Source organism: Lactuca virosa, chromosome 7, assembly GCF_052849685.1.
Source record: "Lactuca virosa cultivar CGN04683 chromosome 7, Lactuca_virosa_CGN04683_v6, whole genome shotgun sequence".
NCBI lineage: Eukaryota > Viridiplantae > Streptophyta > Magnoliopsida > Asterales > Asteraceae > Lactuca > Lactuca virosa.
Genome location: NC_136432.1, coordinates 24,111,219 through 24,183,307, shown reverse-complemented (window position 1 = coordinate 24,183,307; position 72,089 = coordinate 24,111,219). Strand labels below are relative to the sequence as shown.

Below are 72,089 nucleotides of genomic sequence, written 5' to 3'. Positions count from 1 at the left end.
CACGAACTTGGTGCACATGCATGGGATCTTGGCTCAAGAAGCCATAAAAGATGGCCTACAAGATGCATGGGGTTTTTATGGCAACAAAGTTGGCATCTTTATGCCATAAAGACCCCCAATGGCCCCAGATCTGAAGTCATAACTTCATATCACACTTCACAACCCGAAAATGGCTTAGAAAGCCCTAAATATACCAAGATCCAAGCCATAGAGATGATTATTTACATGGAAGATCAAGATAGGAGCTTTTTACCTTAAATGAGCTGAAAATGGAACACAATCACTGGATCTCTAAGCTCCCAAATGAACTCTCAAGCTCCTTTCTTCTTCTCAAGCTTCACAAACCACCAAATGCACCAAAATGGCCTTAGATCACACAAAAACGGCTAGGGTTTCGATATACAGACTTAAGAGAGTGATAGGGGCGAGGGAGGCTGAGATAAGATGTTTAAATAGGGTGCAAACCCTCAATTTAGGGTTTTACTCAAACAACACCTACTCGCCGAGTCAGTCTCCGACTCGTCGAGTAGGTCACTTAAACTTCCCGAGGATCCCATCTCTACTCGACGAGTTGGGCCACCAACTCGTCGAGTCCCGTAGAAAATACATATAATTCTTGAATTAAAGACATACCAGGGATCGGGTGTTACAAATCTCCCCCACTTATCTTAGACTTCGTCCTCAAAGTCTGCCGCTGAATCCGGAAAAAGCTTGGGGTAATGCTCCCTCATCTCGTCCTCCGGCTCCCAGGTCCATTCTGATCCCTTGCGGTGTTGCCACTGCACCTTTACCAGCTCCACCCTCTTGTTCCTCAGATCCCTTGACTTCCTGTCAAGGATTGCCACTGGCCGCTCGATGTAATTCAGGCTGTCATCAACCTGAATATCCTCTAAAGGCACCACTGCTGAATCCTCCACCAGACACTTCTGCAGCTGGGAGATGTGAAAAGTGCTATGGATCTGACTGAGTTTGGCTGGCAGATCCAACCTATATGCCACCTTTCCCACCCGGGCTACAACCCTGAAGGGTCCAATATACCTGGGGCCCAGCTTCTCCCGCTTCCTGAATCGAATGACGCCCTTCCAAGGCGACACTTTCAGGAGCACCATGTCCCCGACCTGGAACTCCAGGTCCGATCGACGCTTGTCGGCATAACTTTTCTGCCGACTCTGAGCAGTCTGAAGCCTGCTCCGCACCTGCTGGATCTTCTCCGTAGTCTTGAGTACCACCTCGGTACTCCCCATGACCCTCTGACCAACCTCACCCCAGCATATCGGGGTTCTGCACTTCCTCCCATACAACATCTCGAAAGGAGGACGGTCGATGCTCGCATGATAGCTATTATTATAAGAGAACTCTGCCAACGGAAGGTAGGTATCCCAGCTACCTCCGAAATCTAAAACACACGCCCGCAACATATCCTCTAGCATCTGGATGGTCCGCTCGCTCTGACCATCTGTCTGCGGGTGAAAGGCGGTGCTAAAATGCAGACGAGTACCCATCTCGTCATGAAACTTCTTCCAAAACCTGGAAGTGAACCGCACATCCCTGTCAGAAATCACTGAAACTGGCACCCCGTGTCGCGCCACCACCTCCCTGATATAGATGCCGACCAACTTTTCGGCCGAAATACTCTCCTGGATCGGAATAAAATGGGCGCTCTTGGTCAATCGATCAACGATGACCCAAATCGAATCCACTCCTCGCGCGGTCCTAGGAAGCTTCGTAATGAAGTCCATCGTAATATCCTCCAACTTCCACAGCGGGATATCTAATGGTTGGACCTTGCCGTGAGGTCTCTGGTGCTCAGCCTTGACCTTCCTGCAGGTCAGACATCTCTCCACAACCCAGGCTATGTCCCTCTTCATACAGGGCCACCAATAATCGAGACGAATATCCCTATACATCTTCGTCGCCCCGAGATAGATAGAGAATATGGATTTGTGCGCCTCTGCCATCAATACCTGGCGCACACCCCCATGATAAGGGACCTACACCCTACGGTGAAGAGTCAACAATCCCCCACTATCATAGTCGAAGGAGGAAACCTGACCCACAATTCGCTCACTCTTTCGATGTTCCTCCTTCATGGCCTCCTGTTGGGCCTCCCGAATCTATTCCAACAGCGGAGTCACAACTGTCATCCTCAGACAGATGTCCCTGATCGGCGCTGCCTTGCGGCTAAGCGCATTGGCCACGACATTGGCCTTCCCCGGGTGGTAGAGGATTTCACAATCATAATCCTTCACCACATCAAGCCACCGACGCTGCCTCATATTCAGATTTGGCTGGTCCATGAGATACCTCAGGCTCTTGTGGTCCGTGTAAATGGTACAACGAACCCCATAGAGGTAATGACGCTAAATCTTGAGAGGAAAACAACAGCCCCCAACTCCAAATTGTGCGTCGGATAATTCGCCTCGTGAGGCTTGAGCTGCCTCGAAGCGTAAGCAATAACATGCCCCCTCTGTATCAATACCGCGCCCAAACCTGAGATGGACGCGTCGCAGTATACAAAAAAATCCTCCATGCCCTCTGGCAGGGCTAAGATTGGCGCCTCGCACAATCTCTGTCTCAAAGTCTCAAACGCAGCCTGCTGCTCGGGCCCCCAGCGAAAGACCACGACTTTCCTCGTCAGCCTGGTCAGGGGTACGACTATCTTGGAGAAGTCCTGAATGAATCTCCGATAGTAGCCTGCCAATCCCAGGAAGCTCCGAATCTCGGATGGAGACCTCGGGACCTCCCACCTCATCACGTCCTCAACCTTGGCCGGATCAACCAATATCCTGTCCTGGTTGACAAGGTGCCCAAGAAACTGCACCTCGCGCAACCAGAACTCACACTTGGAGAACTTAGCATACAAGCTCTCCCTCCTCAAAGTATCCAAAACCTCTCGCAAGTGCTCCTCATGCTGCTCTCGCGTCTTGGAATAAACCAAGATGTCATCAATGAAAACTATCACAGATCAATCCAACATCAGTCTGCACACGCGGTTCATGAGGTCCATGAATGCGGCAGGAGCATTGGTGAGCCCGAAAGGCATCACCACGAACTCATAGTGGCCATAACGCGTCCGAAACGCAGTCTTCTGCACATCCTCCTCTCTGACCCTCATCTGATGATACCCTGAACGCAAATCAATCTTGGAGGACCGAGATGCTCCCTGTAGCTGGTCAAAGAGGTCATCAATCCTCGGGAGTGGGTAACGGTTCTTCACCGTTACCTTATTCAGCTCCCTATAGTACATACACATCCGATGCGACCCGTCCTTCTTTTTCACAAACAGAATCGGGGCTCCCAGGGTGAACTGCTCGGTCTAATGAATCCCTTGTCTAACAGCTCCTGCAGCTGTAGACAACTCCTGCATCTCAGGAGGAGCCAACCGATACGGTGCCTTGGCTATCGGAGCCGCAGCAGGGACTAGGTCGATCCTGAACTCTACCTGCCGCTCCGGAGGTATCCCAGGCAATTCCTCGGGGAATACATCCGCGAACTCTCGTACCACGGGCACATCGCCCACTGTTTCCTTACCCGTCTCCCGGGTATCCATAACATAGGCGACAAATCCTATGCAACCCTGCTGATGGTAGCGCCTAGCTCTCGCTGCTGAGCATAAAGTTGGTCCTCGATGTGGCCTCTCGCCCTGAATCACCAGCTCTCCCCCACTTGGGGTCCTGATCCGCACCAACTGCTGCGCGTAGTCGATCACTGCCCCATTGGGACTTAGCCAATCCATACCGATAATAACCTTGTTCCCCCGTAAAGGTATGGGAACCAGATCTACCGGATAACGCTCCTCAAACAGCCGCAAAACACAATCTCGATAGACCTCTGATGCTTGCATTGACCGGTCGTCCGCAACCTCGACCTCTAGAGGGCAATCCAACATGCCCGAAGGCTCAGGAAACTTCTTGCTAAGCGCAAAAGAGACAAACGATCGGGTAGCGCCCGAATCAAACAATACCTGAACTGGGATACCGTTCACATGGAATGATCCTAAACAGAGCACATACATAACATATCAAAATCACAGCGTCATAACATAAAAGCATAAGAAAGAAATCGTACCCGTCATCACATCGGGTGCAGCGCGTGACTCCTCGGCTGTCAACTGAAATGCTCGGCTCCGCACCACCGGAGCCTCTGCCTTGGCCTTCCGGCCATCCATAACCCGCGCTGTCGCTGGAGTCGTCGCCACCGCTGGCACTGCTGCTGACGCTGCTGTCAATCTAGGGCAGTTGGCCTTCTTATGGCCCCTCTGATTGCAATGGAAGCAAATCAGGTCTGACATCTGCACTGTGGGGGCGGGGGCGGGGGCAGTACAATCTCCGCCAAAGTGCCCCGTCTTGCCGCACTTGTAGCAGCCGGTCGATCCCGCTCTACAAGCTCCCTCATGCGGCCTGTCGCATTTCCTGCAGCGGCTCTGGCCTGGCTGGCCCTTCGACCTAACGTCGGATCCCTTGGGTTTCTTCCCCGAAACCCCTGTCACCTGCTCAGTCTCTGCTTTCCTCTTCCTGACGTGCTCCAAATCGAGCTCCCTCTCCCGCGCCCTGGCAATCATAGACTCCAGGGTCGGGCAGGCTGAATAGCTGACATGCTCCCGAATATCAGCCCTCAACATATCATGGTAGCGGGTCTTCCGCATCTCCTCATCCCCCGCATACTGGGGTACCAACAGAGCCCTCTCCCTGAACTTGGCGGTGATCTCCGCCACTGACTCAGTCGTCTGCCTCATGTCCAAAAACTCCCTGGCCAGCTGCTGAAGCTCCACAGCCAGCGCAAACTCAGCCCTGAATCTGGTCACGAAATCTGACCACGACATAGCCTCCACGGCTGGGGCTCCCAGCGAGTCACCGATTGACACCCACCAGTCCCTGGCTCTATCCCTCAAATATCACGCAGCAAAGCGGACCTTCGACCCTTCCGGGCAGAAGCTCGTCAACTACGCAGACTCAATGTCTGCGATCCATCTCCTGGCAGCAATGGGGTCCTTCACCCCATGAAAGTCCGACGTACCACTCCCTTTGAAGTCCTTAAAGGACAGTGTGTGCGTACCCGTCTGGCTAGACGCCAGATCACTCCTGAATGCCCGGAGGCGATCCTCCATCAGCTCCACAATCCCCTCCTTGATTGGGTATGACATTGGGCAATGGTTTGAACCCTAAGTGGGGGAGAACGTGGTCTATTGTTGGGAGGATCATCACTCTGTTTAACTTGGGGTTATAGGATTGGGTGTCAGGAACCTGCGGTACGATCATGTGAGACTTGGGTTTAGTGGTGGATGAGGCAAGGCGCAGAGCGAGATATGCATATTGTACATGTCCAGGGAAGAGCGAGTGTATCCACGGCGAGTAGCCGTTGGTCAGGGATCTTATTGTGGTTAAGGACACTTCAGGGTTGCAATGGTCGAGTTCAAGGCGGTTGGTTCGTCGAGGTCCAGTTTTGATTATTGAGAGTTGATAGTTTGATGTATAGATTGTATCTATACTCTGGGAGGAGCAGCAATTGATTGGTCAAATAGTTTCAGAGTTATTATGAGTAGCTTCGCATGGGTTTTGATCAGTAATAGGATGGGGTTTCGGATGATCGTTAACGTGATCTCAGCCCTTGACAATTTCTCCATGTTTCACTTTGTGAGTGGAGTATTTCGAGGTTATAAGTTGTGCGAGAAGAAGATATATGGTTGTAGCTAGTCACTGTGAGCCTCTGTGATGGTGCATCAGGGTATCCGAGTATGATGCCCTAATTTGAGTGTATTATTTTGAGACTCGAGTTTATGATATGGTAGGTGGAATATCGAATAGCTATTGTTCCAGTGGGAACCTACCAACTAATTGTCATCGGTCAGGGATGGTTCAAGAATGTAAATTGTATCGAGAGAAAGTACATTGTTGCGACAATTTATCGTCAGAAAAAGGTGGGTGCACTTGACCATGATGGATCGCGGAGCATGAGCTCAGTGAGCGCAAGATGGTGATGGCTTAATAATGAGATTGTGGGGTGGTAAGAGAGTGGAAGGATCCAGGTGAGAGTAATCACTTGGTACTATCCGAGAAAAATCATGGGGAGAGCCCATGGCGAGTGAGTAAGTGATGTAAGCCTGCGGGGAGCCGTAGCATTCACAAGTGAATGAGTAAGTGATGTAAGACTGCGGGGAGCCGTAGTATTCACGAGTGAATGAGTAAGTGATGTAAGTCTGCGGGGAGCCGTAGCATTCACGAGTGAGTGAGTAAGTGATATCAGCCTGCAGGGAGTCGTAACATTCACTAGTCAGTGTGAGAGTATCGTAAAACTACGGGAATCCATAGCATTCCCTGGTTAGAGCATGACACCGAGGAGGTCTTAGGCTTAGGTAGCCTTGACGACTGAATCTTTGGGAACCTGGTGGCCGGATCAGGAGCGAGACTGGGGTCTCCATGATTGTTGGGATCCATTATATCTCAAATTAGGAAGAGGTTGTCGTAATTCGGAAGGAATTGGAGAGTAATGTACGCGTAGATTCACAGATCACAGGTCGTGAGTCGAGTATCTGATTGGAGATGAGTGATTCCAACTCTACTGTTGAACAGGACTCTCGAGTTGAGTCTGGCCCTATCTGTGTAAAGGATAGATGAGTTGAGATTTCAGATTCCTGATGGTTTTCAGTTGTAGTGGTTTTGGGTTGCATCTGATGTTCTAAACCTGGGACAATCGTTTCGATTGGTTCGAGAAGGATCGCAGCATCCATAGAGTTAGTGAGTGTTAGGCGAAAAAGGTCGGAAATGATATGTGACTGCAGATCGGTTGTAGCATTGCTTGAAGTAAAGTGAACTTCGTGGTGTGTACATGTAGTTGGTTGAGATAGCCCTATTGGGTTGAAGGGTTGGGGTTATACTCGATTTTGTGGCCACGTCGTTCAAGTTATCGGGCGTGAAAGAGATGGTGAGGAAAGATTTCGAGGACGAAATCTAATTTAAGTGGGGGAGAGTTGTAACATCCCGATTCTTGAATAAATACGTAGATAAAGATTTATTAATGAATAATATCCCTAAAATAAATAATATTTAGCGGGGTGTTGGTGTGGGGAACCGAATGATATAATTTTGGATTTGGGGGGGGGTCCAAAAGAGTAAGTTCTGGACTTGATTTGAAAGGGATCCCAGAAGGCATGGTTTAATTGGTAAATTATGTACTTAGGTTGAAAGGAATTTGTTATGAAAGGGCTAAACGGTAACTTTTGGATCTGTTTTTAAAAGATCTTGTGGGGGAGGGGCTAGTATTGTAAAAAGAGAAAATGTTGAATAGAGGCACGGGATTTAGACCCGACACCCCTTCCTCACGTGCATCTCGTATCAAACCCTAGCCCTATTATATAGCCGCCATGCACATGATGTTTAGCAACCGCCACACCCCTCCGTTCACTGTTCCGATCAGGCAAGGCCGACTACCGCCTCGACGTTGAGCACCGCCTCAGCATGCGTTGCTGTCGGAGGCGTAGTGAGGATCCTGAAGCTTGGAGCCAACTGTGTACACTGCCGTCGCAGGAGACCACGGTGGTTGGTGTGTTCGTGGTCGTCGTTGAATCTATTTCCGCCGGTAATGACTCCCTTCGCTTCTCTCTTCATTTCTCGAGTCCCGTCGTCGTCGTAGCTCCGGACGTTTCACCTGTCGTTGAGCTTTTTGGCTGCCATCAGCCACCGTGAGGATGGTGGCAGTATGTGTGTGTGTCACTGCGTTAATTTGGTCTTTACTCAGCTTATAGTGGCGAAGGAATGCGTCCAGTCGAGTGTGGGTGTGTATGAGCTGCCGGAAATCGTTAGCAACCACTATGGTAGCCAACCATGGTGGCTGCCGCCCCCTGCCACCGTCTTCTGCCGCCACCAGCCGCTGTGGAGGGTGGCTGTGTGTGTGTGCATTATGTGTAAAGTGAGACATGTGATTTTGAGTCAAGATTTCAAGCCACCACCGTTGGAAATCGTGGCTGCCGCCGGGAGCCGCCACCTACCACCACTGCCCGAGGTGGCAGTGGGTGGTGTTGACCTAGTGGAACCCTAATTAGCCCAATTACTTAATATTGGACCGGGTTGGCTCGTGCTTGGGCTAGAAATCCTAATTGGGGTTTAGAAAACCCTAATTTTGGGTTTGTTGATTTGGGCCTATTGGGACCCGCGTTTGGACTAGTGGACTGAAGATAAAACCCATGACAATTCTATTATATGATATATTAGTGGAATAATGGACTTAATGGGTTAAGTGAGAAATACTTAACCCTAATCGTCATTTTATGTGAAAACCCTAATTTTTACTTGGGCCTTGTGATTGGGCCTTCCTATTGGGTTTTAGTATTTGGGCCATTGATGGGCCATCCAAGAGCAGTCATGTGGACTAGAATATTTAGAGGGGCTTTAGGGTAAGGCCCATATGAGGGTTTGGGCCCAATTTGGAAAATTGGGCCATGGTTGGGCCTTGGTGGGCCCAATGGACTTGAGTTATTTATGGACCATGTTTAAACATAATATGAGAAGGTTGGTCTTAGATCCTAATGAGGTTAATTATGGGTTTGGCTTAGTGATTGGAGCCGGAGTGTAGCAACAGCATTTATAGGATTTGTTCGCCATCCGAGGTGAGTCTTCTCACTATACATTACCTAGAGTGGTATCTATGTGTAGACCGGAGGGTCTTGTGTGCTATGTGTATGTATGAGGTTATGTGCATTGTGATATATGTATGCTATGTGTTGTATAGACCGGACCGGAGGGTCCAACGATATAGACCGGACCGAAGGGTCCAACGATACAGACCGGACCGAAGGGTCCAACGAGCTAGACCGGACTGGAGGGTCCAACGAGCTACGGGACTAGAGGGTCCCGTTGAGACACATTGACCGGAGGGTCATACCGAGTTATAGCCTCGAGTGGCTTATGTGTTGTATGTGGTATTTTGGGGAAACTCACTAAGCATTTATGCTTACAGTTGTTGTGTTATGTGTTTCAGGTACGAGCGATGATCGTGGGAAGGCGCCGGCTTGATTGTACACACCAGAGAAAAAGTTATGCTTTGTGGATCCTGGATTTTATTCAAATAATTGTGAACACGTGTTTTGATAATTGATATATTGAGATTTTGTAAAATGTATTGATGTCATTTATGTGAATTTAAAACTGAAAAATTTGTTTGAAAACGGCTAGGGTTTTGTAAAATGTGTTGATGTCATTTATGGAACACAATCTCTGGATCTCTAAGCTCCCACTTGAACTCTCAAGCTCCTTTCTTCTTCTCAAGCTTCACAAACCACCAAATGCACCAAAATGGCCTTAGATCATACAAAAACGGCTAGGGTTTCGATATACAGACTTAAGAGAGTGATAAGGGCGAGGGAGGCTGAGATAAGATGTTTAAATAGGGTACAAACCCTCAATTTAGGGTTTTACTCACACAGCACCTACTCACCGAGTCAGTCTCTGACTCGTCGAGTAGGTCACTTAAACTTCCCGCGGATCCCGTCTCTACTCGACGAGTTGGGCCACCAACTCGTCGAGTCCCAGAGAAAATACATACAATTCTTGAATTAAAGACATACCAGGGATCGGGTGTTAGATTTCAAGGGTCGTTTGATAGTTGTTGATTGGGTTAGAGTTGACTAGTTAGAAATGCTGATTGAGTCCACATCTGACCGAGTTTATGATGTTTGATTATTTATTAACTGATTGTGATGAATGATAAAAATAACCATATTACCCTTGTGTTGTCTCTGGATAATGTAATGATAAAAATACAAACTATCACATAAAATCAAAATTAAACATATACCATTTAAAATCCAAATAGAAAGTGTCATACAAAATCCAAATACATATTGTCATACAAAATAAAAAAAGTACATAATAAATTGCATACAAATTTAACGTTGACCATTTGAAAGTAACTGGTTAGTAATCTATTCACGCAAAGTAGTTATATAGTCAACGGCTTCTGAACCCTATTATATGCTCTGTATGTTTTGTCCCTTACTTCCTCCACCTTCCACATCAGGAGTAAACACAATGTTTTGTTCAAAGTTCGTAAATAAGTCATCTTGAAAATATTTACTTATAAAATTATGGACCGCAACACAAGAAATGAATATGTCTCTTTGCACTGGAAAAGGATAAGGAGCCATTTGTTTCAAAATTGGAAATCTCGCATTCAATACATCATAAGCATGTTCAATGACATTTCTAATTTGTGCATGAGCATGATTGAACCTTTCTTCCTTAGTTAAAGCTTGTTTCTTCGAAAATCGGCTAACCAATACCTAGTATTGCGGTAGGGAGCCATAAATCCATGGGTGTTGGTGTATGCAGCATCACAAAGGTAATATATATTTGTAGATGATTGACAAATTTATCATATATATAATATAGATAATAGAACCTATAGAAAAATTACAAATCTGATGGAGGGAATGGAAATCCGGAAGTTGGATTAAATGCAACTTCTTTCAAAACTTTAGGATAATTTGCTATGTCCTCCCATCCAGCCCATAAAAAAGTGAATATTATATCAAAATCACAAATTCCGATTACATTTTGATAACATTCACCTTTTCCTCTTCCCCCATAGCGAGTTTGTGGATCAATGAGCACAACTGCATGTATAAGTGTTCCATTGAGTGCACCTATTGCTCCAGGAAATATGTGTGTTAGCCGTCTATGTCGTTATGAGGTATTTCTTATTGGATTAGATGATGTTGGTACTATAATTTCTCTTGCAAAACACATCATTGCACGTTGGACCTCACGAAAACATTGATGAATCGTTTGTGTAGAGTGATGAAATCTTCCTTTAACCACTCAGAAACGTTCATTATGTCCTATAACATGTAAAAATATAGCCATCTTTTCTTCAACGCTTATTGTCCTATTACGTTGCAACCAATTTCTTTGTGTAAAATGATTGTATAATAGTACAAATGCATCTTCTGAAAGACGCATCACATCGTAACATTGTATAGACATCTGTGTATCAAATATTACATATACACATACTCGTTTGCTACCGGTTCGCTAGAGCTTATTCTTTTAATTATTATTTGCCTTTTCCGGACCAACATCAACCAATACCACAAGAATATAAGGAAATATAAAAAGTCACCTTGTTTATCCATATGTGACCTATTAAATGTCAAATACAAATTACATTGAAATCAAAACATAACAATCAATAACATAACCATCCATAACATAACAAACCACAACATATAAATCCTAAACACATAACATTCCATAACATATAAATTCATAAAACATAACAAACCTAACAAAATAAACCATAACGCATAACAACTCTAAACATAAAAATCCATCAAATGAACCATAACATACTAAAGTCAAACAATAAACAATAACATACTAAAGTCAAACAATGAACCATAACATACTAAAGTCAAACAATTAATCTAAACTTTCATCTTGCATTTGTTACCCACGACTCACAAGTTGACAAGTTGAGGCGCAACCAAATTTTCCTATTACCTGCACTTTCAGAAAATAACATAAGAGCAGTGGTGTATTTCAGATCATATTCTCCCCACTCCAAGCTTGCCAACTTCGCCATACAATCATCCATGTCCTTGTCAAGATTATTTGCTTGCGTGAATGTCTATGCAGCCTTGACATTTTCTCTGCCAACTTCTTTCAACTCATCATTAAGTGTGGTTTCCTTGGGACCATTTTGCCCCCCCCCCCTTGTTTTTTGTCCGCCCAGATGATTCTTCACTTGCAGGTGAAGCACTAGTAGGTTGGGTTACTATTGAGGTTGGGTTACTATTGAGGTTGGGGTATCCACATGAGGTGCTGGCTCTTCCATCTTAGTATCCTCAAAATCATGTGTAGTAAAGACTTCGTTGGGATGAGGTAGTGTCGAAGATGGCCCCCAACTATGAACGTCAGTCGAGTTCGCCCCCATCAAAAAGTTGGCTACAAAGATCAAGGCAGGGGGTGCATTTCTCAGCTTATCTACATACTTGTTCAACTGTTTGAAAATTTAATAAATATTATCAAAGTAGTAAAACAAAATAATCTAATTTAAAATATATATATATATATATATATATATATATATATATATATACCTTTGCTTCCTCTTCCCATTCTTCATTAGTCATGTTAAAAGAATTCGTTACAGGATTATAAAGATTTCCGGTTTTATTTTTAAGTTTCAACCACACAACATACTTTGTTTTTAAATAGTCTTATTGGTTTTTCATTTTTATTGTAACATCCATAAAATTCAAGCCAATTTAAAACTTTTCAACCATTCAAAACCATTAATTATTACAAAGTGTTTTCAAAATAGTTTCATATCAGAGTATCCCAGAAATCAAATCATAAAAACATGAGGAGGTGCACGATCACGCCTTCGCCTTCCCACGATCATCTGAATTACCTTAAACAAAATCAACAACTGTAAACCCGAAGCTTAGTGAATTCCCCCAAAATACCCACACAACATATAACACATATACAATAACAGCATACTATGGGCCGAATCAACCATCAGGGTTGGAATGCCAACATACTATGGGTCCAATCATCCTCGGGATGGTATACCCTCGGCCCACAACCATCGGGTTGGAATGCCCACATACTATGAGTCCAATCATCCTCAGGATGGAATACTCTCGGCCCAAAACCATAGGGTTGGAATGCCTAGGTCTATTGGCTCATGCACAAAACAGATGCCTCAACCACCAATCAAACATGTGCACACATATCAATAATCACATAATAGTCTACAGACAGTCAAGATGATCTACAAATCACTAAGAAAAGCAACATCCTGTTTACCAGGATACCGATCTAACAGATCATAATCACATAGGAGCATCCTATCTACTAGGATACCGATCTAACAGATCATAACAGTAACAAAAAAGGATAACAATCCAAAAGGGCCGGCCTTGGTGCCTTAGACCCTTGAGTATAGTGAGGAAAACTCACCTCACAATGTCGATCGGAACTGAAGTATCAAACTCCCAAAACACGGCTCCAAACACCAACACCTACATCCACCAATGAACCACCTCCATAAATTCCCAAATTACTAAAATACCCCCAAAAGTCAAACTGGTCAACCCGTCGTTAAAGACAAAGTCAACGGTCAAGGTCAACAGTCCATGTTGACCCAGCTCGTCGAGTGTAGCTTACTGACTCGTCGAGTTCCTTCAGAACTCAATAAGTCGTGAAAACCCTAGTCAACTTGCCGAATTTCCAGACAACTCGTCGAGTCCATGCAGTGTTCAGAATGTCGGGAAAACCCTAACCAACTCGTAGAGTTACCTCTCTAACTCGCCGAGTTCATGCAGAGTCCAGAAAGCGGGAAACCCTCATTCAACTCGTCGAGTTGACTATGCAACTCGTCGAGTTCCTTCAGTCCATTTCTCATTTAGATGATTTTAAGTGAAACCAAAGCTCCAAACTGTAGATCTAGGCTCCTAGGGTGTTGTTATCACGTAAAGTTGCTAACTTTACGTGCATGCAAGGCTCCATGAGGCTAAAACGCTCATAACTAGCTTTAGAAGAAGGTTTTGGACATGGAGGAGGGCCAAAGCTTCATAAAGCTTGAGGCTTTATGTCCATAAGGGCCAAGAGGAGTCCAGATCTGAAACCATGCCCTTGTGGCAAGCTCAAATCTGAAAGTGGCTCCATTTTGCACCAAAATGCCCATATACTAACATAAGAAGAGATCTAAGAAATGGAAGGCCAAGGTAAAGACTTTTTACCTTCTACTAGATGCCAATACGATGTAGATACTGGATCTACAAGCTTCTTCTCATCCAAGTTTCTTAACCTTAAAGCTTCTTCAACAAATGCACCAAAAACACACTTTTAGTCTCTCACACACTCAAGAATAGGGTTGGATCGATTAGGGCTTGCTTCTGGCCATCAAAAGGTGGTAAGGAGGCTGGAGGAAAGGACTTAAGGTCCTTTAAATAGGGTGTAAACCCTAAAAATTAGGGTTTTCATGCACAGCCCCTACTCGTCGAGTTGGGGTCCTCCAACTCGTCGAGTAGATGCCATAAACCACGCGGGCTGACCAGGTTCGACACGACGAGTTGGGGCCTGCAACTTAATACAAATCTTTAAAATTTATACGATGGAGTCGGGATGTTACAATTATGATCTTTTTTCAATTTCTCTGCGACTACAGTCTATGAGCTTGCTTTTAGGCCACTACCATCCCGACCATTACTTGTTAATTCGTGTATACATGCTTCCAAAAACGTTTTGTCCACAATCTCCGACTTCCAACTAATTCTAGTTCTTTTATCTGTCATGTCTATTATAAAAAGAAAAGATAAATCATCCGTGTAACACATTTACAATATAAATCAAGCGTAAATCTGATTTCATTACATTTCTAACAACATATACAACATAAATTCTGATTTCATACAAATAAATTCTGATTTCATAAGCATATAACATTCTTTGATTTCTGATTTCATACAAACATGTACAACATATTCAACCTTTTCTGATTTTAGACCTACATGTACAACATTTTCTGATTTCACATACCTAAAATTTGATTTTATGCACACATTATTTCATATAGAGAAAATCAAATTTCATACAAAAATAATCTGATTTCATACATTATCAACTGATTTTATGCACACCCTTTAAACCATTTCAATCCAAGAAGAATGAAATCAGTAATTTCAGTAGACATTAACCTATTTGTGATTTCAAGAAAAAAAAAGCATAATACATTACCTGCTATGGAGGTCGTTGTTGTTTGTAGATGCTGAGCAGTAGGGCAACTCACTGGTGGGAGATGTTGAGGATGAGCTAACTTATGATCGATAGACGATGGAGCTATTTTGTTCGATCATGTTTCTTTTTAAGTCTCCGGGGGAAGGGCGAGGGAAGATAAAGGAAAATAAAGGGTGTGGGCCTTTTCTTTTCCAATCAGCCAAGATTTTTAGCCTTACCGAGTAAGCCATTTGGGTCAACAAGGCTGACCGATTCAGCTAAAATATGGATCTATCATACAGTCGGACTGCTTGCCCGACTGACCGAGTCAGCAGTCAACACTTATTGGACCCAGTAAGTTCAAACCAAACAACCCTTCGGTCTTGATATTATTGAATTGAGCTCGTTGACATAATCTGTCACTGTCACAGAGTCGCCTTCCTTCATCTTCGTGTTAATTAATTTCCGGAAAGAACACCTTATATATATATATATATATATATATATATATATATATATATATATATATATATATATATATATATATATATATATATATATATATCGGATAACTCTCTAATCAAGTCATATGTAGTCTTCTCGTTGATAATATTGTAAGTTATGTTCTTTTCCAATTATAATCTTACCATGTCAACAGCTATCATGTCGATCCACTAGATTCCAGTCCTCTTCCTTCATCGCTTGTAGTTTGTTTTTCGGCCAAGAGTTCATGTAACTTCTTCTGGCAGAGGTAAACTTCAAGCTGCATTCTCCAAAACCCAAAATTGTGACCTTCAAATTTGTCGATCTTACCTTTCTCGTCTTTAGCAATAACTCAGATACCAATTGTTAGCATTTAAACACTTCAACAAACGATTGAAATAATTTCTCACAAAGTAATAAATGTATCATAAAATACAAACACAATCCATTTACTAGGTTCCCACGATTAGAGTTATTGACTACACCCATAGGTGAACACAAGGAGTTTATTGATTTCTACCAAATGATTTATTATACTTAGGTTACATTAATTCAAAAGATATAAATACTTGCAAGTTGAACTAAAATTACCAATAAAATCAAGCCCAAAAAACACTTATGAATCTGGCACATTACATATTTTTGTGTCGATACATGAATTAACCCATTTTTAGTTTACCTAGCAGGGAAAATGACTTACGAGGGTAATCATCTTTGTTGTTTTGTTCACATTTAGGTAACTTCTTTATTTTTGTACATATTTGACCATTTAACTTGTTATATGTGTTCATATATTGGCATTGTCACCGGCTATAGCAGGTGACAATGGTAATATGTGAACAAATTAACAAGTTAAATGGTTAAATGTATACAAGAAAGGAAAGCTGCCTAAATGTGAACAAAACGAAAAATTAATTACCCTGATAAGTCATTTTCCCCACTTTTAATAGCGATTTTATTTTGCATATTTGTTTGTATTATTTTTTTCAAATGTTATTTTTAAAATATCCATAATTTCCTAAATATTAATTAAATATTGATCAATTTTAAACTTTACTTTTTAATTAATAAATATGTTTTTGTTTTGTGAAATATTTTATATAGTCTCTTATATTTTTTTTCTTTTGTTTTTAAGCAAATATAATATTTTTAAAATAAATAGTATCTAACAATAAAACTAAATAATATAAGTATGTAACAATAAGTATGGAGGGTCTTTTAAAAAAATAAAAAGAAAATATTACTTAGCAAATAAAAAAACAAAAAAATCTATATAATGTAAATGTTTTAAAATTATTCCTAATTTTTAATTAGAAGTTTATAAACTTTTAATTTTTTAATACAACGTTTTAAACTAGTATTTAACGAAAGTATTTTAAAAAGTTATAAAAAATACTAAATTATCATACAAAATCTATGAAACACTTTAAAAAATGTTGTAAAAGAAAATTTAGAAATAAATGTATGAATGTTATAAAAACAATTGTATGAAATGAAAAAAAAAAATTAAAAACTTGTAAGAAAATTTTAAAACATTTATAAAATATTTGGTTTAAAAGCACTTGTATTAAAATTATATGAAAGTATAAAAAAACTTTAAAAAAAATTATAAGCAAAGCTTAAAACGTTGTAGTAGAAAAGCTATAAGAAAAAAATATCATAAAAATGTTGTAAGAAATTATAAAAAAATTTAAGAAATTTATATAAAAAAATTATTTACATTTACAACTTTCTTTTTTGTAAGTATTTGACCATTTAATATGTTAAATGTGTTCACATATTACCATTGTCACCTGCTATAGCAGGTGACAATGGTAATATGTGAACACGTTTAACAAGTTAAATGTTAAATGTGTTCACATTTAACATGTTAAATGTGTTCACATATTATGTTAAATGTGTTCACGTATTACCATTGTCACCTGCTATAGCGGGTGACAATGGTAATACGTGAACACATTTAACAAGTTAAATGGTCAAATATGTATAAAAAAATAAAGTTACCTAAACGTGAACAAGATAAAAAGATAATTACCCTTGCAAGTTATTTTCCCTACCTAGCAACTATAAAATGAAAAGGTAAATCAACTTTTACAACGTAACAAATTAACAGGTAATAAATTGTCAATTTACACATTCTTTTTTTTAGATATTTAGATGAATAGCATATATTATGACTTTAGCTTTTGTTTATCCAATTATTTATAGTTTTTGAAAATTAAAAATCATATAAAAGAAGAAGCCGATATAAACAAATCCATACTTTGAGGATTTAAGCTGTAAATATAACAGCATTGTTGAAGTCTTGGTGGGGCCACCCACCAATATTTTATAAAACCAACTCAAATTTGCTACGATTTGACCAAAATGACTCCCTTTATGCAAAAACAATACCTCAACTTTAATACCACTAAAGCTAAATGCTATGATCATTACGTTTTCATTGTTATGCCATTTTGACTACATGTTTATTTGGACACTATTATCTTTTAAAAATATTATCATTCCACATCATTTATGTTCTTTTTTATATTAGATTAAATAAAAACATAATTTTAAACTAAAAAACATTTTAATAATAAAAAACATTATATTAAAAACCACATTACAAATTACAAATATATAAAAAAAAAATAAAACATAGAAATTTAAAACCTACATTATTTAAAAAAAACATAGAAATAAAAATATAGAAATATAAACCTACATTACTAAAAAACATATAAATTAAAACATAAATATTAAAAAACATAGAAACTAATCGCCATATTTTTCGTCGACTTGACGTTGAATTTTTAAAAATATTGCTAGATTTTTCGGGTTGATATCCGATTAGGGCTTGATGTTCAAAATGTGAAGATTGTTAAGTGATATATTTTGGCGACGAGTTTCCTCCTGTTTTTTGAACCTTTTTTCGAGGAAAAGTAGATGTTTGTCTAATTTTCCCGAAAGTATGTCTCTAGTATTCGTTTTCCGGGATGACGATGTCGCCCGTTTCTCTTTATCCCTTCCCGTTGATCGACGAAGGTGGACTTCCAATGGACCCTCCCCCTCAGTGTCATCGAATTCATTATTAAGGTTGAGTCTGAAACCCACATCCCACTTCGATATTCTCGACCTTGGATTCGGTGGTCGATTCCGAATGCGCCTCCGGATTAAGGATCCATTTTGGACCTTCAAGATTAGGGCTGGCAAAAATGTACCATGAAAAAACAACCAACATATTACCAACCGAACCAAAAATGTTGGTAACCAATATATTTGGTTGGTAGTACCATACCAATTGACTAATCATGGTACGATAGTGGTATAAAGTTTTCAATACCACAGTAATACGGTACCAACCAATTATATATATATATATATATATATATATATATATATATATATATATATATATATATATATATATATATATATATATAACTTTTAGTATGTTTAGTGTTTAAGATTTTAAGAGCTTTGATATTAGCATTATTGTATTAGTAAAGTCTATGTTTTAAATTTATGTCGGCATGTCCCATTTTCCTCCACTCTCTTGTTAGAAATTAATAAAATCCTTTTGGGTCAAATTTTCAATCGCAGCAATTACAAAACTCTTATTCATAAAACCTTCATTCACGTTTCAAATTGTTCAAGAACATACAAACCCTCATTTAAAATACCCTCATACATGTTGGTACATATCATTACCAACATGTACCAACCGAACTTATTGGTAGCCAAACAAGTTGGTACCAACTATACTTGGTACAGTAGTGGTAGAATTTTTTGTGTACAAACTATAATTGGTACGGTATACAGTTTATGGAAAAAATGACTGGTACCATACCAACACCACCCCTACTCAAAATAAATATGCCACGCTTTTTGGTGTCCGAAAGGTTTGCCGCCGTTGCTAAGCTTGTATTGGTAACACATCGTTGAAAAAAATATTGAAATCGTTGCTACCAATTTCGTTCATATTTTTTATAAAAAAAATTCATTTATGTCATTACAGTTGGTACACGCCGCTCGTAGTTCATGCCATTTTCCATTTATCGTGTCGTACGTACGATATGACCACTTTCCTAATTGTGTGTGAAAGTTGTCCAAAACATGATTCCAAAAACTTTGTGTCGATTGCACGTTGCCGGTTTGTTGGTTTTCCGATATGAAAATCCAAGCTTTCACTAAAGCTTCCTCCTCCTCTTCGGGTCCAACCTCAAGTAGTTTTTTTCCATTTTCTTTCTTGTTTTTTCTTCTAGGTGGTTGTTGAGTTTCTTGGACCCTTTCGTCGTCATCATCATCAAGGTTAGGGGGTTGGGATTGAGAAAATGGGACTTGAGTTTGGGGTTGAGATGGTTGCGTTTGAAATTGTTGAAGTTGACAATAATGTTGTTGGAAAGCTTGGAATTGAGAATGATTGAATTGTGGTGGCATAGGTTGTTGGAAGTAGTTTTGTTGGTATGGAAGGTTGGTGAATATATATGGTAATTGAATTGGGGATGTTAGCATTTACATGTAATTACCCATATGTGAGAATTGATCATTTGGAGTGTTTGGGGTGTTTGAAGTGGTTGATGTATTTTGGTTTGGATCCATAATTTGAAGAGAATATGGAGATATAGAAAGAAAATGGATGTATTTGTAGTGTGAAATATGTATAAAAGATTGGTATTTTATGGGTAAAAGGTCGTGTGATTTTAATATAAATATTAAATAATTGTTTATATGTTAAACAAATGCATGCAACGGTCTCATTTTTTATTGTTTGAACAACTACCCATTAAGGTGTCGTAATCATCTGTGAACAAGCCAAGCCACAACCAGTGGCGGACGCAGATTGTTTTAGTAGGGGTGTCCCTCGTACTTCAAGTCGGTGCACCTAATACAAAAAAAAATTTACACTACGTGCCGGAAATTGAGCAGTGGCCCGGGACACCCAATGCTCCACTAAGGTCCACGATGTATGTTGAAGATGCTCTGAAACCTTTTGTTTGGCTCTCAAGCTAGCCATCTCTTAGGAATGTTTTCTATTTGCTACGAGTTTTAGAGGTTGTTTAGGACTCTTTGTAAGACTATTATAGAAGGTCATTAGATGTCATATATTATTCATTCATACCTATTCTTTCTCTTCTATCTCCTTGGAATTTTATCAACAACGTAACCGTTCAATAAGTAGAGACCATTCATAGTGGTTTTTTCCTTTTCGGATTTCCCCTTTATATTGTGTTGTCTGTGTGATTTTTTTTGTGGTTATTCATTATTTATAATTTTATAACAATGTATAGTTCAATGGGAGAGTTGAATGATATGACATACCTAATTGACATTCAGTGGATTAAACCATGTCATTGTGAGATGGATATGGAGTTCAATGACCATTGAACTCTTCAATAGGAAAAAATGAAACTTTTTAACTATTAAATATGTCATTAATTAGATTATATATATATATATATATATATATATATATATATATATATATATATATATATATTTCATAAAACTTTATAGAGTTCAATGCTTCCAATAAAATTATTGGTACAGTTGTATAGAAACAAGAGTAGAATTATGATATGACAATACATTACATTATGATCATGAGTTCAAAGCATTGTGGATGTCTGATGTTTAATCACATTCAACACAACTTGCTTTAAAAAATTCGACATGATTTTGCAATTCACACTGGCCAAGTATTCGCAAAGTCTAGAGTTTTCCATGGAATCAAAATTTGTGTCATGTGTTTCATGGAAGTTACAAGGGTATATAGTGTGATATAATACGACATATATGCTAGCTACCTATTATTGTTACAGAGTCAAGTCGATTGGTTATGTCACAATTAATTACATTCTAAAGTCTATAGGATATAGGAAAGCAGGTTATAACAAGCCAGTTTAAAAGTATGCTATTGGGCTGTTTCCCTAGGAAGGAATCTTGATGATATCAATCAAGTCTGAATCAAAATCACACAACAATTTATAATATAACTTGTTTCATACTCTTTTGTATTATATATTACTATATAATACCTTCTTTCTTACAAGGAAATACTATATTTTTATGTACATGCATTCTCTCTTAGGATTTGCCTGGAATTTAAGTATACATACAAACCGAAGGATAAACCAATATCAATTTCCACAAGTACTCACTGTTGTGACTGCAGCGCCATTGTGATTCGTGAGAGGGTCTATAATTCCTTATCATCACAACATGTGTTGTGCTGTTTTCCTTATTCCCTTGCTTCGTATATTCTTGGATGGCTGTGAATGTTGTTGTTTATGTCCCAGATGAATCTCATCAGTTGAATATGTACGAATTCCGTTCCCTGATGATGTCAGCTTTATCCTTATGTGTTTACTGGTAAACCGCCTGTGGCAGGGAGATATCTTGGGTAGATGAACAATTCTAACAACACATCTCTTTTCCATGTTTGAAATCGCATGAAGATGAGAAGGAAGATCAATGAGAAAATCTCCATATTCGTCAGTTTTTCCTCTTACCCAGTTCGATTTACTTCTTTTCTTGTTATTATCACATGAAACCGCAACCAATGCTCCTGTAAATTCAAATTAAGAAACCGATTAAAAAGAAGTGTTTGAAAAGTGGAATCATCATTAACCATGGATTAGTTACAGTTATATGCATATATACCGGAGATTGGATGCGAAATGGACTTCCTATTGAAATATGTATCGCAGTGTAAAGTCCCGCCAACAATCACCGTGGAGAGCTTTTCTTCTCCATAGCCAGCTAGACTTAATAATTCATCCGGTGTGGAGAGGTCCACTAGTGGGTTCCGTGGTCCAGCTTCAGCCATGGCTGAAGCTCCGAGGAAAAAGAAGATGAAAAACATGATTATCATGTGCGCTTGAAAATGGATCATCATCTTTGTGTGTTTTTGTTGATACGTAAGAAGTGGAATACTTTGGAACAACGCAAAATGGGAGGAGGAGACAATGAAAAGCTACCCGATTGTAATGTGAGGGTTTACCTTGTATTTATTGTGTGTGCATGGGGTCTTGTTTTCTATTGAAATTACAATATTACCCTTAAAGTATTATGAGTCATATCATATGGTTGAATACCCTACTTTGACCTTTGACCAGTGCCTTGTACCCAATTTTTGATAGGTAAACTTCCACAGAAACAATAAACATAATCGTCAACATGGTAAAGAGGAGGACCAAGGTTCTGACACTTTCTATTCTTTTTTTTACCTGTTTACTTTTGTGACACATATAGAAAGAGAGTAGACTTTAAATTGTTAGTCTTGTTTGTTTAACTGTTTATGATCGGCATTTTGTCTACATAAATCGAAAAGGATAATCACAGAAAAATTATACGATGTGATCTTTAATAAAGTGACCACATTTAATTCATCAACGATACATAGTTTTAATGGTTTAATCCGTGAGATAGGTGTTATTAGGAGTAGTTTAGTAGGAATTGGTTAGATTTGACATACAATTTTGTTAATTTTTTTACATTGAAATATATAAAAGTTTAGTAGAACATATTTTTTTAGAAAAAATTATTTACTTGTTAATCATTTTATATTAAAAAAAAATTTAGTTCATCAACTATACATAATCATTTTATTTTTCCTACAGCCTTATTATTATTGTTATTTTTCCTATGATACATTGAAATCTATAAAAGTTTAGTGGAGCATTTTTTTTTCTAAAAATTATTTATTTGCTAATTATTTGATATTAAAAAATTATTTATTTGTTAATCATTTTATAATATTTTTTCCTATATTGCATTGAAATCTATAAAAGATTTGTTTCCCCATTGGACGCCAATTTAACATCATTGAATTCGATCTATCAAAATATCAATTAGATATTGCATCTCATTCAATTGTCATTTAACCTGCTATTAAACTATTTATTATAAATGCTGTTATTACCAATAACACAAAATAATCATTAACTTTGCAACTGTTCGTATGTTAACTGAATTGGCAGGCAAATTGTGTTATTCACAAAAAACATGATCAATTTCTTATATATACCACATCAGAAAATTGTCGTTTTTTGTGATTAATGATTATCTATAATTGAAGCGGGAAGACCGTGTATAAGTTTTGGAAAAAAGATATACACATAACTGGTAAGAGGGCATTTCCGTCATTGTATATCAACACCTTTAGAAGGGCAAAGAAAAGGTGATGTAGAAATTTCCGAAGGGACAGAGGGGTATAAAGGTAAAATGACATGAGGGAAGAGGGATTACCACAAAAACAAGGAAAAAGGAAGTAGGTAGCCAACTTGTGATCTCGTTATTTAAGTATTCTTAATTATATAATGTCACTAACATATGTTAGTCAAGCCTGCCCTATCTATATTTTCATTTTTCTTTCTTACTTCATCACAAAATTAAATATTTTTCTTCAGCCGTTATTTTCTTTAATTTAAATAAAATTATTAGCTGAACTAAATTTACACACACACACATAAATTGATCAACAGTTAAACCAAATCAACTCCAGGTATGTTAAGACAAATATAAGAGAACTAATAATTATACATGAATTAATTAAGTTGAGATGAGATCAGTTGTGTTGAAGTACAAATTGGTTTGTTGTTTGGAGAAAGTTGGTATTGTGGAGACAGGAGAGAAGCCTGAATATTGTTTGTGTCTCTTGGCAAAGCAAATCTGGGCTACATATTTGGGAAGATCATATTTCTGGACAAAAGGTTGAGCTGCATACTCTTCAAACGCCATCCACTACATACACATAAAATAAATCAAAACAATTTCTTATGATTGATGCATGATCAATTGAACAATGTATTGAAGGTGTATTAAAAAACGTAATTTTGATTGCAATACATTTAGAAATAAGGTAAATACTATCATAAGTCCAAATGTAATGTGTATCTGTTGGATAAGTATATATACTCATATTTCGCCACTTTTAGTACTCTTACAAAATCGAACAATCCTTATACTCTCCTGAAACGTATTTTTTGTGTTGTGCCTAAAATATTAAGGGTGCGTTTGGTTGTGAAAATTTCTCTAGTTTTTCAAAAAAAAAAATCTAAGAAAAACGATACTTTTGCAAACGCGTTTCGTTTGATAATTTTCCTAAAAAATTTACAAGAAAAGAGAATTTTTTGTATTCCAACTTGTGCAGATAAACAAAACGAGTGCAAGACTTTAATAATTCTTTGATATCTTAAAATACGACTAAAAGCCAACTTAAATAGTCTTTACAAAAAGAAAAACCCTACTTACCCAAAAATAAAACATAGCAAGTCCAAAATAGATAAAGATAAGCAATAACTAAATATTATAAAAGATAAAAGCGCACAATAACCCTTTGTCAAAATCGGCGCCTGTGGCCAAAACGACTTCCAGTCGTATCATTACTCCCCTTCCAAACATGCACCTTATCCTAGATGGCCTTTCGCAGCTGCGAAAGATGGAAAACATTATGGATGCGAGCATCTTGCCACAGTAAGGATGAAGCTTTAAGTAAACCCAATCTCCAACCTTGAAGTTGACATCTCTTCGGCGAGTACTGCGTGATCTTTCATAAGTTGTTGAGATCGCAATAAATGTCCCCATAATTCTTGTAAAATCCAATCTCGCTCTTCCAAGTACCAAGGACCGGACAACACCATAATACACCAATGTGGGGATCACATCCATACAAGATCCTGAAGGGAGTGGTATTAGTCGACGTGTGGAAGGAGGTAACGACAACCATTGCACCCATTTGGTTGGGGTATCAGAAATGAAACACCTCAAATATGTTTCCAAGCATCGATTAACTAACTCGGTCTAACCTTTTGTCTGTGGATGGTAAGTCGTACTATGCTTCAATGTCGTGCCATGCAAGCGGAAAAGTTCTTTCCAAAACGAACTCAAAAATACTTTATTGTTGTCAGACACAATCGACTCTGGAACCCTATGCAAGCGAATCACCTCTCGCAGAAAAACTGTTGCTACTGAAACCGCCATATACAGGTGTTTAAGTGGGATAAGGTGGGCGTGCTTACTCGGGCGGTCAACCACTACAAAAATAACTGACAGATCGTGGTAGCCCGTCAATGATGTCCATCATGACATCAGACCATACCCTCGACGGAATTACCATACCCTCGGCGGTAATTCCAACGGTTGCAAAAGACCCACGGGTACCCACCCAATATAATTCCTTTGCCATGCGTTGGTAGGTCTTTAGAACCCCCGAGTAACCCCTATCGGGGTGCCATGGAATTCCCAAAAAAAACCCGTGGAATCCATTTCTAAGACCAAGGCAACACTAATCGACCCTGGAAGGTCATGTTCGATATTATACGCCTTTGTTGCTTCTGACTCGCTTAACAATTGTTGCTTCACTTTTTACCCTAGAAGCTTTGACAACCACTTTTGATGTTCCTCAGTTACAGTGCGATAATCCAATAAATATTTTAAGCTACGTTGATCTATACGAACCAGAAATGTTCGGCCCAGCAGATACGGACTCCAGTTCTAAACCGCTAACACAATTGCCATTAATTTTCTCTTGTAAACCGACTTATGTCGGGCCCGAGTGCCTAAGACTTGACTGAAATAAGCTATCAATCTCTCATCTTGCATTAGAACCATCCCTACCCCGTAGCCAGAGGCATCTACTTCTACAACAAAATCTTTGCTAAAGTCCGGAAGGGCGCTAAATTCCGGAAGGGCAAGTACTGAACCAGTGGCATCACGTTTAAAGCTGGCGGAACGCCCTTGTAGCTTCGTCAGCTAGTCAAAGTTGTCTTTTTTTTAACTGCTCTGTTAAAGGCGAAACAATCTTACCATATCCTGCCACAAAGTTTTGGCAATACCCGGTCAGACCCAGAAACCCACATAGTTCCCAAAATCACATTGATTTTTGTAGGGTCAACTGACGCCCTTTCCCGCTGATACGATTAGGGGTGTTAACGGGGCGGTTCGGTTCGGATAGTAATAAAATTGTGAACCGACACCACGGGGCGGATACCTCATGTGCACTAACCGAACCCGAACCGAATTGGCAAAAAACCGAACCGAACCGTATAAAGGCGGGTAACCACGGTTCGGTTCACGGGTACCCGCTAAATATAAAAAATCAAATACAATAAAAACTATAAACTCCATTCCAACGATTTCTTTCTGAAAATTAGTAAGTCCAAAAGTTATAAAAACATAATGAAGCTCAAATAACATACATTATAATTGGTATAATAAATATAAAAATAAAATTACAAGAAACCATAATGTAGAAGTACAAAATTGAGATTGCCAATCATGGTTTTTATTTGGGATATGGCTAACACTTTAATGGAAATGAGTAATATATATATATATATATATAGATATATATATATATATATATATATATATATATATATATATATATATTAAGCGGTTCGGTTCGGTTATCCGCGGATACCTAAGTATCCAAACCAAAACCAACCCGTTGATATTCGGTTTTTTCGGTTTCGGATTGCCCGGTTCAGCTCGGTTTTTCGATTTTACGGTTTTTTTGCACACCCTTAGATACGATGTAGCCAAAGTACTCAATCTGCTTTTGGGCAAAAGCACATTTCTTTTTGTTGGCATCCAACTGATTCGTTCTATTTACACCCAATAATTGTGTAAGTGTTCCCAATGCTCGTTGTAAGACTCGCTGTAAACTAGAATATCATCGAAGAAAAATAATACAGAACGCCTTAAATAAGGTCTGAATACCTTATTCCTGGAATGGAATGTGGCGGGGGAGTTCGTAAGGCCAAAAGGCATTACCAAGAACTCGTAATGTCCGTCATAGGTACGAAAGGCCATCTTAGGAATGTCTTTTTTCTTCATGCGGATATGATGACACCCAATTTTCATATCCAATTTCGAAAAAGTGGTTGCTCCATGTAGTTTATCTAGAAGTTTGTCAATCAAGGGAAAATCAAATTTGTCAAGCACCGTTCCTTTGTTTAAGGCACGGTAGTTGACACATAAACGCTAGTTGTTGTCTTTTTTTTACTAAAAGAACGGGGCTCGAGAAGGGGCTATTGCTAGCGTGTATTATTCCCGCTTCTAGCATCTCATGTACCCATTTTTCGATTTCTCCTTTTTGGCATGAGGGTATGGTTTGATGATGATGACAGGTAAAGTACCTTCTTAGAGGTTAATCGCATGTTCGTGGTAACGGTGGGGAGGTAATCTGATCGACATGTCAAAAACATCACCAAAATCGATGATGACAACCTCTGCGAGGGCTTTCGCTGACGGGGCTGCCATTGAGGTGGTAGTCGGCTTGGTTTTGTTAAGTGCATTTGTAACACGAACCCTTCATCTTTCGGTCGAAATGCCTGTAGGAGCGATTTGATGTAATGATCGTTTTAGACAAGCTTGGGGTCGCCCCACAAAAATATCTTCCGGTCACCGGACCAAAACGACATCCACAGCTCCTTCCGGTTGACAGGTTGTTGCTCCGAGCGTTTGTAACCATTTGACACCCAAAATAATGCATGTGCTTCCCAGATCGAATGGAAAAAGAAAATCTTCAAAATTTTGCAACTCGGGAAGTGATAGTAGCACCCCTTTACACATACCATGGCTTCGGTCTAGCATACCATTACACAGCCTAACACCCACCAATCCCATATCGGTAACCGCAATGCCAAGCTCCTTAATCAATTTTCTTGAAACAAAGTTATGAGTTGCCCTGTTGTCTATCAATATGGTGTTAATCCGATCACTGAGTTGAGAGAAACCTCAACCACATCCACACATGTCTAGATGAACGTGCCCGCCATCACAGTCTCCTCCTCATTACAAACTAGCATGACATGTAGTGTTTTTATCAGGCAACGATTCCCCAGGACATATTTGGCATCACAATTGAAACACAACCCACGAGACTTCTTGTCGGCCAACTCGGACTCAGTCAACCTTTTGAAGGTTCCATTCGATGCCGAATATCCAACTATCCCTTTTCTCTCGCCTAACCCTGTAGTCGTTTGTGGAAATCCTGGTTTCGTGAAGTTGTTAGTGGATTTCCGACTTGGTTCTCATCAATCATAATTGCAGCCTTCATAGCGTGGGTTAGGCTTTCGGGTTGCATTATACGCATTGTCAACCTCACTTCTGGTTTTAAACCCTTCACGAAAGTTCCCTCCGGCACTTGTTCAGCTATTTCACCCGGTCACGGGCGGAGCTTAAACAATAAATATGGGGGGGGGGGGGGGGAGGGGGGGAAGTATTAGAAAGAATGCCTTCATAAAGTCAGGGGAAGAAATGATGAATGGAAAAGCAATGAATAGAACTTAATGATATATCTTAACCTGTAAGAAGATGTAAGAAGGTGTGGAGAGTGAAGGGGAAAATAGAGAATTGGGCATTGAAGAGAGACATGTGCAGAAACGACTTATTCATGTAAAGAAATTTTACAGTCAAACAAATCATGCTAGATTCTAATAATAATTTTCTACTTATAATAATCTAAGTATCAATCTTCCATCTACACATCAACTCTATCTCATTAGATCAAGCATAATTTGTTACCGGTTCCTATCTATTTTTTAACCCCTTCGAGTCACAGCAATGAGACTTAAATATAAAGATGAACAATCATTATAGATACAAACAAGAGAGACTGAGAGAGGCCTTCAAAACGTTTTTTACCACAAATAAAATTCTCTGAATTATAAGTATTCCATTTAGGGCCTAACATGTTTTAAAACTATTGGGCTAACAATGTGTAATTAGTTCATTCCTAAAATTCCAACAACAATCAATTAATCAGATATAGATGAAATCTTTATATCAGTTCATAACTTCATTCTAGACAAAAGCAACAAAACATGCTCAGTTCATAAGTTCATTCTAGACAAAAGCAACAAAACAGGCTCCTAAACATTGAACAATTCCAACTTTCTAATTACAATTTACAAGTATCCAACAACTAAATCCCTAAATCCCTGAAACTGTGAAAGTTGAAACATGAAAGAATAGCAGCTGAAAAAGCATATTTGATCGTGATTTTCTTCACTTTTGTGCTGTGAAGTGTGAAACAAGAAAGAACAGGCGAAGTAGCGAACAGCAGAATTGCAGCTGTGCGGTGCGGAACAGCTGAACAGCAACACTGCAGCAGAGAGCGGTGGTGAATGGCGGAGCGTCGGAGCCGGCAGCTTCTGACCTTCGTCCTTTGATTTAAGGATTAGCAAGTAGCGACTGCGACTAGCGAAAGCGATTGTCGAGTAGCCGTTAGCGAAGAATTGAGGATGGGGATTGGGGTGGAAGCTTTACAGATTGAACGATTGCTGATTTGCTTCTCTATTTCGATCGGCTTCTTGGCAAACCAACATTGGATCAGAGGGGCCACAGCCCAAGACTCATATTGTTGGGCCTATAATTCTGAATATTAAACATACTTACTTTACTTCTAGCCCAAAATTCAGGAGGGGCCAAGACCCCTCCTGGCCCCATAAAAGGTGCGCCCCTGCACCCAGTTACCCAACTAACTTCTTAAACTCGCTCACATAATTCCGGATAGTACCTACGTGACTTATAGCCAAGAACTGTTCATAAATAGTTCTTTCATACGACAGTTGAAACCTTACCAACAAGCGATGTTTTAACGCCCCTATGACCTAAACAGTGACCGATTTTTGCTCCAGCGGTACCATGCTAGTGTTGCCCCTCTATGCAGAGAGCAGCTGCCTTAAGTTCTTCTGGTCCTTCGATGCCCTAAACCTCAAAATACTGTGTTCTACCCGGTAAATCCAACTGTAAGCGTCCTCACCCTCGAAAACAGGCATCTTAATCTTCTGATAATCCGTGCACCGGTAATTGTTTCCAGAATTCCCTTTGCTATTAACCTCGTCCTCATGTTTCTTTCCCCTCTTCCCGGACACATTGCTCTCCTCGTCAGAATCCTCAAAAGTGCCCTAGTGAAAACCCTTAGACTATGTTTTCTTGCCACTTTCCTTGTCCAAGTTATGGAATGTGGATGATAACTCGCCTATAGCCTTCAGGATAGGAAGTCGTTGATTTACTGCCCAATTTCTTTCCAGGATCCTTCGGCCTCCTCACGGAATTTTGCAAAGTCAGGGGCGCACCTATTATGGGGCCAGGAGGGGTTTTGGCCCCCCTGAATTTTGGGCTAGAAGTAGAGTAAGTATGCTTAACATTCAGAATTATAGACCCAACAATATGAGTCTTGGACTGTGGCCCCTCCTGATCCAATGCTGGTTTGCCAAGAAGCCGATCGACATAGAGAAGCAAATCAGCAATTGTTCAATCTGTAAAGCTTCCACCCCAATCCCCCAGGCCCCATCCTCAATTCTTCGCTAACGGTTAATCGACAATCGCTTTCGCTAGTTGGCTAGTCGCAGTCGCTACTCGCTAATCCTTAAATCGAAGGACGAAGGTCAGAAAGCTGTCGGCTCCGGCGCTCCGCCATTCACCACCGCTCTCTGCTGCGGTGCTGCTGCCTGTTGCGGTTCAGCTGTTCCGCACAGCACAGCTGCAATTCTGCTGTTCGCCACTTCACCTGTTCTTTCCTGTTTCACACTTCACGGCACAGAATTGAAGAAAATCCCGATCAGGTATGCTTTTTCAGCTGCTATTCTTTCATGTTTCAACTTTCACAGTTTCAGGGATTTAGTTGTTGGATACTTGTAAATTGTAATTAGAAAGTTGGAATTGTTCAATGTTCATGAGCCTGTTTTGTTGCTTTTGTCTAGAATGAACTTATGAACTGATATGAAGATTTCATCTATATTTGATTAATTGATTGTTGTTGGAATTTTAGGAATGAACTAATTACACATTGTTAGCCCAATAGTTTTAAAATATGTTAGACCCTAAATGGAATACTTATAATTCAGAGAATTTTATTTGTGGTAAAAAGCGTTTTGAAGGTCTCTCTCAGTCTCTCTTGTTTGTATCTATAATGATTGTTCATCTTTATATTTAAGTCTCATTGCTGTGACTTGAAGGGGCTAAAAAATAGATAGGAACCGGTGACAAATTATGTTTGGTCTAATGAGATAGAGTTGATGTGTAGATAGAAGATTGATACTTAGATTATTATAAGTAGAAAATTATTATTAGAATCTAGCATGATTTGTTTGATGATTTGTTTGACTGTAAAATTTCTTTACATGAACTCTTTCATGAATAAGTCGTTTCTGCACATGTCTCTCTTCAATGCCCAATTCTCTATTTCCCCTTCACTCTCCACATCTTCTTACATCCATCTTCTTACATCTTCTTACATGTTAAGATATATCATTAGGTTCTATTCATTGGTTTTCCATTCATCATATCTTCCCCTGACTTTATGAAGGCATTCTTTCTCCATTAACTCAAAAAGAAACTAACACCTTATAAATCATACAATATCACCAGAAAAAAAATTGGTGTTTAATTGACGAAAAAATTAGGTTTTTTTATGTGTAAAAATGTTAATAGTAGTTTCTAATACTTTCGGCCCCCCAAAATTTATTGTTCAAGCCCTGCCCCTGTGCACAGTCTATTTCTAGGTTAGTGATCTTCGTGGTGTTGTTCGCCATCAAAGTACCAGGAGCATTTACCAATTTGATAAGAACATGGTAATTCGAGAAACGGGTAAAACTCCAAAACAAGTGCAAGACTCGAATAATTCTATGAAATCTCAAAATACGACTGAAAGCCAACTTAAATAGTCTTTACAAGAAAGAAACCCTCCTTACCAAAAATAAAACATACCAAGTCCAAAACAGATAAAGATAAGCAATAATTAAATAGTATAGCAGATAAAAGCCCACAATAACCCTTTGTCAAAATCGACGCCTATAGACCTGGCCAAAACGACTTCCACTCATATCAAACTCATAGTTCATTACCTTTTTATAATATTTTTTGGGTTTGTTGGCAACTTAAAGAATTTTCAGTAGTTTCTTTTCTAAAACCAATTCAAAGCCTATTTAAAATAATAAAAATTGGAAAATGAAAACTAATAGAAAATAACCAAACAAGTTTTCTAATTCTTTAAAACTGAAAATGAAAACTCAAAAGTTTTTAACCAAACACGTTTTCTAAATTTTCTACTAAAAACTGAAAATGCAAACACCACTTTTTTTTTGAAAACATTTCTAAGAAAACCAAAAACAGTTTTTCACAACCAAACGCATCCTAGGTGTCCTTATGGATTATCCCAAACTGAATTCCTTGTTAACCCAAGGATAGGGGAGAAAGATCAATCCGAAAAATTAGTTGAGAAACATCAAAACAAAAAGTTCCTTAAGAAATCCAAATTCTTGATTATCAAACCCAGTTTTCACCCCACTATTTCTAACAAGATGGAGGTAAGTGAGATGGTGTGTGTTTTTAGAATAGTGATGATGAGTTTGCCGGTTTACTCTGTGTGAAATCGGTTGTCATTTGTTGAAGTGCTAACATCCTAACATTGATTAACCAGGAGATGTGAATGTTCGTTTTCTAAACAAATAGGTTATATGCTAGTACTCCCTAATTTGCTCCAAAACTAATTTACCTTGACATCAAACACACCACTATCTGGAAAAGCACACTAATGATTTCAATGCACAAAGGTAGGTGTGTGTGTGTGTGTGTAACATGAAGAGATATCTTCATTAATCATTTGATAACTAACTAAAACCAACCTGGGCTGCTTCAATTTCTCTTTCCTGCTTCTGGATGTCAAAAGACAAAGGATGCAACATGCACATAAAGAATAAATCTGACTTGTTAAAGAACTTCTTATGGCTTTGTCTGCAAAAGTTCAAAACAAAAGTAATGTATTAGATGAACAACCCTCAAAGCATTTTAATAAAATATTTATGTTGCACATCAAAATGAAAAAAGAAAACAAACAAAAGATCGAGCATTGTCCAAATTTCCTATTATTTAAAACCAGAGTTCAAGTTTCAATCAAACCATTAGCATTTTACATGTACAAGATATCGACTTTGACATAATTCCTCACCTGAATGCTAATACTTCCACAAATTTGGCATCAATCTGAAAAATCAAAAACATCTAGTTAGTCAAGCCTGAAAATATCTTAGTTTACACACACACACAAAAAAAAAAAAAAAAAAAAATCCATTTTAAGTTCTTTTTTGGGCACATCGCATACTTTGATAGAGACTATGTTACAAATCTAACACCTGTCATATGTATTTTGTAGCATCAAATAGTGTCTCTTAGAATATTTTCTGTATATAAATTCTCCATTATCCATAGAGCAAATACATGCAAATGCAAATTACCCCTGTCTCTTCTTTTACTTCTCTAACAGCAGCATCACAAATATCTTCACCCTGTACAAAAAAAAAAAAAAAAAAAATTGTTCAGATATTAAAAGTTAAGTTCTAATAATAATATGATGAATAACTAACCAAATCTACATACCTCATCAACAACTCCTGTAGGAAACTTCCATACTCCAGTTCCACTCATTTTTCCACCCTTCTCTTGCACCACCAGAACCTAGTACCAGTAGAAAATTCCCAAAACAAGTAAATATATACAAGTTTTGCTGTTACTCTTAAATCCCAAATGAATGAAAAAATCAGCAATTTTTTAACCAAGAAAATAACTCATGGGAGATGACACTCATTTACCCTCTACAAAAAGATATATACATGTGTTGAGTACCTCTCCATTTTCTTTCATGACAAAGGCACCAACACCAACTCTATGAGTTGCATTTGGTGGCAAAGTATTAGGAGTTGCAGGAATCCAATATACAAGCATCAAATAGTTTTTCTCTGCATGGTGATAATAGAAGCCTTCCTGCAAACCCAAGTTGAATTTGAATCATCTCATTATCTAACCCGCATAAATGCTTGAATCCAAGCTATGAGCTTACATTAACAGCAGATTCAATAAGATTTGCAAGCTCGATTGGTAGTCTAAGCCAGACACCCTTCTTACCCTATACAGGAATTGACCTTTTGGATAAGTGAAGAATCCATGTATATTTCCATTGTATGATTGAAGCATAAAAATAGTTGAAAGAAAATGGAAGTTTTGGATAACCTGTTGTTTCCATTGTATGATTGACTCCTTGAGTAAACAAGTGAACAGAATCTGGTCCATTGGCTCACTAGACATTTCCACAATAACACCTCCATGATCATCCTCCTTAGCAGATAACAATAACACATTATCAAGCTGTTTAGCTGCTGAAGACCTCAATGAAGCTGATATGGAACGTGCATTCAAATGGATTCCAAACGAGTTTCTGATTTTTCCTAGAAATTGTAAGGATAGCAAAATTGTAAGCACATCCGAAGTGGTACTGTACTACTGAAATCAAATGAGCAAAGAAGAAATACAACGAGTGGATTATCGAATTTGCCTAAAAACTAAACAAAACCTATAACATCAAAAGCACACCGAAAATCCCTAACGCAATATCGAGTAACTAGAAATTGAGTAAAACCGAATCAAATATAAGCTGTAACTGAAAATTAATGTAGAAAAAGATTGAATGTCAATCAGTTAGATAGGGAAACTGAGATACGGACCTGCAGGTCCTCCGGTGAGGAAAGTTGGGCGGAGACGGAGACTTGAGAAGGAAGGGCTTGTGGAGCTGAAACATAGAATTGATGGTTTTGGGAAACATCTGATTATCATATTTGTCTCTTCGACTTACAATTATTTCCCTTTTCAACTGTAATCGGTTTATATCTTCTTTAAATATGTGTATATTTTATCAGCCACGACGTCCACTTCTAGTGTCGTTTGTTCACGAGAGAAAAGAGTAGATGCAGTCGCTTTTCAAAAGAGAAATTTATCACATATGTTTAGTGAACTATTAAAAAATATATAATAATAATAATAATAAAGAAATATATTTTCAATAGTTAACATTTCAAGAACTTTTGAACTGTGTCACAAAAAAAATAATTATCAAAATAGCTTCTTCAATAATTAATATTTTAAATTTTTTAAATTAAATTAATTTATCATTTATCTATCTTAAATTGTTATTAAACTCACTCTTATAATTTATTATTTTACTACCATGTCATATTTTCAGAGGAAAAAAATTATTATCATTATAATTAAACAAATAAAAATATTACAATACGAAACTATAAAAATAAAGAAAATTAAATATTAGGTAAAAAAATAAAATTAAATTAAATTAAATAACCAAAATACTTTATGATATCTGATTTTTTTTTATTTTAAGATTTTTGACGATTAATTTTAAATTATATAAATTTTACATAAAATATCTTAATTTTTACTTTATTTATTTATTAAATTAAGTATTAACTAAATATAAAGTCTAAAATTGGGCTGAATAACATTTCTATGATTCTATCTACGCTTGGAAATTGAAATCCAAATGACTGCAAGCCCAATGCCCAAACAACAAAGACTTACGGAATCCTTTTTCTTTTTTCTATTTTGAAGTTCGTCCGTTGTTTTTCTTAACGTGCTGATCTACGGTTATATATGAGTTAATTTTGTTTTCAAACCGCCAAATTAAGCAAAATTCAGAAACATCCAACAAATAACTCGCCTTTGATTAGAAAAACAATCATCCATAAAAAGTATCTTAAGAAATGCAATCATTATCATGCCTTTAGTCGTATCATGAATCCAGTTGTATTAAATCAAACCATCTTAATATTACATCCAATGCTTTAAGGTTTTAAAAGAGTTAACACTAAACTTTACACAATCGTACTTGAATGATGACTCGAATTTTTGAGATTAAAGGGAATTTTAACGTTGAAAAGAAGTTTGGTCTTCTAATTTTCTCCATTAAATTGATGATCAACATCATTTGTATGAGAATGTTTTAAAACAAGAGTAGAAGTTCTTGTTATTATTAAAATGTAAATGTTTGTATATCTCAGGTTTGATACATATTACATAATTCGGATGTATATTTCATGCATTACCTTTGATACTTGATGTATATATAATTTAATCGTCGAAATGCATGAAGAAGAGTAATAAATAAATAAGTAAACACTGCATGGATGATGCCATGATGGAACTCGGGATTTGATAACCAAACACCATGTATATTAATCAAAATACGTACGATAGACAACAACATTAATAGATAATAGAGAAGAGAATCATTGACATATTAGATAATCAATCAATCAATGATCATGAGGCTTGGAGGCATGGATGAGGAAGATGAGAACAGCAGCCAACACCACCGGAATAATCAGAAGCACCGGGAATGATGGTGGTGCCACCGGCCCCATTACCAGTGGCAAGAACAACAAACATCCCACCACAAAGAGCATGGCCACCACCGATCCGACACCCCAACCATACTCCATGTCTTCTTCTTCGATTACGAACTTAAGCGTTCCACTTTCTGCCTCACGATCTTTCTCTCTCTATATATGTATCTTCTGCATACATGGACGTGTAAGTATTTATAGGAACGGGATGTGGCGGTTGTAAAACGGTTTTTAGCAGCAGACCCGTTGTGACGGTTGATGGTCAAATGGTCAAGTGCCGTTACGTTATCCGGATAAATAGTGAAATTGGATTTACTAATCGTTGCCTCCTGTCAGTCCTGGGACGATTATTTTATTATTATTATTTTATATAAGTTTTTATTAGAATAATCTATTTTGCGTATGTTGTGATTTTAAATTAATTAATCGCTTATTCTGAAACTTTCATATTATTTTAATGGGAAAAATCGTAAAACAAATTACGTATTAACCTCTTTTTTTCCTTTAGGTTGTTGAGGAATATACGATTATACATCATTCCATAGTCTACACATACGATTAGCTCAAGCCCAGGCCCAAGTTTTAAATAACACAACAAAGCCCAAGTTCATCAAGACACGATGAAGATCCAAGTACCGAGACAATCCAACCCGTAATATTCTTTTTATATTTTGCGAATATTTATATAGGTCCTTAAACTTGTTGAACAAATACAAAATCATGTATATTTAATTAAATATCATTGGTTCCTTGCAAATCATGAAAATATTTTTTAATTGCTGATTATACAATAAACGTTTGATTACTGCATTGTATTGCAGGTTTAGATGTGCAAAAAAAAGACATGTATGTGCTTCATGCGTAACTGAGGAAAAAAAGTTTGATTTAAAAATGTCGTAATGTGACCAATTTTTTATAGTAGCCTACTTACACATTATCATCCATTCGAACAATTTAAAATGTCACATAAGCAAACTGTGTCACATGTACAAATATAATTGTGATAAAATATATATGTTTTTATCTATTCCACGTCTCTAGGGAAAAAGTGTTGAACGAGAGAATTTGTGAAAAGATTCTGTTTTCATTAATTGATTACAATGAAAACGATTTCCAGTATATACACCAGAGATCTAACCAACTTAACTACCAGCTAACAAATCTACACATATTTACAGAATAGTCCCTCAACTATTATAAGCTATACAAAAATAACAAAAATATGTACAATAATTCCAACAGCCCCCCTCAAGTTGGGAGTTGGGAAACAAAACCCAACTTGCCAAGAGCTTCTGCATGATCTTTGCTTCCCAATGGTTTAGTTAACACGTCTGCTGGTTGTATTTTAGTAGGAATATGCGATAAGGAAATGAGACCATCAAGAACTTTTTCTCGGACAAAATGACAATCAATGTCAATATGTTTTGTCCTCTCGTGAAATACAGGATTCTTTGCTATCTATATATATATATATATATATATATATATATATATATATATATATATATATATATATATAGCAGCCAAATTATCACATTTAAGAGGGATAGGTGTGATATCTGGAATCTCAAACTCAGCAAGCAATATATTAAGCCATGTTAATTCAGAACAAATTCGTTGCATTGATCTGTATTCTGCCTCAGCAGATGACAAAGAAATAGTAGATTGCTTCTTTGATTTCCATGAAATAGGAGTTCCTCCCAAAGTGATAAAGAATTCACTGACAGATTTTCTTGTATTGGGACAAGCTGCCCAGTCACTATCACAAAAAGCTTCAAGCTTGAAATTAGTGGAGTTGTTGAATAATAAGCATTGAGATAGAGTTCCATGTAGATACTTTAATACATGTATTGCAGCTTCCATGTGAGCTTGTGTAGGTTGACTATTGAATTGACTCAAAAATTGAGTAGTAAAGGCAATATCAGGTCTGGTGTGAACAAGAAAATTTAATTTGCCAATTAATTGCCTGTATGGAGTAGGATCTTGTAAAAAATCGGATGAAAAGTGAAGATCTTTTAGTTTGGTGGGAAGAGGTGATTTCACATTGGAAGCTTCCTGAATACCATATTGCTCTAATAAATCCTTGATGAATTTATGTTGATGAATAAGCATTCCATCAGGAACTGAATTGAACTCAAGACCTAAAAAATAATTGATTTGGCCAAGATCTTTGATTTGAAATGTTGTGTGAAGAGGAGTTTTGAGATCTGAAATTTCAGATTAATTGTTGCCAGTCACCAAGACATCATCAACATAAACAGCAACAATAATAAAGGAATCTTCAGTCTTCTTTTTGAATAAGGAGTAATCATTTGTTGATCTTTTAAATCCTTTTTGAATAAGAGCAGATGACAATTTATCATACCACTGTCTAGAAGCTTGTTTGAGGCCATATAAAGACTTCTTCAATCGACATACATGATTTTTGGATGATGTTTGCATACCAGGAGGTAATCTCATAAACACTTCCTCATGAAGGTCACCATGTAAGAATGCATTGTTAACATCAAATTGATGAATTGGCCACTGTTTCTTGACAGCTAAAGCAACTAGACGCCTTACTGTATTGAACTTGACCACTGGAGAAAATGTTTCATGGTAATCTATTCCTTCTTGTTGGGTAAAACCCTTTGCAACAAGGCGAGCCTTATTCCTTTCCACAGATCCATCAGCTTTATATTTAACCTTGTACACCCACTTACAAGCTATAGGTTTCTTTCCTTTTGGTAAAGGGACAATTTCCCAAGTATGATTGGCTTCTAAAGCTTCAAATTCTTTGTTCATTGCTGCTTGCCACAATGGATCATCTTTAGCTTGAGAGTAAAAAGAAGGTTCAATGATTTTGACATTGGTATTGAAGGTTCTTGAGAGAACATGATTGGATGAATGAAATTGTTTGATATCAGGTGAATGAATAAAGAAATTTGTAATTGTGTGAGAACAAGAATCAGGGGCATTTTGGTCATTTGTAACATTATAACAAATGTAGTCTTGTAAATGAACAGGAGGATGATGAGTTCGTGAAGTTCTTCTTGGTTGAATTGGATCAACAACATTGGGAGCATGAATATCTTCTGATTGTGGTGATTAAGCAGGAGTAATATTGTCATTTTGTGGAGATGCTTGAATCTGTTCTGAAACATTACTAGGACTATCAAAGATATCATTGTCTGAAACAATAAGAGGAAAACATCTTGGCTGATTATTAAAACTTGACATTTGATGAAGAGGAAAAACATCTTCAATAAACTTCACATCTCTTGAAACCGAAATAGCTTTTGTCTGTAAATCAAGAACTTTATATCCTTTTTGTCCAAAAGGATATCCAAGAAAGACACGAGATTTGGATCTTGGCATGAATTTATCTCTATTATTTGAATGAGTACCCACATAACACAAACATCCAAATGTTTTTAAATTGGTATAATTGGGATTTTGATTAAAAAGAACTTCATATGGACTTGAATTGTTGATCACTTTAAGAGGAGTTCTATTGATAATGTATGCAGCAGTTAAAACACAATCACCCCAATATGATTTGCCAAGTCCAGATTGAAAAAATAAGGCTCTTGAAATCTCTAATAAATGCTTGTGTTTTCTTTCAACTATTCCATTTTGTTGTGGTTTATAAGGACATGATTTTTGATGAGAAATGCCAACAGATTGAAAATATAATGCTCCTTCTTGACTTGAACCCAATTCAAAGGCATTATCAGTCCTTATTGTTTTGACTTCAGTTTTGAAATGAACCTTGACATATGTGACAAAAGCTTTGATAATACTGAAAGCACCACTTTTATTTTTGAGTAAATGTACCCAAGTACATCTGGAATGGTCATCTACAATGGTTAAAAAGAATTTATGACCATTATAGTTAGGAACTTTATAGGGTCCCCAAATATCAACATGAACAACATCAAATATGTGATTAGAAACAGTTTCACTATTTGAAAAGGACATAGAATGTTGTCTTGCTTGAGAACAGATTTCACAAGAATCAAAAGAGGAACTACATTCATTTGAAACAAGAGACAAAAGTTTCAACTTATTGAATGGCAAATGTCCTAATCTATTGTGCCAAAGATTTAGAACATTGCTTTTATTACATGAAAGACAAGAATGAAATTGAGATGTTGATGGTTGTTTGAGAAGCTTGTATTCACGAATATAGAGATCATTAACTCTTTTTCCAATGATCAAGCTACTCTTCGACAAAGGGGCCTGCATGGCACAAAATTCATCAGTGAAAAGAATCCAAACTTTCAACTGAGATGTGACCTTAGTGACTGATATGAGATTATTTTTGAACTGAGGAACATATAGAACATCATTAAGAATAATATTCTCATGAATAGGAACTTTCCCAGATTGGGTAACAGGAATGGATTGACCATTAGGCAAACTAAGAAAGTGAGAATGACTGAATGTATGAATTGAAGAGAATAGATTTTGATCACAACAAATATGATCAGTAGCCCCTGAGTTAATGATCCAAGAAGATTGTTGTTTATTGTTATTAACAACATTGAAAACATATGAAACATGCTTTCCTTTTGAATCAAGAAAGTTACCTGAATTGTCCATAGTACCATTAGTTATCACAGAATTGACAGATTTGTTGAAATTGTTGCTGAGATTACTCATTAGCTGCATCAATTGTTGATACTGCTCATTAGAAATTGTAAAATTTTCAATGGAAGCTTTATCTAAACCACCAGATCCTCCACCAGGGGTAGAATTGTCAATAACATTTTGAACAGTAGAATCTTGTCTCTTGGATTTGGTAAATTTAAAATCAGATGGAAAGCCATTGATTCTGTAACATGTTGCTTTGACATGACCAGACTTCTTGCAATGAGTACATTGCAAATTCTTTTTGTTGAAAGAAGTGTTTGAATTTGAAGTTTGATGATTAACATTCATTGCCATAGAATCAACGATTATGTTAGGTACCGAATTGATATCACGTTGTCTCTCTTCATGAATTAACAAAGAATGTACCGTAGAAATGCTAGGGAGAGGATTCATCATCAAGATCTGACCACGAATTGATTTGTAAGACTCATTTAATCCCATAAGTAATTGAATAAGTCTTTGTTCTTCAACATACTTCTTGATCTTGGCTGTAGAACCACATGTGCAAAGCGGAACCTCTTGAATCATGTTCAATTCATCCCATATCTTCTTCATTTTTGTAAAATATGATGAAAAATCTTCAGATCCTTGAGTAGTTGAGAAAAGCTTCTTCTGAATTTGATAGATCAATGCACTGTTTGCTTGTTCATAACGCTGATTTATTTCATTCCAGATATCACAAGCAGTTTGCAAGAACAATACACTTTCAGCAATGTCTTTTGATAAAGAATTCAATATCCAGCTGATAACCATAGAGTTGACTCGATTCCAGATTTCGAATTGATTTGAATTTTCAGCTGGTTTTTCAATAGTTCCATTTACGAAACCGAGTTTGTTTTTGGCAGATAACGCGAGAGTCATGGATCTTTTCCACGATGCAAAACCAGTTCCATCAAAAACTTTTGAAACCAAAACAGTGCTCGGATTATCAGATGAAGCTAAAAATAGAGGATTAGAAGCTTCAATGGTGGACGAAGAAGATGGTTGAGAAATCGGAGAAATTGGATCACTTCCATTTCCAGACATGATTGAAACAAATGAAAAGAGAACAAATTGAAGAAGAATCACAAATTCATGAAGAAATTGAATAGAATGCGGAAAAATCAAGATCACGAGCTAGTGCTCTGATACCATGTTGAACGAGAGAATTTGTGAAAAGATTCTGTTTTCATTAATTGATTACAATGAAAACGATTTCCAATATATACACCAGAGAACTAACCAACTTAACTACCAGCTAACAAATCTACACATATTTACAGAATAGTCCCTCAACTATTTTAAGCTATACAAAAATAACAAAAATATGTACAATAATTCCAACAAAAAGTCTAGGATTTTATTGACGATAAATAAGAAGTGCAACAATTTTTTTGTTGACACGGCTCGATTAAAATAGATTTAACATTAATAAATCATGATATGTATAAAGAAATTGGCTACTAACATTGTCATAGACTCATAGTAACATATGAAAGAAACTAAGAAAGTGATTCTTGAAAAAAAGTTTTTTTGTAAATTGTAATTAGCAACAAAATAAGTAAACTAAAATACAGATATGAAAGTACTATGACATTTATTTTAACTTGATTATCAAGACTTGAAAATACAAATAACAAAAGTACGTTGAATCATGGAGTTCAACCACTTGGGAATAGTTGGATATTTCTTAGAATGGAAGATGAGTTTGTGGGTAATGTATCGTGACACATCACATTATGTGAAAATTAAAGGTTAATTAAGATATCATGTGATAAGAAAATAAAATAAATGGCATAAATTAATTGAAAATCAAGGGGTGACAATGAAAATTTAATGTATTCCAACTAGTTAATGTATCGAACGAGTGTGGGAAGTGTGTTTATGATTGTTGTTCACCGCGTGCTCTCAACCACGTGTCATCATTATAATTGTCCACATTTTCCCAAATCAACACGCCTCTCATCTTTATATGTCACTTGCCTTCATTAAATTTCAATTCGTACTAAAATTAAAGTCTAGCAAGAGAGCGAAAGAGGGAATGGCGAATGGCGAAGGTTTCCATGGCTACCAGAGATCCCATCCTCATTCAACATTTGGTAAAATTGTTTGACACCTTTTGCTTCAATTGCATTAATTTGAACATTTAGAGCTTTTTGTGTTTATTTTGTTACTTGGTTGAAATGTTTAAGTAGATGTGGATTTGTTTCTTTCGGTTTGAACTGAATGTAACTTCTTCCTCTGATATGATCCGATGTAGAGATTTTTAGTTAATTAGGTTATTGTGTTTGATTTGTTAGTTGTTACACTGTTAATTAAACTTTTTATGGTTTTGTTTTGAAAATCTAATGATGCTATGTATCTTTAATAATGTTGTAATAACTAATAATTACACATATAGAGAAGAAAAGGAAAAACCCTAATTCGATTTAGCCATCAAAACACATATCTTTCTCTTTTAGAAAGGTGGATTTAAGTGGATGATGAAAATTTTTGAATAGGTTTTCTTTTGTGTTGAAAAGAAAAAAGAGAGAAAATGGTTTGGATTGGGAGAAAGAAAGACAAATATGAGGAAACAAATGGCATCCATCCCATTCATGCTCTCTCTCTCTCTCTCTCTCTCCGACCCCACACACCTCTTACTTTTTGCGTTTTTATTTTTTTAATATTTATTTCTATTTTTAGTTTTATGTACTTGACAAGTAGCTTTGGTTTAGGGATCCATTTCCTAATTTTAGTTCTAGTGAATGGTGATTCAGTTTCTACATAATTTATTAAAATAAATAAGATGAAATCTACCAACATACTTCAAATTCCAAGCAGCTTTTTTCTTAAACCGTGAAAACAACGTTTGTTTTTTTTTTCTTTTTATTAATGTTTTCTATCTATTATTTATGAGTCTTGTAGATTTTTTTTTAAAGTGAGGCGAATGACGAAATCGTCAATGTCTGGATTAGAAATCGAGGTCTTCAATTCAAAAGGCAAAACCTCGGGTTAATCCCACATTGATAATTTTGATCTAATTTGAAAGTTTCTCTTTATAATTATTAAGATATTTATATATTTATATTTAGTCAATAATAAAACAATATATAGAATGAAACCTTTTTATTTTTTAAGTTTGAGAGAGTATCTTATAGGACGAACTTTAACTATTTTTAATTTTTATTAATAAATCTGATATTCTGTTTCTTGTTGACTTTTTTTCATTTTATTTTGTTTTGTGGGCTTCCAACCAAAATCCTTAACTTTTGAGATTAAAAAAAAAAACAACCACAAAAATGACCAAAGTTTTGCATGTTTTTTTTTATTTACTTTGTTTGGTTAAATAGCTTTTAAATGAAAGAAATACTTAATATCAGTTTCGTTAATGGTGACATATATGGTATTATTGGGCATTGTGATCAGGAGCAAAGAATTGGATGCAGCCACCACCGAAATCCACCAACAACATCAACGAATGCCTTGTTCGAGAACAAGATATGTTCATGCCAATAGCAAACGTGATCCGCATCATGCGAAAGTCCCTCCCTCCTCATGCCAAGATCTCCGATGATGCGAAAGAAACGATCCAAGAATGTGTTTCTGAGTTCATCAGCTTTGTGACTGGTGAAGCCAATGACAGATGCCAGCGTGAGCAGAGGAAGACGATAACAGCCGAAGACATTCTTTGGGCAATGAACAAACTGGGATTTGATGATTACATCGAACCCTTGACAATCTATCTCCACCGCTACAGGGAGCTTGATGGTGGAGAACGTGGGTCTGGAAGTCAATCACTTACGAAGAGAGACGATGTTAATGCTGATCATATTGCTAATTCCATGCCATTTGGTAACATCGATGCTTTTGCGCCTGTTTTTCGCATGCGTGATCAATTGTTTGGCCCTGCTACTGTCGCTGGTTTCTTGAATGATCCTGCAGCAAACGGTGGCCCTTCTAGGCGAACTGCTTCTGTCGCTGGATTCCAGCCATATGCTCAGTATAAAGAGTAAGGGTGAGATACATGCCAGCTGACAGGGACGATGATGGATGCATGTTTGTTTGTTTCTTTTTTTCAGTCATGGAGGATATTAATTATAGAACAGGAGTTCTTTCTAAATGGTTTGCTTTGTTTTGTATTGCCAAGGTATGTAAATTGTTTGCATACCTATCAAGTAGCAGCTAGTAGTCTGCATCTAATTGTAGGGGAGAGAGGTTATTATATATGATCTGGTTTGTTTTGGTTTGAACTTTAATTAAGTTTATGTTTGTTATTAGAAGCTAGTTTATAACAGCATCCACAATTGTAAGTTTAATTTGAGAGTTGAATGAGGTGACAAGTCTATTTTCATTTCAATGAATAAAACTTTGTCATTGTAAAATATCATATTGACATTCAATGGATTTAGAGTTCAATGGTCATTAAACACTTAATGGGAAAATGAAAAACCTCACTTTTTTGCGGACAAAAGGAAGGTAGATTTAATAGATAATGAATAGAAATAAGAACATAGCGGTTTAAATATATAAGTGCTTGTTTTTTCATACAAAAGATAGAAGCAAAAGATTACAACCGTTTCAAAAGTTGATTAACTAAGATGTCACACCCCCGGACGGGGAGGCAGAACACGTCGGGTTGTGCGACTTAGTTCATGGATCACAAGCAAATTGAATATACATCACAAGTACAATAATAACAATGCAGTAGTTACATTCCACTTTCAAGTTTGAATATATGGTTCTTACATATAATATAAACAAGTAAACGCGTGAATTGTCTTAACAGATAAGTCGATATAACAAAAACCAGAGAAAACTAGGTTGCCAAAAATCCATGAACATCTCTTCTGCTAAAAGTTGGTTCTATGATCTCCTGAGAATACATGCAGTTTGAGAGTCAACACAAAGGTTGATGAGAGTTACAGGTTTCTACTAACCGCAGTAATAATACTTTTATAAGTCTAAAAAATATTTCTTTTGTAGTTAAAACCATGTTTGAAAATGTTTGATAAAAAGAAAAAACATAAGTAAATCCATAAGTGTTTGATAAAGAAAGAAATCATAAGTAAATTCATACTTAAAATGTTTGATAAAGAGAGAAATCATAAGTAAATACATACTTAAAATGTTTGATAAAATGAGAAACCAAATCGGTGGTTTCTAGATAAAAAGATCCAACTAATGCTTAAAAAAAAGAGAGAGAACCCGAATCCATAGTTTCTAGATAAATAATCCAGCTGATGCTTATAAAAAGAGAAACTGAATCTGTGGTTTCTAGATAAATAATCTAGTTAATGATTATAGAAAGAGAAACTGAATTTGTGGTTTTTAGATAAATAATCCAGTTAATGCTTATAGAACGAGAAATCGAATCCATGGTTTCTAGATAAATAATGCACTTAATGCTTATAAAAGAGAAACTGAATCCATGGTTTCTAGATAAATAATCCAATTAATGCTTATAGAAAGAGAAACTGAATCTGTGGTTTCTAGATAAATAATCCAGTTAATGCTTAAAGAAAGAGAAATCGAATCCGTGGTTTCTAGATAAATAATTCAGTTAATGCTTATAGCGAGTCCTATAACCGAGCTATGTGACTAGATATAACCCCTTACGATGTTTTATTGGACGTCATGGATAAATGACAAAAGATAATTATCACCCGCTTCGATTGATCCATCGAGGTTGTAGCTAGCAACCGCAGGTGGGGGTATCAACCCGTATAGATCTATACAAACGTATCTCGCTCCGAAGATTAACGGTTATAGCCGAGTGGGTATACTAAGTGGTTAAACTTAGGTAATGAATAGTGTCTCACTATAAAAGTCATTAACTAAGGTATACGATATAATTGTTCTATAAAACCCGAGTAAGTTTGATATATTTGTAAAACTGTATATTACTCGCTTAAATAGATAGTAAGTTTCTCAAGTGCGTGAATAAATTCCAAGATATAAGTTTTATAATTTATACATATCTATTTAATATATGTACAAATCTATGCATAATATAGGTAAAAATAATGCAAAGTTGATAAACATTCGTAACACATATTTTTTTTGATACGCATTACTTCGTAAAATCATAATATTCTTATGATTTATAATTTATGACATGTATCATATAAGTTATCTTTTCTAGTTATAACATGTTTTAAACCACTATGACATACGTATGTCATGATAAAAACTAGTCATGATATATTATTTTGACGAAATATCGACTTAAACTAGATATGAGTTTAACATGCATTTTTCATAATCGATATACGTTTTTCATATGTATTCTCTCCCAAAATAATAAAACGTTAAAAAGGAGTCGTAAGCACTTACCTTAATCGCGTAAATTTGGGAACTAAGTGTGATCGTGAGAAACTGGAACATGACTCTTCTTGCATTCAAAATAACCTTCGGGACTATTTTGTTACCTAATAAAACCAAAGGCTGGTTTGGGTATTAATTACTAAGTATGCGTGGTTTTGCTAAAACAATTAATTACATGGACTGTTTTTTGTTAAACTCAACCAAAGGAGGGGATAAAGTAATTATTTTAAACCAAAGTTTGGGGAAAGGGACTTAATCAGTAAACAATTACAAGGGAGGGGTTAAACCGTTTATTTTAATTCCAAGTTTGGAATGAAGGGACTGATTTGAAAAGATGATACACTAGAGGGTTGATTCCAAATAAAATCAAAAGAAGTTTGCACAGTACCATCTTGTTCAAGTTACAGATCATGAAGAGGAAAAACGAGACCCACATCATTGGTCTCTTCGATCTCGACTGATACCCGACTCATGAAGCAACAAAAAAAAGAGTGGTGGTTGATTGATACCTCCTACAGTAAGAGTGACCGTTGGTGTTCCAGGTGGTGGTGAAGGTTTCTCGGTGATCACGATAGCAACACCACCCTCACGGTGATGGTTGTTTTTGGAAGCAACAAACGAAAGAAGGCAAGGGAGGGAGAGTACCAGCGAGATTGGTGGCTACGGTGGTCAGAACTCACAACAGCAGCGGTGCCAGCAAGCTGTTTAGGTGGCGGAGCGACAGGAGGAGCTGGGTTTTCCCTATGGCGGTGCAGTATGACCGGAGAGATGTAGCGAGGGTTTTTTAGGTCGTGTACTGTGGTGAGAGATGGCGTTGAGCGATTAGGACAGTCGGAACAGAGCTGCCAGTCTGTTCCCGGTGACCTCTCGGGGGTGACTTGCTCGAAGTCGACGGTTGTAGTGTCAATGGAGGGTGGTGGTGGTGTTGTAAGACAGAGAAGGAGGCGGATGAGGAGTCTGGACTAGTGTCAAAACCACCGATGCTCCTTTCCTTGCCAATGAAACAGGAACGAAAGAAAGAAACAGATGAGAGAGAGAACATGGTGGGGATATATTAAGAAAACGATGCTAACTAAGGGTTGTTTGATAATTACTAACTAAGTTAGAACTCACTGAGTTAGATTTTGATTGGGTTAGAAATTCTGATTCGTTTGATAATTACTAACTAAGTTAGAATTAGAAATTCTGATTGAATTACCTTCTGACTGAAACTACGTTGTTTGTTTGATTATATGTCTCACTATCTGTGTAGTAAACGATAAAAGTCACTATTTTACCATTTTATGTACAACACATTATTTTATAATATTAATTTTCATAGTTCTATTTTTTTTAATTTCTTATTTATCTTTTACCAATTTATTTTTGTAATTGTCATTCTTGTCAATTTCTTTTTTAATTAACTTATCATTTATTATCATTTATTTATGAATGACGAATCTAAATAAAAAATTGTCTTAAATCAAAGGACCATAAAATAAAATTATTCATAACGTCTCTTTTTGTTATAGCTACATGTCCTATTGTCTCCTTTGTCCTTGAAATGAAATAAAATACTCTTAACAGGGATTTTATGAAAATAATATAAACATATGAGGGCTTTAATGAAAAATAAAATTTATTTATTTATTTATTTTAGCTTCCTTATTATCACCATATCTGACTTTATTCCCAAGTTTTATCTCTTACCTGCAAGTGGGTGTGTTTGTGTAACGGGAAGTGACCAATGAGAATAATGACAAAATCAAAGACGAAATCGGCGATCATTTAGCGATTGCTTCATTATAAGGTATTGATCTCAAGGTCTCGCTACTTTCTCTACCTAATACCGCTCTTTCTCAGTCTTCTTTGTTGCGTCTTTTAGCAACGTAAGGTCCTTTTGGTTTTGTTTTGCTCCTAATTCAATGAAGAATTGCTTCAAGGACAAAGGGTAAAACGTGTAATTTGGGACCGACTGAAAGGCAAAAATCGGTCAGGAGGTTTTGAAATGAGGACCGAATCATCAACTATTTTTAGACCGAGTCCGATAATGAACAGGCAAAATCAAACACATCAACTTCTAATTGAGGACCGAGTCCCTCCTTCTGACTCAGTTAGCATCAATATCAAACAACCCCTAAACATGATTCAAAACACAGAGTTGACTCTTTCTTGGTTGAGGGATACGCATGCATGCAAGCATGTTTTTTTTCACTCATTGATTTATCCCACTCACAAGTTGCCTCGATTTTCGTGACATCAGTTTCGGAGCTCGTAAAACTATTTCGAAAGTTCCTGGAAAATGGCACGGTCGTTGTGATTTCAAATAATCAACGAAATTCAAATTCGATATACAGGTCTCCGTGACATGGTGTTCGTATTTTCGCGTTGTGTAGCTACCTTAAACTGAGCAATGTAGTGTCCGGTACCGGGTAAAATCAGGTATATACCTGCTTAAAAGCTTAAAACATGCATAACTTTCTTATGCGATCTCCGTTTTGGACGTTCTTTATATCCACGAAATCCTGAGAATATGTTTTTACCAATTTTATCATCCATGGACCCCATGTAGGTCAAATGTGAAATTTTGATTTTTAGGGCATCAGATCTCACTTATTTTTTAACTGATTCCTGTTTGATGACGATGGTCAACTTTTCGAGCGTTTTGAGGTATCACGAAGGCACTTATCAGTAATATGATCTCATTTGTACTTAAAATCATCGAGATACTATGGCGTAGGTCCTAATGCAGTGTGGTTTGTGGTAAACTAGATTGGCTCAATATATCGTTTGAAGAATACAGAGAGAGAGAGAGAGAGTGTGTGTGTGTGTGTGTGTGTGTGTGTGTACAAAATGTTAGCTGAATGTTGAAATCTCCCTCTAACTCTAGGTACTTATCCTATTTATAGGATACAACATACTCAAAAAAGTACGAGGACTAAACGTGACATAACGAAACATACAATGCCTTGTAAATAGATATTATGTCAAAAGTACAATGGCTTTCGACACATACAGACAACAAATGAAAGAAACAGCTTTGGACTCTCACTAAACAACTTTCGTCTCTACAATCTCCCCCTTAGTGAGAATAATCGAAACATCAAGCTATAATCTTCATTGTGTGTAGAAGCTCTCTTTAAACTTCCATATACCACAAGATAATCTTTCTTATTTCTGCCTTATCTCCATCGTCATTCTTTTTGAAATTGTTGATTCAAACCAAGATATTTGTGAAATGGGAATTTGTATATCTTTCCAGATCAGAGACTCGAAACAAAAACTTCGTCAAACTCTCTCTCTCTCTCTTTCTCTCTCTCTCTCTCTTGTTCTTTCCCTGGAATACCACACCATAAGGTCGATGAATGATTTCTCCATCTTCAAATTCATTAATATTTAATTTTGCCTTCGTCAGATTTTGTGGCACTTTTGTTGTCTTCTTGATAGCTATGGCAAGATCAATATGTGTAATAGCCAAGTATTCATAGTAGTCATCCACATAAGCCTTAATATGACCAAATATGAGAATGAAGTCATTTATGTTTGTCTCTGGAATCTTCGACACATCCACATTGATCAATATCTTCGAAATTGAGATAAGATCATTCAAGTTCATCGGGGGAAATCAGAAACCGTGAACTTATACTCCATGTTATTTGCTCTTACAACAGAATAACGGAAGTTATGAAGCAAACCCTCAGACAAAGTATCCCTTTCAATTTTCATTACCTTCACGATCTTCACCAAAGACCAAACATCATCTTCATTCTTTCCTGAGATTGCATGAAAGTGAATTTTCATCCTTTTGTATTCGCTTTTGTCTTTGAAGTTTTCTGCCAATTTGAACTATGGAGATGTGAAAAGCATGTGACTGATTGGAAAAACGAGTTGATTAAAATCATAATTTTCAGATTCAAAACTCTTCTTCACTCAAACCAGGGCTCTAATACCAACTTGTAACACTCCAAAAATCACAATAAATTTTGAAATTTTCAAAATCAACCATTTAACATCATTGTTTACAAACTAGTCATTGTTCCAAAACATTATTTCAAAATCAGAGTTTTCCTAATACCCAAAGCCATAAAAACAAGAAGTTTTGCACGGTCACGTCTTTGCTTTCCTACGATCCTCTGAAGTACATGAAACCATAAACTAAAACCGTAAGCACAAATCTTAGTGAGTTTCCCCCAAAGTACCACCACACTAACAGATAACATATACAAACAAGCATGTAGGGTCCAATCAACCATCAGGTTGGAATACTCCAGGCCCATTCAACCCCCGGGTCTAGTTATCCTCGGGATGGAATACTCTTGGGCCCAATCAACCATCGGGTTGGAATGCCAATATACAACGGGACCATTCATCCTTAGGATGGAATACCCTCTGGCCCAATCAACCATCGGGTTGGAATCCTCCCCCCCCCCCCGGATATGTTTTTTCACGTACAAAGTAGTAAATCCTCAACCACAAATCAAAATATGTCGACATATACATAACAGATAAACATATAACCAGCCAACAGACAAACAGGCAGATCTAAAGATCACTACCGCATAGCAACATCCTATAAATTAGGATACAGATCTAACAGATCACTACAGTATAGCAACATATGGTAAACATGTATATCAATCCAATGGGCCGACCTTGGTGCCTTCGACCCGAAAGTACAGTGAGTAAAAATTCACCTCACGGTCTGACAAATAGTTGAACAATACACTGCCCCGAATACCGGCTCTACAGGTTACCTATTCAAAAGATAGAGACCAAGGCTTAACTATAGCTCAAAATACCCAAAATAACCTTAAGTCAAATTGGGTCAACTTGGTCAAAGTCAAAGTCAACGTTCAACATTTCCATTTATTGATACTCACGTCGTGATCAGTCCTTGGTCACGTCGTGAGAACACACTCGGCCAGATTCCAACTCAACTCGCTTCAACTCAGTCAACTCGGTCCCGGTTGACCCACTCAGTAGACCTCATGCTGTGAACCTTCCTTGGTCACGTTGTGAGCTCAGTCAGTCGAAATAATCGTGAAAAGAACCACTCTCACATCGTGACACTCCTAGTGTCACGTCGTGAGCCACATCTGATGCTAAATCCTAATGTCTTAAGTCCTTAATCCATTAATCCATCCGTTCCAACTTTCCAGAGGGCTTTCATACATCAAAAGCTACATAAAAATATTTGCTTTATGGACATGCATGCCCGATGCATGTCTTGAACTTGATTAGATCAAACTGATGAAAATGAGATCTAAATCTCATTCATGGGACCAAAACTCAAAATCCATCCACTCAAACCACCTCCAACATGAAAAAAGGCATAAAATCTAGAACTAGAAGAATAATACATAAAGGTTGGAACTTGAGGACTTACCATGGTCCAAGGTATGATCTTTAAGGTGGTGTGGAAGGTAGTATGGGTCGTACTACTGAAAGCACAGGACCTGTATGCGTAGCAAAGAAGTCACAACCCCTAGGGCTTTGTTGGGAGTTGGTTCCCCCATTATGATATGCATGTTATCTGATATCTCTCTGGTATATTTTCAGTATGGTGACGACGAGACGATTTGAGGATGGATATCGGGATCGGGAGCTGGTAGTCAGGGTGGGCGAGTTGTGTCTGAGGACAGGATCAAGGAGATCCTCCATGAGGAGGTTCTGGCTATTGTCCGGGGTCAGATACCGGAGATTTTTGGGTCTATCAAGACCGTGATGATGAATTTATTTGATGACAGATGTGTTGCTTTGTCTGAGGCTGCTGCTGCTATAGCACTGCAGCCGTCGCGGCTGCAGGGATTGGTGTCAGACGAGTTTTTCAGTATCAGTACTTCGACAATACGAAGCCCCCAACTTTTGATGGAGTTCAGGACCCGATCGTAGCCATGAGTTGGCTATCTGATGTTAAGGGATGCTTTTTAACATGCTCTTGCCTAGCTGACCAAAAGGTCAGGTGCGCTCTGAACCTCCTGAGGTCCGGAGTGAAGGATTGGTGGAGACTTGTTATGGGATCGTATTTTGTTGAGCAGAGAGTTGTTGTATCTTGGGAGTAGTTCTCAGAGATGTTCCGTACTAGATATGTGTCGTGGGTGGAGCGCGAGAGGTTGGCCCAACAAGATTCCAACGCAAAATAATGACTGATAATAAACATGAAGAAAGCGAAAGATAACATATCAGCAATAGCATCTGATGAAACTCTAAATTGATGAAATCCATAATTTACACTATGGTTCTAACAACCTATCATTCAAAAGCTCTGATACCAATCTATCACACCCCCAAACCGGAACGGCGGAAACGTTCGGGGGTGGTTGACGTCACGCGTAGTATCACAACAGTTGTATCATAGCAAGCATAGTAAACACAACCAAACATTGAATACATATATGAATAAGGTTTACATTGTCTTAGTACATAGTTTTGTTCATGACAAAAGTAAAATCGAAAGACGTGACTCTAACGCGCCGACTTCTCCAAAAGCCTGGAAGTACCTGTCTACTAATTCCCTGAGAATACAAGCAGTTTTGAAAGAATATCAGCATAAAGCTGGTGAGTTCATAAGCATTTAGTTTTGGTGAGAAAATGTTCTTTGAATCCTTTTGAAAAGAGTTGTTCAAGAAAATCATGTATTTTCTTATGAAAAGCGTGTTTGAAAACCCATTCCTTCCATGACTTCTCGGTTCATACTAGATATGCACAATCCAAGGAGTCATGGAATGAATATGAATATCCGTTAGTAGGATAATAAATCATCAGTTTTAGAAATGCCGGTGTTATCCCGGGAAAATCCTATATTTTCCCTAAAACAGGTTATCCGTCCTAGAGGTAGAGATGTAAGTTTAGAAATCTTTGATTACTATCAGTATATATAAAAGTAGTTTTATTACTCAAAATAAAACAAATGAAGATTTGAATCCGTAAACCAAAGTTAGTTTATACTAATTTGCGAGTCGTATAACCATACTTGATATGACCTAGAGACCTTTATAACGTTCTTCAGGCGTTTAAGCTAAATGACATTTGTCCACCACAGGCATGCCTGCCTAACTGTAGCTAGCAGTTCTGGTGTGGGATTGTCAGTCCCGAATAGATCTATTCACAAATCTCACGCTCTCCCTCCAGGAGACTCTGGTTATACTGAGATAGGATTAACCCTGTACACCTAAGGGTACAGTATTGAAGTAGAGCCTCACAATTCTGTATAATCTAGTTTACTAGCGAGAAACAGTATAAAACAATAATTATCCTTGAATAACAGTACTTTAAAAACACGGAAAATCGTTGGATTGTATTAAACGTGGAAATCGTTGGATTGTATTAATAAGTTTAAACTTAATAAAATACTTTGAGTTTGGCTTGTATTCCCCCCCTGAAAACATTAAAAACACGGAAAATGTAGGGGTATGAACTCACCTCGGGTAAGTAGTTTGATTGAAGGATCGATACGGAAAGCTGGATGTTCAAGTGAAGCCTTGAACACGATTTGATCCTAATTAACACGTAATGACACATAAAGGAGTCAAATGAAGGTATTTCACCACTACATGTGATGGAGAACCACTCTAGGGACTTGGAACTACTTGCACTAAGTGTTAGGACCTTAAAGGATTGCATGAGAGAGGTGTATGGCCACCTTAAAGGTGTGTACGGCCATGGGTGTGCGGCCGTATACTCATGTTGGCAAGTGTCTTTGAGGTGTTTCAAGGTCCATACTTGCATCCATGAAGTGTTCTAGGTCCATACTTGGTTGTAGCACAAGTTTAGGGTCTTAGAAATGGGTTTGTGGTCCTAAGATGTGTGTGTGTGGTCGCACACAGGAGTGTGCTGCCGCACACAGGAGTGTGTGGTCGTACACCCTTCAAGTTTTGTGTCCAAAATGCCATTTCCAAGGTGTAGCAAGGCTATGGTCATGTCTAACTCGAAGATGGAAGTCCAGCTCTCGCTTTGGAGGGTCTTTTAAGAGTGTGAGGCCACCTTATGTGGGTGTGCGGCCGCACTCCTTCAAAGAGATGAAGAACATGACGGGACTCAATGATTCTAGGCTTAGATTAAGTGGTTCTTCAAGCACAACAAGCTAAGGGATGAATTACTCACGTTTTTGAAGTCTTGGGAGGGTTTGTGGTTGAAGAAGCCTGAGAGAGAGAGAGAGGTGTGTGCGGTTGAGGAGAAGGGAAATGAAGTGAAAATGAGCCTCATCTATATATAGATAATGGGTATGCGGCCACACACTCGGGTGTGCGGCCACACACTCATGTGTGTGGCCCCACACTCCTCTTGATGGAGTGTTTGGCCTTTTTGCAACCCTAAATCTTAAACCAACCCATCCTTAATTCAAACTTTGGTTGTACAAGGCTTTAGATCATCCAAACAGGCTCAAAACAATGCTAAAAGATAGCTGAAACGAGTTTAACATTGATAGTGTTGAATGGTTGAAAAAGGTAGAAGTTTCGGGGTGTCACATCATCCCCCCGTTAAAGCTAATTACGTCCCGAAATTCAAGAATAAAGATGTAACCCGTGGACTTGGAAATGATGGGGGGTAGTTTTGTTTTCTTGGATTTTCGTGCTCCCAAGTGAATTCAGGTTCCCGCTTGGCATTCCAGCAGACCTTCACTATCGGGATGTGACGTTATTTCGTTCGCTTGACTTCTCGATTTGTGTGTCCAAATGAAGCGTAGACTATTGTCTAGTTCGATATCGTCGAGGGGAACCACAAGTGTCTCATCGGACGGACACTTCTTTGGTTCGACACGAGGAAGACAGAATGAACGCTGCTAAGCGCTCAAGATAACTAGAGTTTGTATGCTACGAGACCAATCCTAGCAAGGATCTCGGACGGTCCAACGTATTCTTGGATTTAGCTTTATACGCTTTCCGAAGCGTATCAGGCTTTTTCCAGGGTGAGACTTTTAAAAGGACAGGGTCATCAACTTGGAATTCCAGAATTCCAAGGGTTTTTGTCTCTTATCGGCGTAGCCCTTTCGTACGATCCCTTTCAGTCGCCTCTCGGATGATTTCAGGACTCGTGAGAGTACTGCCGTGGACTTGACTCTTGACTAGTTGCGTGTCGCCCACGTCAGCCCAGTACAGAGGGGATCTATACTTACGGCCATAGAGGGCTTCGAACGGCGCAGCCTTGATGCTGGAAAGGTCGCCGTTTGTTGCGAGAAAGTTCAACTAAGGGTAGATGAGTGTCGCACGACGTATTTCCAATTGTCCGGATAGCCCTCTTACTCTGTCCATTTCTTTGTGGGTGATACTCTTCGTATGAATACTTTCGAGTTTTCGAAGGGTGATGAATTTTTGAAGTTCGCATCTAATTTGTCGTTACGAGTGACGGGAGTTTTCCGATCGAACGATTTAAGACAAAAGGGTTTGGTATAACATAGACTCAGTCGGACTAAGCGGGACGACGTCGTAGAATCGTGCGTTAAGTTAGTTTGGAAGGATCGTTTTGTTAGGACATTGCTGACCTTGGATGAATGTCTCTAGTGTTTGTTGTGTTTGACTAGAAGTTAACAGGTACTACTAACACGAAGGTTCTGATGTTTTGAAACTATGAACTTTCATGAAATGGTTCTTACTAGATCTCTCTATGTTCGTTTGGTGTACACAAGCCGTGTATAACTACAACTGACCCTAGAGTATCCACTAAGCTATCATAATTTGCTCATTAGGGCTTTAAACCTTATAATGATTTTGTGATTTAATCCGGACGAGAAAGTAATCACAATTATGAACAATTATTGGGGTTTTCGAAAACGTACCAAAACAAGGCAGGGTCCTTCGATGCTTCCTCCTTCTCTGAGGTCAGACTCCTCCTGTTTCCTCATTGTTCTTCTCTGTTGGGCAGTCTCTTTTGAAATGTCCTACACTTCCACAGAGGTAACAGGTTGGACTTGTCCTAACATTGGTAGTCGGAGTGATGAACGTGACTAGGGTCCTACAACCGCGGGCGGTGTGTCCCTTCCTGTTGCATCTGGTGCAATGCAGCACTCAACAGACTCCATGATGATGGTAGTTGCATTTGTTGCAGTGTGGGAGATTTCCACAGTAGGGTATGGTTGGTGTTGGAACAGCAAGGATGACTGGGGTACTGACTGTCCCAATTCGTTGCCTCTCAGTAGGTCTTTGGGTCGAACAACTCCCTTTGAACTTTCATTTTAGGATGTTAGGTTGGAGATCAGGTGTGTCCTTTCTAGTAGGCACTTGTTGTTGAGATTGGTTAACACCAAGATTCGGATTGCCATTAACACTTCCACCCACATTTGTGTTGTTAGCGTTAAGAACAGCTAGGGCGGCTGCCACCGCTGCTGTGACAGTAGCTTGGAACGTAGCTGAGTCTATCTGGAGGATTGGCGTCTTACCTGTGAGTTGGTTACGTTTCTTCGGAGGCATGATTCTGCTACATGTCAAGAAAAGAAGCTTGTGAGCAACAATGGTTGCCTCTGGATGTATCCTAAATGTTTATCTATGCACTAAGATTTTCCGTTTTTTGCTATCTGACTCTCATTGATTCGACCCACATCCCCATGATGTGGTCCTAGCAAGAATAGAGAACGATTTGAACGCAATAAAGTTCACATACAATAAACTTACAAACTCCTTGTTGTTCAGCTCATTGTGTTGGCTGGATAACTCTCATATTTTCGTCGGCTCTAGACGATATGGAGATTTAGCTATAAGGGTAGTTCCGGGGATCAAGTCGATACGGGATTCAACTTGACACTCGGAAGAAATCCCTGAAATGTCTTTGGGGAAGTCATCAGGAAAGTTGCAGACTTCGGGGATGCTCTCAAGGCCTTTAACTTTTTGCGTCTCATCAACCACATGAGCCAGGAATGCATGGCATCCCTTTCGCAGATACTTTTGGGCCTTGGCGCAGGAAATGATACGAAGGTTTGAACAAATTTTTATCACTATAACCAGTGAGGACTTCGTCAGAGGGAAAGATTGAGACGAATTGCTTTCTCGAAGCAAATGATATCAGCACGATTTGGGGCTTAACCATCCCGTGCCGACTAGGACATCGAAGTTTTTCATGAAGACTGATATGAAATTGATGGGGAAAAGGAATGATCATCTAAGTACATCCTATGATACGTGTTTTGAAGACAAAACAGTGATAGGACCTTGATAAAGTTGCTTAATTTGCATGCTATCGATCTAAGGTATACTTTTGACAAAGATCATCTTTAACTGAAATATAGTTGTTGCCATCATAGCTGAAACTGAGATTACACATATTTCGGAACCCTTGACCTAAAAATAGGTCTAAGTTATTCTAACAGGGAAAGAATCTTAGCAACATGAAGGACAGAGATGTTTACAGAAAAGAGCTACTTAGAACATAAATATGAAAGTTATTCCTTAGACCAAAAAGGAAGGATGAGTAGAGTATTCTCCTATCGGCGACGGGCACTCCTCGGACGGATCCTTAAGTTAGCCAGCTGGTGCTCCATGTCAAGCAGGCGGCTCTCGTATACTATCTGGCGTGCTCGGAGCTCTATGACCTCAGCTCGACTGGTAGCTAGCTCTTGTTGCAAAGCTTCATTGTCCCTCATAGTTCTCCCGTGAGCAACTTCAAGATTGCGAATGCGGTTTGTGTTGGCATCCGAGTCTGCCTCAAGCTCCATAGTTCGCTGAATGGCTGCCACGTTTAGTTCAACGTTGCGGGCCACTCGGCGGACTATGATTGGAAGGGCTCGGTCTGCGGAGCCTCCCTCGTTTACATTGTAGAAGCGGCGATTCCCATCGTACGGGCGGGGTTGGCCTTGTTCGTGACTCCATCTATCCAGGCTTCCGACCCACATAGGCGTTGGGCCTTCGAACTCAAGTCAGGGGTTAGGATTTGGTATCGGGGCTACTTGAGGCGGATTCTCGACTTCGGGTTCTGAGTCAGTCTCTTCAGGAAATGGTTCGGCGAAGTCATCGTCCAAAGGAATCTCATGGTTCTCTTCTGGCGGTGGCTCAAGCCATCCATCATCTCCTTGGTTGGGAAAGTACGGGTCACCAGGGAGATGGAATCCGGCCATGCTATCTACGCGAGATAGGGGTAAAGGGATAGTTAATAGGCATCGAATCTAATAATGGTTCCAATGTATTATAGTTACATGATTGATTATTGAGGGATGGATTCTTGGGTAAGTTTCTGGTTCGTTCGTTATAGCACCCTAAAATACTCCTATAGTATTTTAACCCTTATGTTTGATTCTAGAACTCTTCTGGTATCTAGGTAAGTTTTAGGCTTGCTGCAACACCACAGTCACTCCCAAGCACATGTTGGTCATGTCTCGAATGAATATAGTTGATCAGGCTATATTGACCCTAGACACGATTACATAATTGCCCAGGTTTAACCGCGATGTCCAACATCCAAATACTTTTGTTTTGTTCTACTTATGACACTGGTTCGGGTACTTAGGTATACTTGTATTCTTTTTATAAAAATACTTATATTTTTGAAAATATACTTTTAGTTTAGAGCACTTAGGCCCCTTAATGTTTATAGTTGTATACCATGTGTGGTTCGGTATACTTAGTTCGCTATAAACAAGAGCTCTGATACCAATCTGTCACACCCCCAAACCGGAACGGCGGAAACGTTCGGGGGTGGTTGACGTCACGCGTAGTATCACAACAGTTGTATCATAGCAAGCATAGTAAACACAACCAAACATTGAATACATATATGAATAAGCTTTACATTGTCTTAGTACATAGTTTTGTTCATGACAAAAGTAAAATCGAAAGACGTGAATCTAACGCGCCGACTTCTCCAAAAGCCTGGAAGTACCTGTCTACTAATTCCCTGAGAATACAAGCAGTTTTGAAAGAATATCAGCATAAAGCTGGTGAGTTCATAAGCATTTAGTTTTGGTGAGAAAATGTTCTTTGAATCCTTTTGAAAAGAGTTGTTCAAGAAAATCATGTATTTTCTTATGAAAAGCGTGTTTGAAAACCCATTCCTTCCATGACTTCTCGGTTCATACTAGATATGCACAATCCAAGGAGTCATGGAATGAATATGAATATCCGTTAGTAGGATAATAAATCATCAGTTTTAGAAATGCCGGTGTTATCCCGGGAAAATCCTATATTTTCCCTAAAACAGGTTATCCGTCCTAGAGGTAGAGATGTAAGTTTAGAAATCTTTGATTACTATCAGTATATATAAAAGTAGTTTTATTACTCAAAATAAAACAAATGAAGATTTGAATCCGTAAACCAAAGTTAGTTTATACTTATTTGCGAGTCGTATAACCATACTTGATATGACCTAGAGACCTTTATAACGTTCTTCAGGCGTTTAAGCTAAATGACATTTGTCCACCACAGGCATGCCTGCCTAACTGTAGCTAGCAGTTCTGGTGTGGGATTGTCAGTCCCGAATAGATCTATTCACAAATCTCACGCTCTCCCTCCAGGAGACTCTGGTTATACTGAGATAGGATTAACCCTGTACACCTAAGGGTACAGTATTGAAGTAGAGCCTCACAATTCTGTATAATCTAGTTTACTAGCGAGAAACAGTATAAAACAATAATTATCCTTGAATAACAGTACTTTATACTCCTGAGAAAATATATAACGTAAACTAAATCTGCCATAGTTTATATATATTCATCCATGAAATCTGGTTTGGTAGAAACTGCCTAGAGGGTTATCCCAAACTATACCTATTATAGTTTATTGGAATTGTTATGGAAATTGCTTTGTAAAAACCTTTCTGAAAGCTATGATGTTAGAATTCCAAAATAAAGTTTCCCTTATGCCCAACATATTACAAAAAGGGATAAAGTGTCCGAATATGTTATTAAACGTGGAAATCGTTGGATTGTATTAATAAGTTTAAACTTAATAAAATACTTTGAGTTTGGCTTGTATTCCCCCCTGAAAACATTAAAAACACGGAAAATGTAGGGGTATGAACTCACCTCGGGTAAGTAGTTTGATTGAAGGATCGATACGGAAAGCTGGATGTTCAAGTGAAGCCTTGAACACGATTTGATCCTAATTAACACGTAATGACACATAAAGGAGTCAAATGAAGGTATTTCACCACTACATGTGATGGAGAACCACTCTAGGGACTTGGAACTACTTGCACTAAGTGTTAGGACCTTAAAGGATTGCATGAGAGAGGTGTATGGCCACCTTAAAGGTGTGTACGGCCATGGGTGTGCGGCCCAATGGGTGTGCGGCCGTACACTCATGTTGGCAAGTGTCTTTGAGGTGTTTCAAGGTCCATACTTGCATCCATGAAGTGTTCTAGGTCCATACTGATGGGTTTTGAGCATTCTAACACTCCTAAGTGTACATGCAACCCTAAATACCTTGGATCTATGTTTTCTCTATTATACATGCAAATATGATTATCCAAGGTATTATCCTAACTAGCATACCAAAACATTGATACTAGGATACTAAAATAGATAGAATACATACCTTGTTGTTGTTGCTTGACTCCATGAAGCTTGAGAGCCTAGTGCCCCAAGTGTGACACCTCAAATGGTTCACACAACATCATGAACTCTTGGAATAACCATGAGAAGAAGACATACATGTTCAAATCGGCTAGCCCTCAAAATATGTATCACTAGTGCCAATTTCTTGAACTAAAGGGGTTCTTATATAGTGTGGCTATTAGGGTTACACCATGTAACTCATGACTTTACCCATTCCTTATGCTCCATGGGTTTTAACCTCCATGGAGTATCCATGGATCACCACATGGGTTAAACCCAACATAAAGGAATCTTGGATCATAAGCCCACATATATAAGAATGAATGATTTACACAATCAATCCCCATATATTTAATTAGTCTCTTTTTGATCACTAAATTAAGTCCAAATTAATTCTTGATCAATACTAATTAAATAACATGATTTCATATTAATATATTAGAACTTATAATATATTAATATGTCACAAAATGTCTTTTCCTCATAAACGGTCTATCCAAATGTTCCGATGCCATGCAACCCAAATGGACCATGCCGAGTCGGGTCAAGTACATACCAATTATAGTTATGGACTTAGACACTAATCCAACAGTCTCCCACTTGGATAAGTCTAAAACTATTATTGCGTATGACTTCAGGAACCAACTGGCAATCGTAGCTCTCAAAAGCCGCTGTCGAACTCTGACCTTGTAGATGAACTCTGACCTTTGTCAATGACTTGTCCATTAGATAAGGGATCATATATTCCTCCATTCTAGATATCATATGGACTGAGACATGGATTATAATCATTCTCTCTGTCCATTTGTTGTTTCCCGATTTCCGATTTATGACGACAGACTAATTGAACAAATCAAATCAGTCCTGGCTCGGCCGAGCACTTCCATTTGTCATCATCAAATCATCGAGGGGCCCACAGATATCGCTTTTATCCCGAAGGTAAAAGGAATGGATAAACTTCGACTCATATGGCTTGTTCTACTACTTGTTGAATCATACACAAAGGCACGTTTTATAACACCGAGTTACAGAATGCGTTTTCGTGCAATCAATGTACAACCAACTCATAGTAACAACTCATATCTCTAGGTTTGAAGAATATAAGATATTATCGTCTCATGATCACTCGTGATAAAATCCATGAAGTGATTCCAATGAGCGCGGGTTGAATCCAATACTCAGAACTTATGAGCACTCATGAGTGTTGTAGCCCCTTATCCGACATCTTAGACCTCTACAAGCCAACCCATGACAGTCTTGATTCATATCTACTTCCAACATATGACCGACTGTGGATAGTTTGAATAACTTAGTCAATCAGGAAGAACGACCTAGTTATTTTGGAAGTCAAAACATGCAAAATGAAACACAATAATAATAGAATCTAATATGGTATCAAAACCTATGAACATAAATAAAACACCTTTTATTTATCACCATATGATTACACATTATTCATTGTATACTGTTTCAGCTATCAACTTTATTCTTGAATTTAAAACAATAGTTGTCCCATGCTCCAAGCATGTACACTATGTTTTCTAAACACTAGTCATGCCATACACCAAGTATGCATACTATGTTTGTCTATGATCTTCACTTTGTGAATTAGATCAATTGAACATAACTCCAATGATCCTCTTTCACAGTCCCAAATCCTTACTGCAAATGCAAGAATTTCAAATTCATGCCATTTACTGAAATCTGTTAGATTCTAAACTTATATGCATTGATCCTCCTGTAATGATTATGCACAGAGTCAGAAAGACTTGACAACAACCATTACAAAGCATTCCAAGGAGATCAACTCCTTGGAAACATCCTTCTTGCATTAAGTTTCCTAATCTTACACAGATTGAATAATTTCCAACTTTGAAACATTTCCATATTCCATTTTGACTATCACTTCTGACCAAGAGTTGCCTCCTTACAGATTATGTCAATATGGTCCTTCCAGAATTAACACTATACTTCCAACTGTCCTTGAGCAACCAATCTTTGGTAAACCTTAGATTGTCCTCGACAATTGCTTAATCCTTTTAGTCATATCCAGTTCTAGACCTTTTCCATTCTTAATGCCCCAGGCATTTGGAAAATTTTAGAAAGGATAAATATAGCACATGTAATCGATCCTATATCCGAAGCATATGGGACACGAGTCATGATGTCTCACATAAAGACTAAACCAGTCTTTTGCTATAACATTTCCATTTCTATTTGCCAAGTTCTCATAATTCAGATTATGAAAAGGGATGCCGTAATCATAATCGAATTTTAGAACGCAAATAACGGACCCATATATAGAATTTCCTTATGTTGAGTCATTCCAACATGAAATTCATAAATATATCCTTGACTAAATACGACTTAAAACCTCAATCTAAGCTTTTAGAATTGAAATGAAGTATAATTTCCTCTCCCTTAATTATAGCAAAACAACTTTTTCAACCCCTGCAGCCTCACGAATTGAAACTTTTGTTTTCTATAATTAACATTGCTAACTTGCAATCTTTATCATAATTATCATGCTCCCACTAACATGATGATTATTAGCATAACACTCATGCTCCCACTAGCTTTGACATGTAATCAGAAATCAGCTGGACTTCTAGAAATCAATACTTTATTGACTTTCTTACCAAAGTTTAGATTTCTGATACTAGATTGCTTTGATAAAACTTTATCAATATCATACACCTTATCTTAGATAGCTCACAGGTGTGTCTAAACAATTTTAAGAACTATGAAAAGGGATGTCGTAATCATAGTCTCGATTGTTTAGACCTTTACCACTTCTCACAAGTCCATGTTAGTGTGCTGGTTAACCACACACGCTCCACTAACGACTTTGAGAATGCAAATATCACAATTGCTATCTAGCTAAAATCTACTTAGTGAAAGTGTTTCCTCACCATCATTTTCATGAATCGGAGAGAAACCTTATGATACTTAGATTTTATGGTGTATGAGTTCCTATCCATATGAATTTTGTCAAAACCATAATCACAAGACAAGGTTACTGACAAATCCACACTTATATGGATTAAACTTGTGCAATCTTAAATTCTTGCCATTTGGCAGCTCAAGGGCCTGCCATTGATTCCAAGTAGCTGTGCAACCAATTGAGAACTCTCAGAACTCCTATGCAAAGCCAACTTGAATAGGCACAGACATGTCAACACGATAGGTTATAAACCTCAAGTCGTGTGCTAGTGAAGAACTTCAGGTTTTATTCTTGATTAGTTCTTGAGACTTTCAAGACCTTTAAGACTCCCACTGTCCTCTTGACATATAAGACTTTCTTGTCAGATATTCAAGAGATAGTGTGGATTCTAATCAAGACAAACACTTCACACAATTGGCCTTAGTTGGTCTTTGTTTTATCCAAAACATCACAACTTACCAATTTCAAATGTACAAGAGTAGAAAACTTGTACTCTTACATTTGACAAGTGTTCTAAACCTTCTTTAAGACATGTCACTCAAGTTACAATCTTAGAGTATAACTCTAAGAATTGTTTTTGGAACGAAGTATAAATCATCTTCTTGATTTAACCACTTCAACAATTCATAACTCCTCTTCTTAGCTACCAGAATGCACTTAGAGGATGAATTGTGATAAGGTCTCTTAATCATTAAGATGATTATATAACATGATACTAAAGTACTCTCCCATCTTTTCAGATTTGAGAAACTTTTATCTTTCTGCCTAAGTTGATTCTTCTTATTCGCTCTGCCATACATTGAAACCTTTTCCAATGTCTCAGAATTACACTTAAGCTTGTAAGTATAACCATATTTACTGAATTTTAGTAAATAATGACGAATAGTCTTAACGATTATTTGTGGTGGGCTTGATCAGTGCACAAGAATGTGTACTCGATCCTTTACTTGACTCACACATCCATGTGAACAAGTAGTTAGTCTTAATTTTTCCAATGCTTGAAAGTTCTTATTCATCATGCTATACAACTTGCATGATTCCAAGTTTCTATCCAACTGAAACTTAGGTGATGAGAATCTTTCCTTATTTGGTAAATTTACACACTACCACAAATGAAAGAATCAAATTCATATTTCCACTCTTACTCTTAATGGAATCTTATAAGCAACAAAAGTTTTCACAAATGCCATTGTAAGGATATTTTAAAATAAATAAAATCAAAAAAAAAATTCTTTTATTTTAAAACTTTGCGGAAAAACTATCCTTACAATGCAAAAGCACATGAAAACTTTGTTGTTATTTATTCCTAAGCAATATATCATAACTCTTAAGAAGTAGCTCAAGAATCCGATCTTCAAACTATGCGATAGAAATCCATCTATGCCATCAGATTCAGCATATTCTTTCTTTAAGTTTCTTCACTTTTTCTTTGATTCTTAAAACATCAACATGTGACCCAGTCACATCATGTATCAAGAATCTCAGAATAGAAACTTAGCAGAGTTAGATAGTGGACTTTACCCGAAGTAGAGTCAAACTTATTGACTTTAATATCCTTAGGTAAATTTGGCAGCTTCGCAACCAATGCCCCTTTCTTTGGCAATAGACCCTTGATAATGGGACTATCTCAGACTTAGCCGTTCTCTTTAGCATTTGGTCAACCGAGTTGACTATGGCCGATCCCTTTCCATTGGGAAGAGAGAGCTTTACTGGATATCCAATGTCATCATTGTCAATGTCCATAAAGTTTTAGGAAGTTGATCTTAGCAAATAGATAAGATCATTAAGGGTCTTGTCATAGTCTGTTTCATAGGAGTCCCAAAGGAACTCACTATGTGACTTAGAAAATAGTTGAGTCACCAACTTTCTCAAGACTTTGACACCCAACTCTCCCGGCTTGTCAATATCTGACTACATCTCCAAGATGTGATCACATATAGACCTTTGCTTGAGTGACCTTAAACTTTTCAGGAACTTGTGGGTTAGGGAGAATAACTGGAGGAGGTGAAAGAAGTATGATTTCCATGGGACATCATCTTCATTTAGGAAAGCTTGTTTCAAGAGATTTGGGAAGATCATCTTTTGGGAGATATTCAAGAGAGTTGATTTAAAGTCCTTAATATAACACCCAATATGAAATATTAAGGCTAGGACCCAACAACCTATTTATAACCGGAAGAGGGATGCCGTAATCCAAGTTATAAAATAGTTGAAGGTAGGTAAATGACGATTTACCAATTTCCACCATAAAAAACGAAATATAATTAAGTTTTAATTGGATTTGAAACTCCTAGATCTTTTGAGATACATTGAACTTTCAATGGCATGTTTGAATCTCGATTGTGCCCTCTCAAGTTTGTGACTGGGATGCCGAGGATCACAAACAAGGTGTGAATAACCATGCAAATTGACTTGGTACCCTTAACTTTATCACCTAATCGATGTGCCGGTTAACCACACACGCTCCACCGATCTATAATAGAGTCAAGTTACCCTTTGCCACTCTTACTAGTCCTTATTAGTGTGCCGGTTAACCACACACGCTCCACTAATGACTTGGTAAGGTACAAAGTGTAATTTCATGGGTTAGCACCTTTTCACATTTTCCTAAGTAACTAAGATTGGGAATGTACAAGTGTTTAGTTACTTAGTATTTATCATTAATACTTTTAATGAAGGGATAATTATAGTCCTTTCCTACCCGTTCGGCTAACGACCCTCCACCAGTCAAGGAAGCGGTGGGTGAGAGTGGACACCCATTAAACTGCCATTTTATAGGCAGTAACCTTATACCCCCTTATAGACCGGCTTCGTGAATGAGGCCTACTAACGGTAAGATTGACTTTATCTTATACATATCTATATAATTAAAATTATAATAATAGTATAAGGGTTTGAATTTTAACTTTTAAAATTCTAAGGGCTAACTTGGAATTAAAGTATTCATAAGAGAAAATTTTTCAAATTCCAAAACTTTAGGGCAAGTTTTGAAACTATTCAAAACTAATTAATTCCATAACTTATGTGTTTAAAGTAGTTTTAATTAAAAAAAAAACCCTTCAAGTTCCATAACTTGAGGACAAGTTATGGAAGACTTTAAACTAATAAAAGAATGTAACTTTTCTTTATTTTGTAATTTATGGAATTAATTAAGGTTACACATTTTATTACTTAATGAAGTGACTCTTGAACCTCCATAACTTGAGGACAAGACTCTTCATTTTTGTAACCATTACCAACTTTTATGAGTTTTATGAAACTTAAATGTGACTTTTCATATAACTTGAGGACAAGTTACAAAAACACATTTTAGAATCAACTCTTAGATTAAAATGGATTGAAAACACATAATCAATTAACTTTTCTATTAATCTAAGCAACTCATAAGAACAAGATAATTTAATCAAACTTTTTTCTGTAATTAGCCTAATCACTAAACTAATACAAAACATGAATCTATTGAAAATTATCTTTTAAATTGGATTAGTATGAACATTACCACATCAAAAACAGGATTATAGGTTCAAAAACAGCTTATGGTAATGTTCCTAGTCCATTTCTAGCCAAAAAACTCGAAGATATGCTGTCAGGGCTCCTACTCGTCGAGTGTATCAACCTACTCGCCGAGTAGGATGATTTACTTCATGGACTCGGCGAGTTCATCAGTGGACTCGGCGAGTCCAGTGCCCAGAATGCCCGAAATTCGACTTTTTCAGCATTTTTCAGCAATTTGCATCAAGTATAATTGAAAACAAGCCTAGGCTCTAATACCACTGATGGGTTTTGAGCATTCTAACACTCCTAAGTGTACATGCAACCCTAAATACCTTGGATCTATGTTTTCTCTATTATACATGCAAATATGATTATCCAAGGTATTATCCTAACTAGCATACCAAAACATTGATACTAGGATACTAAAATAGATAGAATACATACCTTGTTGTTGTTGCTTGACTCCATGAAGCTTGAGAGCCTAGTGCCCCAAGTGTGACACCTCAAATGGTTCATACAACATCATGAACTCTTGGAATAACCATGAGAAGAAGACATACATGTTCAAATCGGCTAGCCCTCAAAATATGTATCACTAGTGCCAATTTCTTGAACTAAAGGGGTTCTTATATAGTGTGGCTATTAGGGTTACACCATGTAACTCATGACTTTACCCATTCCTTATGCTCCATGGGTTTTAACCTCCATGGAGTATCCATGGATCACCACATGGGTTAAACCCAACATAAAGGAATCTTGGATCATAAGCCCACATATATAAGAATGAATGATTTACACAATCAATCCCCATATATTTAATTAGTCTCTTTTTGATCACTAAATTAAGTCCAAATTAATTCTTGATCAATACTAGTTAAATAACATGATTTCACATTAATATATTAGAACTTATAATATATTAATATGTCACAAAATGTCTTTTCCTCATAAACAGTCTATCCAAATGTTCCGATGCCATGCAACCCAAATGGACCATGCCGAGTCGGGTCAAGTACATACCAATTATAGTTATGGACTTAGACACTAATCCAACACATACTTGGTTGTAGCACAAGTTTAGGGTCTTAGAAATGGGTTTGTGGTCCTAAGATGTGTGTGTGTGGTCGCACACAGGAGTGTGCTGCCGCACACAGGAGTGTATTGCCGCACACAGGAGTGTGTGGTCGTACACCCTTCAAGTTTTGTGTCCAAAATGCCATTTCCAAGGTTTAGCAAGGCTATGGTCATGTATAACTCGAAGATGGAAGTCCGGCTCTCACTTTGGAGGGTCTTTTAAGAGTGTGAGGCCACCTTATGTGGGTGTGCGGCCGCACTCCTTCAAAGAGATGAAGAACATGACAAGACTCAATGATTCTAGGCTTAGATTAAGTGGTTCTTCAAGCACAACAAGCTAAGGGATGGATTACTCACGTTTTTTAAGTCTTGGGAGGGTTTGTGGTTGAAGAAGCTTGAGAAAGAGAGGTGTGTGCGGTTGAGGAGAGGGGAAATAAAGTGAAAATGAGCCTCATCTATATATAGATAATGGGTGTGCGACCACACACTCGGGGGTGCGGCCACACACTCGGGTGTGCGGCCACACACTCGGGTGTGCGGCCACACACTCATGTGTGTGGCCACACACTCCTCTTGATGGAGTGTTTGGCCTTTTTGCAACCCTAAATCTTAAACCAACCCATCCCTAATTCAAACTTTGGTTGTACAAGGCTTTAGATCATCCAAACAGGCTCAAAACAATACTAAAAGATAGTTGAAACGAGGTTAAGATTGATAGTATTGAATGGTTGAACAAGGTAGAAGTTCCGGGGTGTCACAAAATCCTCCAGTAGGATATGGGAAACCTCCGCGCCAATCCAGTCACGAAGTCCTTCGTCCATCTCGGAGGACTCCGCTTCTCTTCCAAGCATCGACATCCTATACAACAAGACCAAATTGTCATCTAAAAATCACCAGCTTCTCGGGTTCATCGCAACTTTCCTTGACTCGACTACGGATCCTATGCTTCCAGTAGTACGAGCCCATACTACCTTCCACATCTATCCGTACTTTCCTCAAGAATTGCTTTGATTCATCTAATTCACTCTTTACCCACACAATAATTTCCACAAGATAAGACTCCCAACGGTAAATCCCTTCCTAGGTTTTCCTAGGGCAAACTCCACACCACGCTCCACCATCAGCTGTAGAAGGAACTCCTGCTAACTTCCTCTAAATAGCTCACGAAAACAGTTACATATCACTAAAACCAGATAATTTTTTTTGAATGAAAGGTCTCACACTACAACGGTTGGACTCAGACAAGAGCTGCACAATAGAGTTAACACCTAACCTTCTAAAATTATTTAGTTACCATAATATGTAACTTAGCATATCTGCTTACTAGTTAGCTGAAGCTAGTGAGAACTCTTAGAAAGCACAAAGCAAGCAACATTCGAGCATCAAGTAATCATAACCAAGCATCCCCTAATCAGGTCATCCTATCACTAATTGATCAGTACTAGCATGCAAGTCTACAAACTCATACAATAGGAATACAAAGGCATCTCTCCTAGCATTCTATCATGCAAAACAGAGCAAATCCTTAACCCTAACTAGCATGCGATTCACAGATCAAATCATACTAGATAACATGTATGAGTATTTTGGGAAAACTTACTTGAGCTCGGTTGATTGCATGCACGACACCCTTTCTTGTCTTAGAAACTCTTTTCTTAAAAATACATTTCTTTTTGAAAAACTTTACCAAATCCTCAATTTGAGTTCAGACACACCCAAGAGTATGTATGAATCCCTCAAACCAAGGCTCTGATAACAACTTGTAACGTCCCAAAAATAAGACCATAATTTTTTTTTTGTTTTTAGATTAATAAAACATCAAACCATATCATTGTCATAAAACCAAGGTTATCAAAATGTATCGATACATCATCAACATCAAAGTAAATCACAACATGCAGAAACATGTGGTGTGTGCTCTGCACTCATCCCAGGCTCTTCCCCTTGAAAATAGAAGTACCTGAAACATAAACTGAAAACCGTAAGCACAAAGCTTAGTGAGTTACCCAGAATACCACATAACATACATACAATTTCCATGGGCTACTCCCATGGTCTTTTCACTTAAATGTCATGAGCTACCCTAATGGTCTGATATCCTAGTGCCATGGGCTACCCCCATGGTCTTCCATTCAATTGCCATGGGTTACCCCCATGGTCTTCCATGCAAGTGCCGCAGGCTACCCCCGAGATCTTTCAAACAACCAAACACATAGACAACTATCCTTCCACATGACAAGTAATGGGCCACCATTGGTGCTTTCGACCCATGGATATAGTGAGAAGACTCATTTCGCACTGTCGAATCTCACAAAAAGAACTTCTAACCGCTGGCCCACTAAAATCCCCGCACTATCAATACCAATGACATCCAATTAATAATTGGATTCCAATCCATAACCATCAGTCCAAAAATTAGGGTAAAAAAACCATTTTACCCCTTACCTAACTTGGACCAAGACTAGGGCCCAAACCTACAATCTGAAAGGCCCAATTCCAAATTAATCATCCAAGGCCCAATCATGGTCCAATTTTCCAAATTAGGCTCAATCCCTTTCATGAACCTTTTTCCAAGTGAACCTATAACAAGCATCAACCCAAAAACCTGATGGCCCAACAAGGCCCGAAGCATCTAAGTCCAAATATGACCCAAACTGAAGCCCAAACGTCCGAAGCCCAACTTGCTGAGTACGCGAGGCGTACTCAGCACGTATATGCAACGTACTCGCTTTAGGGCTTGTACGTTAAGCGTATCTGCTTGTACACCAAGCGTACTCCTCCCATATGGCCAACTTCCATTTTCCAGCTCTTAATCG

At 37.8% G+C, this 72,089-nt stretch overlaps 3 protein-coding genes and 2 long non-coding RNA genes across 5 annotated transcripts; 1 reads left to right on the top strand and 4 right to left on the bottom strand.

Annotated features, from left to right (window-relative positions):
* Positions 1–21,145: 21,145 nt before the first annotated feature.
* LOC145125141 (uncharacterized) lies at positions 21,146–22,164 on the bottom strand. The gene is made up of 2 exons (XR_013715834.1): positions 21,846–22,164; positions 21,146–21,750 (listed from the first exon to the last, which is right to left on the bottom strand). It is a non-coding gene; the product is annotated as an uncharacterized LOC145125141 (long non-coding RNA).
* Positions 22,165–23,637: 1,473 nt separating this feature from the next.
* LOC145125006 (nudix hydrolase 2-like) lies at positions 23,638–34,912 on the bottom strand. Its single transcript, XM_079060493.1, has 9 exons — positions 34,694–34,912; positions 34,203–34,417; positions 34,033–34,098; positions 33,819–33,956; positions 33,573–33,650; positions 33,431–33,481; positions 33,145–33,179; positions 32,822–32,930; positions 23,638–23,927 (listed from the first exon to the last, which is right to left on the bottom strand). Exons 1-9 carry the CDS (start codon positions 34,800–34,802, stop codon positions 23,736–23,738), a joined length of 993 nt encoding a protein of 330 aa, XP_078916619.1. The 5' UTR covers positions 34,803–34,912; the 3' UTR covers positions 23,638–23,735.
* Positions 34,913–36,190: 1,278 nt separating this feature from the next.
* LOC145123342 (uncharacterized) lies at positions 36,191–36,540 on the bottom strand. Its single transcript, XM_079058552.1, has one exon. The coding sequence runs from the start codon at positions 36,479–36,481 to the stop codon at positions 36,296–36,298; it is 186 nt and encodes a 61-aa protein (XP_078914678.1). The 5' UTR covers positions 36,482–36,540; the 3' UTR covers positions 36,191–36,295.
* A 6,483-nt stretch (positions 36,541–43,023) lies between these two features.
* On the top strand, positions 43,024–45,084 carry LOC145124774 (nuclear transcription factor Y subunit B-1-like). The gene is made up of 2 exons (XM_079060235.1): positions 43,024–43,098; positions 44,408–45,084. Exons 1-2 carry the CDS (start codon positions 43,041–43,043, stop codon positions 44,992–44,994), a joined length of 645 nt encoding a protein of 214 aa, XP_078916361.1. The 5' UTR covers positions 43,024–43,040; the 3' UTR covers positions 44,995–45,084.
* A 594-nt stretch (positions 45,085–45,678) lies between these two features.
* On the bottom strand, positions 45,679–48,342 carry LOC145124775 (uncharacterized). The gene is made up of 3 exons (XR_013715711.1): positions 47,815–48,342; positions 47,315–47,409; positions 45,679–45,854 (listed from the first exon to the last, which is right to left on the bottom strand). It is a non-coding gene; the product is annotated as an uncharacterized LOC145124775 (long non-coding RNA).
* Positions 48,343–72,089: the final 23,747 nt, after the last annotated feature.

What these genes read in the sequence shown, in the direction of transcription:
- LOC145125006 (XM_079060493.1), bottom strand. Translation starts at nt 34,802, where the DNA reads ATGATAATCAGATGTTTCCCAAAACCATCAATTCTATGTTTCAGCTCC. An exon ending in CCTCACCGGAGGACCTGCAG is followed by an intron (nt 34,418 to 34,693) that starts GTCCGTATCTCA and finishes TACAATTTCTAG; the next exon opens with GAAAAATCAGAAACTCGTTT. An exon ending in AAGTAAAAGAAGAGACAGGG is followed by an intron (nt 33,180 to 33,430) that starts GTAATTTGCATT and finishes TTGATTTTTCAG; the next exon opens with ATTGATGCCAAATTTGTGGA.
- LOC145123342 (XM_079058552.1), bottom strand. Translation starts at nt 36,481, where the DNA reads ATGGAGTATGGTTGGGGTGTCGGATCGGTGGTGGCCATGCTCTTTGTG.
- LOC145124774 (XM_079060235.1), top strand. Translation starts at nt 43,041, where the DNA reads ATGGCGAATGGCGAAGGTTTCCATGGCTACCAGAGATCCCATCCTCAT. An exon ending in CCATCCTCATTCAACATTTG is followed by an intron (nt 43,099 to 44,407) that starts GTAAAATTGTTT and finishes CATTGTGATCAG; the next exon opens with GAGCAAAGAATTGGATGCAG.